This window comes from Leptonychotes weddellii, chromosome 11 (assembly GCF_054177405.1).
Source record: "Leptonychotes weddellii isolate Sample4059 chromosome 11, ASM5417740v2, whole genome shotgun sequence".
Taxonomy (NCBI): domain Eukaryota; kingdom Metazoa; phylum Chordata; class Mammalia; order Carnivora; family Phocidae; genus Leptonychotes; species Leptonychotes weddellii.
The window spans coordinates 45,144,883-45,205,937 of record NC_138379.1 but is presented as its reverse complement, the minus strand read 5'-3'; the positions used below and the strand labels follow the sequence as shown (position 1 = coordinate 45,205,937).

General features: G+C 39.1%; 3 protein-coding genes across 3 annotated transcripts; all 3 read right to left on the bottom strand.

Annotated features, from left to right (window-relative positions):
• Positions 1-6,626: 6,626 nt before the first annotated feature.
• On the bottom strand, positions 6,627-8,096 carry HBE1 (hemoglobin subunit epsilon 1). Its single transcript, XM_006732250.3, has 3 exons — positions 7,947-8,096; positions 7,601-7,823; positions 6,627-6,769 (listed from the first exon to the last, which is right to left on the bottom strand). The coding sequence occupies exons 1-3, from the start codon at positions 8,036-8,038 to the stop codon at positions 6,641-6,643; spliced, it is 444 nt and encodes a 147-aa protein (XP_006732313.1). The 5' UTR covers positions 8,039-8,096; the 3' UTR covers positions 6,627-6,640.
• A 30,225-nt stretch (positions 8,097-38,321) lies between these two features.
• On the bottom strand, positions 38,322-39,236 carry LOC102740465 (olfactory receptor 51B2-like). The gene is given in 1 exon segment (XM_031026964.2): positions 38,322-39,236. A coding segment is annotated over 1 exon segment (915 nt).
• Positions 39,237-46,268: 7,032 nt separating this feature from the next.
• On the bottom strand, positions 46,269-47,201 carry LOC102740765 (olfactory receptor 51B2-like). Its single transcript, XM_006732251.2, has one exon. The coding sequence runs from the start codon at positions 47,199-47,201 to the stop codon at positions 46,269-46,271; it is 933 nt and encodes a 310-aa protein (XP_006732314.2).
• Between the last annotated feature and the right edge of the window lie 13,854 nt (positions 47,202-61,055).

The following is a 61,055-nucleotide window of genomic DNA, read 5'->3' as shown; positions in this document are numbered from 1 at the left end:
TTCCATGATTCATTGTTTGCATATAACACCCAGTGCTCTATTCAGTACGTGCCCTCTTTAATACCCATCACCAGGTTAACCCAGGCCCCACCCCCTTCCCCTCTAGAACCCTCAGTTTGTTTCTCGTAGTCCATAGTCTCTCATGGTTCATCTCCCCATCCAATTTCCCCCCCTTCATTTTTCCCTTCCTACTATCTTTTTTTTTTTTAAACATATAATGTATTATTTGTTTCAGAGATACAGGTCTGTGATTCATCAGTCTTACACAATTCACAGCACTCACCATAGCACATACCCTCCCCGATGTCTAATACCCAGCCACCCCATCCCTCCCACCCCCCACCACTCCAGCAACCCTCAGTTTGTTTCCTGTCACCCCTCTGTTTTTAAAAAACCCATCCCTCAGAGGGACTCTGCTCTTCATGTGAAATTTGATACTCTATTTCTTTCCCCTCTTCCCTCCTACACCCATCCATCCTAGTCCCCCAGCTAGTATGCAATTCACATCTCAAGGTCCCCCTGATCCACCCAGCCTGCAATGACTTAAAGACTGATGATGAAGCATGGATTAAAACTGTAAAAAGAAAGAACTGTAAGTGTCCTAGGCATTGAGTGAGGAGTTGTGACAATGTACCAGTCTTTTGTTCAGCCGATCTTTATAGGGAAGAAGCCATGACCCTTCTTGGTTCTTAGTTCTCTTAAGATTGTACCATATGTTGAATTTAAATTAAAAAATAAATTTTAAAATCTAAAAAAAAGATTACATTGGGCACATGATTTAGTATTTCTTAAAATAGTAATAATACATCTATCCAACAGCATAAGGAAGCAAACAGGTAAATTAGGGCAGGATTGGATGTTCTTCCAGTGTTTTTTAATCCACTTAATAGTCAGCATACTTACCTAAGCAAAAGATATTCCCTCAGAGTCATCAGACAACAGTCTGGCAGATTTCGTGTATCTACCAATTTGTCTCAAGAAATACAGGTGTTTGGGAAGTTGGGGGAGAAGGGTGCTAGCATGTGTTCAGTGCAGAGAGTAGCAGAAGATTCCATGGCATGGGCTGCAGATTAAGGGAGTTGTCTCTGCCATGTGTTGGATCTATACTCCCTTGCTGTTTCACTTATCTTCATTTCTAATCAAGCTGAAGCCATCTTCATTGACAGTATTCCACACACTACTGCCCCTGTCACCTACAGTACTTTGGTCTTAAGCATCTCAAACAAGCATTTTTTTGGCCATATTTTTATTTACTACATATACTATAAACATATACAATATATGCTACAAAAACATTTTTTAAAAATTTAACTGTTAAGAAAGTGTATAGTGTTATAATACAATAGCACATGTTCATATTTTATTTCAAATTGGTTTGCTTACCACCCATTTCAAACCATTAATAGTGAAAGGGTACTTAAGGATAATTAAAGATTATCTATTTGCATTATTAACAATAAACAATTTCAACAAATTAATAAGAATTAACCTGTCAAATATTAAACTGGGCTTTTGCAGAAATCATTATATGAAATATAGCAGCTAATTACAGTTTACTTTGCTCTGTGACAATGTACATATGCACTTGAATAGGGTTCTAGCACTTGCTTTTGGAAGATACTTATTAGAAGTCCTTTGATTTAAAATCCAACAACTGCCACACCCAGCCAAATCCAACCTAACAGTTCATATAATGGCTTCAGACAACTGATCATTGAAAAATTCTTATGGTTTGGGTAGAGTTGAATGTTCCACTAATATTACATATGATAAGAAGAGACATTATAAGCCAATATCAAAGTCAAATCAGTTTATGACAAGGTTTTTCTACAAGTATTTTAGATGTCATACTTTCAGGAAAACAAGATTTTAATGTGTATTTGGATTTGGATTTTACAATATCTATGCTCTAACTGAAAATTTAAGAGTAGTCAGATGGAATTAAGTCTAGTATTACAAATCTGTTCATTTAACATTATTGAGCACCCACTATGTGCATTGCACTGTGCTAACTTCTAAAAGTTGAATATTAATGTCTTTATTAAGCATTACCTTAGTGTGAGGTAAAAATACATTAAATTAGCATCAACTCATTAGTTTTCTTGTGGTATGTAGTCCTGTGTCCGCTGGCTTCCCTGTGCCATATAAAGAGCTTCTGCACACCCCTCATTCACTCACACAAACATCTGTACACTGACTATGCCAGGCATTGTGCTAGTCACTGGGATACCGTGATTTGGTATATGTTCAAAGAATGCATTTTTATAGGATAGGATGTACACACTTCCAGTGAGAAGGGGAATGGTTCATTTTTTTTTTTCCTCTCAGAGTCTATTACTCCTGCATTTAGAGCTTTAGGAAATGAGCTTGTTTGTTTCTCCCTGAGATCACTCCTTAAAAAAATAACATTGAGACTGCACCTCTATGTTACTTACAGGGTACTCTAAAATTTAAAACGCTCAATCCAATACATGGAGAATGAATTCCTGCCATTAGAGAATTAATCCTTTCAACTTGATATTATTGAGAGACTATTATCTGTTCTTAGGGAAATGGTGAAGACAACGGTAAAGAAGAATAAGAATTTGAGGCAAACCCAAGAGGATTCTCTTTAAAATCAGAGATAAGTGAAATGAAGGAAGAGAAGAGGCAACTTTGAGCACAGCCGAAGCCTGATATTTGCTAAATTGTGATCCCTGAAGCTTTGGAAACCGGGCTTGATTATTTGCCTCTGTGGCCATTTTATTTCAGGATGCCTCTCTCTCCAAATTAGTTTATCCTCTAACTTATCAGGTTGCCTGAAACTATGACAGCATAGGTGAGATCTTTTCAGTCTTCATGACCTCATTTAAAGCCTGTACCTGCTCATAGATGAGGGTAACTAAAAGTCCAGGAAGATGAGATTCATGATATCAGTAGTTATTTTCCAGTGATAGCCATAATAATTTGACACCTTTCTCAATTTAAGGGCACACTTGGATTGGTAAGGAGATATAAGCTTCAGAGCCAGATTGTAGTCTGTAAAATAGGAAGTCTGTGAGATGAGTGTATGTAGATCTTTGATCATATTTGATAATCCTTTGGGTTCAGTTTGTAGAACTTGGCCATGGAGAGTGAATCAGAAGCTGATTTCCAAGCGTCTAAAGACTTTAAAGAGTGAGAAAGCCTTAACCACTCCTCAGATAAATGGATTTCTATGACCCCTCATGTCTGTAAGCTCTCAAGGCCAAACCCAAATAGTTTTCCAGTAGTCCTCTGCAACTCCTGCTTTTCTCTTATGCTTTCAAGGCAGTCTCTTCCAAAGGTTCATTGATTTCTCCTTGTCCATTGCTGTTTTATCTTTCCCTTTTCCCCAAGTCATTGCTTCTGACATTGCCTAAATCCTCACCGCTAAAGTTATTTCATTACAGAAGCCATCCATGCATTTTTTTAAACACTCCTTCTCATGTATTCTGAGACACTCAAAATCTAATTGTTGAATAATTGTTCTAAGTAATAGAGATCTAAGATAAATGAGGCAGAGAAGAAAACTTTCCTCTTAATATTTATAATGTGGGTGTGGAAGATATCAAAAATGAATAATTAAACCAATCTACAACATAATTTCAGTAACTGTCATTTGCTATGAAGAAATGAATATCTGGACTCAATGAGGGAGGGACACGATTACATCAGGATTAGTCCTTCTCAGGAAGTAGTATTTGAGCTGGAGTGAGAATGAAAAGAAGGAATTTGTTATGGGGAGATATTGGAATAAAAGTTCTGACAGCTGGAATAGGTAATCCACACCTCTGAGGGAGGTATGACAAACCTTTGGTATGCTGGAGACATAAATAATGGGCTGGTGCAGATGACATGTAAAGGTAAGGATACAGGTAGGCAGGAAATGTTGCTGCAGGAAGCAGAAACCTAATAACTTGGGATTTGTCTTCAGTGGTAGAGAGTGAGAAGCCATTAGAGAATTGTCATCCTGGTAATGACATTACCTCTAAACCTCTGTACTCTTAATATTCCAAGAATATCCTGTTCATTATGACATTATTTTTCTCACATGGCTCTTATTGCCTATCAATAATAATTAGTCCTTTTTTCATCTATTAAAAGTCTGAGGAGCTCCTGGGTGGCTCAGCTGGCAAAGCATCTGACTCGGGTTTCAGCTCAGGTCGTGATCTCAGGATCTTGAGATTGAGCCCTGTGTCAGGCTCTACATGCACTGGGGAGTCTGCTTGGGACTCTCTCTCCCTCTCCCTCTGTCTCTCCCTCTTGTGTTCACTCTCTCTCTAAAATAAATAAATAAATAGATCTTAAAAAAAATAATCTGAGTCATCCAGACCTGTGTCTGCATGTGCATATGCACGTGTGTGTGTTAATTATGAAGTTGTTATCATTTAAATGGTCTCGACTGGCAACATTGATATTGAAATCTAGACCCTTAAGGGATAAAGAATGTATCTTCTGCCCACCACTCCATCATCACCGTCGACCCTGTGACAGGCAGAGTCAGAGTTAAGAGCTGAAGGCAAGAAAGAGGAAATGAGACACATGAAATCATTGTGTGTTATTTTATTTATTTATTTTTTTAAAGATTTTATTTACTTATTTGGCAGAGAGAGACACAGCGAGAGAGGGAACACAAGCAGGGGGAGTGGGAGAGGGAGAATTAAAAATTCACGTTTGTTATTGACTGAGACACTGACTGACTGACTGACTGACTGACTGGTGTAGTGCCGGGAATAGCCTCTGTTTCCTTTGCTGAGGGGCAAAAAGAGAGGCTACAGGGCTCAGAGACCAGTGCTGGTGATAGCCTGCAACTAAGTAATCATTTGCTTCTCACCACTGTTGTGGAGACATGAGCCCAAATCAGAAGGTAATTCACAGGACAAATTCTAATCAATGCACAGGGTCAATGAAATGCCTGAGAGTTAAATTTGTCAAGATACGACACTCTTAACTTGTAAAGTGTGAAGGTCTTGAACCTTGATGTGAGGGTTTGACTCAAGGCCTGGAGGTCAAGATTCCCGAGCAACCTAGCAATGACTCCCTCAAGAGTGATTGAGTCATGCCACTTCCTCAGAAGTATCCCAAGTCAGTGCCTAGCCTCTTGTTAGATTCCGCCCCTCCCTCCCCCCCACCCCCAGGCTGGGAGATTTCAGTCATCAACTACCAGCTCCTTCCTTGTCATCCACCCCAGCCAGTCAGATATCATCTTTTCCTCATTCTACCTCTGCTCATCCTTCACTTTTTTGCAGATGTCACTGCTCTTGGGTTTAGGCCATTATGGCTGTTGCTCTGAATTAGCATCCATGTCTAGCCTCTGCAATTTTGAATTCATTTTGTGTGAATTAAGTTGATTACTTTCCCCCCAACTACTATTCCTTGAGTCGTTATAGTTCTAAGGATATTTATTGTTTACTCTTGCCAAAAGCTTAGTAATAGTTTTTATATTTATATTCAGGTTTTTATTTTTATATTATTTTATTTTTATATTCAAAGTTCATTCAGTGAACTTTATCCTGGCATTATCTTGTCTTTCCTAATGCTCTACCTATGTCTTACTGTCTCCTCTATTTCCAGAAAGCCATTTTCCTGCAAGTCACCAAGCCCTAGCTTACTGGTTTTAGACTATGAGCCTTCGTTAGTATCTCCTCTACTCCATGAAGTCTTGATCATTCTCCCCTCCCCCAAATTCATACAGTATCTTAACTCCAACTTTATTTTAGTGCATGTTACATTCGATTATAAAATAACACACAGGGGCGCCTGAGTGGCTCAGTCATTGAGCATCTGCCTTCGGCTCAGGTCATGATCCCAGGGTCCTGGGATCGAGCCCCGCGTCCGGCTCCCTGCTCTGCGGGAAGCCTGCTTCTCCCTCTCCCACTCCCCCTGCTTGTGTTCCCTCTCTTGCTGTGTCTCTCTCTGCCAAATAAGTAAATAAAATCTTTAAAAAAATAAATAAATAAAATAACACACAATGATTTCATGTGTCTTAACCTTGGCTCCCCATTGAGACCATGGAACCCTTTGGGAAAGAAGAGCTTATTGTTGGTTATTTTTCTGGAAAGTTCCCAGCCATCCCTCAACTCATCTTCTTATGTCCAATTCAGCCTCACAAGATATATGATAAGTTAGCTGATTCAATATGTACATTAAAGCAAATTGAAAAATAACCCTAGCCTAGACCTTAGATCCTTGCAAAGGTTTTAAAGCTAAGACATGTACCACAAATCTATCTTATTTTTTTCTGAGGCACTGCTTAGCACCTCCTTCCTTCCCCTCTACAGTAACTTTTTGCCACACTGCCCTGTAAATCCCTGCCAGCTTAACTAACATTTTCCCCCACCCAGAAAACTTCTTCCCTATTCTATCATCCACCAAGATCCTCTAGAATCCTCCCATAATGTCTGTCTTCCCAAAGGAGCTCTTATTTTTTCCTATGTCTCCTCCCACCCCTCAGCCAACGAAACTTTTCTCCTTTAACACGAGAGTGAAAGATGGAGAAGACACAATATTAATTTCTGATTGTTGAATAGAATGAACTTTATTAAACAGAAACTGTGCTCTCAAGGCCAAACCCAAATCCCCATATGCAGAAGGAGGACACTGGGGACACAGAAGGGTACTGCTGAACTGGAAAGAGGACTCAGTGGTACTTGTGGGCCAGAGCAGTGGCAACACCAGCCACCAGCTTCTGCCAAGCAGCCTGTACACCGGGGGTGAATTCTTTGCCAAAATGAGAAGCCAGAATGATCACCAATACGTTGCCCAGGAGCTGTTAGGTGAAAGATAAAATGACAAATTGGCATGTTGAGTAGAAGTTCTCAAAAAGAATTGCAGAAAAAGTGGCTCAATACCTATACTCCCTGCCAAGTCCACACCTTAAACTGCCCCAAGGTGTGTGCCTGCAAAAAGCTCAGATAAGCTAGTCCCTAAATTCAATGTAATGAGTGAGCTCTCCATTCAACTCCCTGCCTCCCAAGCCACCATTTTTATTTGCGTCTCTCCCTCCCTCTCTTATCTACCAACTGGTTAATTCTTGTAATAATGGGATTTTAGGGCTGCATGGGTGCCCAGAGTGAGTTTATTTAAAGTCTCCAATCAGTGCAGGAACACGCCTCCATTTGGTAACAATACTGACAGGTAATTTAATATATTTTAGAGAACTTGTTGTATATTTCTTTGAGAGAGTCTGTCTAAAAATTTTTCCCCCAAATCTCTCCCTAAACTTTAGTCATCAGGACCCACATAAAATAAGACTTTTCACCTTCCTTGAGACAGAACTTTATCTACGAAACACCAAATTCCATTCCTCCTTGAACAAGTCTGCTATTCTCTGAAGTCATTCTCTAGGATGAACACATCTGGTTCTGACAAAAGTACTTGAAAACTTTTAAGCAAACTCTGGCTGCTAATAGCCCTTTACTGTCACTAATCCTGAATCAAGGTGGTCCTGGTTATGCACATTGGAGATGTGTCCTTCTAAAACCAAGTTCAAACCATAATTTCTGAAATTTTTGTTAGTCTTTCCAATCAAAGACTCAACTTCCGTTATTATCTCAAAGTGAAAAGTAATAAAAGAGCACATGAACATTTCCTGACTCACCCTGAAGTTCTCGGGATCCACGTGCAGCTTGTCACAGTGCAGCTCACTCAGCTTAGCAAAGACGCCCTTGAGATTGTCCATGTTCTTAATAGCATCTCCAAAGGAAGTCAGCACCTTCTTGCCATGGGCCTTGACCTTGGGGTTACCCATGATGGCAGAAGCAGAGGACAGGTTGCCGAAGTTGTCAAAGAACCTCTGGGTCCAGTGGTAAACGACCAGGAGCCTATGGGATGGAACCGTTGTAGATGGAAAATCAGAGACTTTCAAAAATCTGGAGGAATTTCCTGGTCACTTGGCCAGGTTCATATTCACCACCCTTTCCCATACCTTGAAACCCAGTGCCTACCTGCCCAGGGCCTCGCCTCTAGCCTCTTCCACATTCACTTTGCCCCACAGGCTAGTAACAGCAGTCTTCTCCTCAGCACTAAAATGCACCATGATGTCAGGTCTGGGAGCTTACAGGTGATCAGAGAGAGAAGTAGGTTTGTGTTATTCCTGGAAGCTGTCACCTTTTATTCTTTACTGCTGACCTTCTGGCCCCTTGTTCCTCCTAGTTCTTTGAAGTCATTGGTCAAGGCTAAGCTGTGTCCCTCAGGGGTGGAGTCAGGTCAGGAAAGGGTCAACAATGAAGAAGGTACACGGAACCTGTGATAATGTATATTGGTTCCTGAGACAGTCTTCCTTTGTTGGCTCCTCTTCTGTCCTCAACACAATTTACCATTCATTCTCCTTTTCACCCTCTTTTCTCCCCAGGTGATACTCCAAGATGACATCCATCTCTCCCTTTCTTCTTCTCCAAGAAAAACCTATTGAAAGGAGCTAAGCCCAAGATAGGGGAAGAGTTTCAGTCAAAACAGTTTTAATATTTGAGTTAAAGATGGTGACAGGGACAAGAACAGAGTCAAAAAGAAAAAAGTACAGTTGTTGACACAGAATCTCAGCCAGTTTTAACTCACTTGAGGAGTGGATTATAACCAAGCCTCTGGTTCTTAGTTTTCCAAAGGAGACAAAACACATACATGGTTACTTCAGGAAGCTGAAGAGAGTAACAAGGGATCCACAATAGGACTAAGACTTCAATCCCAAAGTACAATACCTGAGGGTAATTTCATAGAAAGGACAGAAAGAATAAACTTATGTCCTGTGCTTCCGTGGAACCCTCTCTCTGTCCATTTCTCTGTGACTTCAGGGGAAATTGGCTACTTTGGGGAGATTTCCCTGAGCTCTTTTCTTGATTTTCTGCCCCGCTAATACTTCTTTAATCAGTGAGACACCTGAGGACTCTACAATTATTTAAAACCAGGACTTGTGGGACACCTGGGTGGCTCAGTCGTTAAGTGTCTGCCTTCAGCTCACGTCATGATCCTGGGGTTCTGGGATCGAGCCCCGCGTCGGGCTCCCTGCTCCACGGGGAAGCCTGCTTCTCCCTCTCCTACTCCCCCTGCTTGAGTTCCTTCTCTCGCTGTGTCTCTATCTGTCAAATAAATAAATAAAATCTTTAAAAAATAAAAATAAATAAAAAAATAAAACCAGGACTTGTGATCAAGCTGAGGAATAGATGAACTGGCAGGTAATTAGGCTAGAGGTTGGAGTATGTTTAATGTTTGTTGCAGCCATAGGTGCCAGAGGCTTCAAATGCCTCTAGAGTCCTTTTGTTTGTTTATTTGTTTGTTTGTTTGTTGATGCCACTCTTGTCTTTGGACTTCCCTAAAAACTCAGCATGAACTAGAGTCTGCACCTTGCAACTTTTTCAATTGCAATCCACTGTTATTAGTCTGGAGTCCTGTTGGTATGGTGGTAAGGAATGCTGGAGGAGAAACATTCTATAGTTGTATAATTAAGTTTCAGTCTTTAATGGACCAGTGTTCCTGGGCTGTGACTTTCACAGTGTTTGTTAGCTTTTCCCCTCTTCAGAAAGTCAGGAAAACCTCCCTGGGCTAGACTATATATATTACAGAGTTGAAAAGCCGCATACCTGTAGCTCAGTTCAAGGCTTATCAATTCTGATGCTGAAGTCAGTTCAGGTTGGCTGAGTGTAGTCTCTTACTGCTTAGGTGCTTGTTGATTCAAGCTAAATTATCTCAGCTGCTCATTTTGAAGTACTTTACTTCAAATATGAAATATTATTATTGTCTCCCTTTCCTGGATGAAAAACCCAGGGTTTTTCATGAGTGACATGATTAGAAATAAGTGATATGATTATTCAGATAGATCAGAAAGATTAAATCATCAGAAAAAGTAAACAGTAAGAATATTTATTACATTTAGAGAGAGAATATTTATTACATATAAAATTAAAAAATTAATAAAGTAAAAAACATGTTATGTCTTAAGGTATTTATATTAAAGGACTTTTTAAAAAGAAATTCCAATTTTTTTTAAAGATTTTATTTATTTATTTGACAGAGAGAGACACAGCGAGAGAGGGAACACAAGAGGGGAGAGGGAGAGGCAGAAGAAAGCCTCCCGCCGAGCGGGGAGCCCAATGCGGGGCTCGATCCCAGGACCGTGGGATCATGACCTGAGCCTAAGGCAGACACTTAACCGCTGAGCCACCCAGGTGCCCCAAGAAATTCCCAATTTTGATAAACATTAATTCCTGCCTGTCAGGTGTTCTGTAACATTTGTACTTTTGTAAGCTCTCTGAAGGATTTTAAGAAATTTAAGATGTCTCTTAAGCAGGAAAAAATAAAATATTTTCTTAAATCTAAATTTATAGTTAATTTATGACACCTATAAATCCTATGAGTCAAATATATCTTTAGGTGTTATTCGTGTGGATTATATAAGTCATGCTGTTGGTAGGTAAACTAGGTCTTTGGCCCCACTACATGGTTTTCATTGTATTATCTGAGAAAAATTACTCCAAAATTATTCTTCACCACAATGAGCTTTTTTTTTTTAATTTTTGAATTTTAAAAGTAGAAAATCATTGACAGGGTTTATAAACCATTGAAGCTATAAAAAGTTGTGTAGGATTCTCTATTAGAGAGGCTATCAGTCTGCTTCCATTATGCGTCAGAATTTATAGTCTCATAACAGAAATAGATGGTATCTATCAAAGGTTCCATGAGGTGTTGCATCCACCTAGAATAAGTTGGTTACCATGAGTAGCAAGAGTTTCCTGTGACTGCCATGCAGGAAGCCAGTGAACATTTTCTGTTCACCGAAGCAATGAGAGAACAGACCACACTGACGTCAGGCAACACGGCTGCTTTCTAAGTCCCATGCCGCCTCCTTGGCACCTTCTCTCACAAAGGCTGTAGGTGAGTCAACCAGAGCTGGGTTTTGTTCTCAGAGTGATTTCTCCCAGTTGGCAGCTTACGATACAAACTTCAGTGGTCTGACCTCTGGGATCACTGTGCCTAAGGCATAGCCAGAGATGTGTGTGAATGTTAATTAAGCAAGAGGGTGAGGAAATGGAGGGCCAGAACTCAGTTACTGCACACTTTTCTGCATGATGGACCTGGAAGGTTAAAACTTGAATTTAGCAGCTTAGACAGTCATAAATCTCCCATTTCTTCAGAAATGTAGCTCTATTTTCTTGCTTTCCTTGATGCTTTTTCACCTTAAGTAAAGTTGCCTTCATCTATTTTTGTGATTTGTTTTCAAAAACAGGGAATTCCTGTTTTTTTCCCCTGTTTATTGCAAATAATATTGCCCAATGTACTTTATGAACTAAGAAAAATATAGAAAAACATACTGTGAAGGAGTGACTCCATTATTAGAGCCAGTATTTCCTAATCTTCCTTCCCTTCAGTTTACTGCACTACCATGTGTTATTGGTTCATATCCCATGGCTCTGACCTAAGTCAAGTAATGATTTAATAAACTTTATCCAAATAGAGTACCTCTGAAGCATGCATAAACCTAATATTTATATTTCTACCTAGGGTTGATTCAAATGGGACTCCTCTAGGTATAGGGCTTAGAATCTTGTATATAGAAGTGATGGAAAAGATCCAATTTTATGCTAAGCTTCCATGTCTACAACTAGAAGATTGGGAAGTCTTTGACTTGGTGACTTCTGAATTCTAAAAACATTTAACGCTTTTTTTTTTTTTAACCTAGGCATGCTATCTTCAGCACTTTGGGTATTCAGTATTGAAGTTATGGCATAACATGTTTCCTGAATAGAAAATTTACATCTCTCTGGAAAAGGATAAATTTGAGGTTTGGTAAGTAAGCAGGGCTTAAATGGAAGCAGTAATGGTTATGGTTGGACCCCATCCATTAACAAGATCATCCACCACAAGGAATTATGAGAAACTAGCACCCTTTGTTTTGTAGACCTAGTGGGGGCAGCTAGTGATTGCTCCTCCCCTAAACGCTTTGTAGCCCTTGCTAATTTTAGCCCCAGGAGGGTTCTTTCTGAAACCAAGTTCCCACAACCCCTATTTTAAAGGAGTTTGAGGCATCTGAGAGGGAAAGGAATTTCTCCTAGATTCCTAGACCAACGAGCTAATGTAGCACTTCTTTGTACTCCAACCGATTCAGTCCCTAAGGTCACCAATCTTTTCCTGCCCATGTTTGACTGATTGATCTTTTTGTGTTTTGTTTTGTTTTATTTTTATTTTTGTTTCTCTTCCTCATTCTCTCCCCCTCCTCTTTCTTCTTCCTCCTCTTCCTCCTCTTCCTCCTCTTCCTTCTCCTCTTCTTCTTCTTCTTCAGGTTTGTTAATTCATTTGCTTTCTGGAATTTGGGGGGCTTTTATTTCATTTTGGTTTGTTTTTAATCAACACAGGCAGGCAGATCCAGTGTTTTTCTCCTTCTAGAGACTTGAGCTGGTGATAGCTGGGTGGGGTCAGAAACTGTGGGCATAGATAAGAGCTCAAGACTACACAGAACTGTGGCAAGGGAGGGAACTAAGACACTAAAGACAGTGAAATCCAGAGTGCTTCTCTTACTGTCTTGAAGACCCTATCCTTGGTTCTTACATGTCAACAAATGCAAGAGATTGTGGGTTAGTGTTTGAAGGTCCTGCAAGGCTGCTCAGAAGTGCCTGATAAATATGCATGTGTAATATGCATGTGTGTGTGTGATCACAAATATGTGAGTATTATCAGAATATAAACACCACAGTGACTAGATAATGTGCAAGGCCTAGGAAGCCAGGGGAATAAATTGCATTCTCTAATTTCAACTGAGATCAAAAGATAAATTTAGTGACAAAAAGAGAGACTCAAAGTCACTTGAAAGAGACAGAATGACCTCCAGGCCAGAAGCTCTTACTTATAATGTTATGAAATGTTCTGATGTATAAAGAAAAAAATGCCAATCATTATAGAGTTGACCAATAAGGAAAGAATAGGAAAAGGAAGATCTCTTTTGTTGGCTTAGAGTCTAGAGATGTTCTGAACCTCACATGACATTTATGTCCATGCCATGGCTAGCCTTGTTATGCAGATGGATGAATAAGCCACATCTGATCCCATTGGCAAGAGGGTTATTTGGCATGATTGCACCCAGCCACCAACCTTTTCACAATTTGTCCCCTCTCCTTTTATCTGATTGATGTAAGGAAAGGACTTATTATTTAATAAATGTGAGTATTGCAGTTGTAAATCCCAATGCAGAATAACAAATAAGTACCCTGGTTTCTAGTTTGGTTTGTGTGCCTTTTATTTGGCCAGAATAAGCCTTCAAGAACCTCTCTCAACCTACATGTGGGCCACATCTTGGAACTCAAGAATCTGATCACAGTTCTGCCTACTGGGATCTGACTAGCTCTAGCTGGCCTTCCTACTCCCAGCACTGTTCCACCAATTGCTTTGTACGCATACAACAGTGGCTATTTGTCTATATCCTTTGTACTTTTATTTGTGTGTGTTTGACCATTCATTCAACAACTGCAAAAGTGCTAAGAACACAGAAGTGAGAAAAGCAAAGTCCCTGTTTTAATGGGGTAAATAGTGGGAGGACTTAGACAAAAGTAACTGAACAAGTAGAATACATGGAATATGCCAGTGTTGCTCAGTGCACTGAGGAAGAGAACACTGGACTGAAGGGCAGAGTGTGATGGCGACAAGGGTGGAATGATATTGCTACTTTAAAAAGCGTGGCAGGAATGTTCTTATATAAGGGGACACGTGAGAAGAGAGAAGATACCAATAGATGATGAAGGAGCAATTCATACAGAACCATCAGGAAATGTTTAAGGCATAGGGAGTTGCAAATATAAAGATTCTGAAGTGGGAGGATGCTTAGGATTTTCAGGGAGGGCGCCTGGGTGGCTCAGTTGGTTAAGCGACTGCCTTCGGCTCGGGTCGTGGTCCTGGAGTCCCGGGATCGAGTCCCATATCGGGCTCCTTGCTTAGCAGGGGGTCTGCTTCTCCCTCTGATCCTCCCCCCTCTCATGTATTCTCTCTCTCAAATAAATAAATAAAATCTTTAAAAAAAAAAAAAAAAAGGATTTTCAGGGAATGAAAATAAGTCCAACGCAGGCACAGATGAAGTGAGGGAGAGAGTAGAAGAAGGTGTGGTCATAGAGATGCTAATTTATAAAATTTGTAACAGTAATAATTCCTGTATCAGAGTTGTAAGAAAAAACATACATAAAACAAATATATATATATACATACACATATATGTATGTGATTAATGCACTCATTATATCTGCATATATGCATACCTATGTATATGTACAGTTGTTGCCTCTTATTGACAGGGAATGTGTTCCAAGACCCCCAGTGGATGTCTGAAACTGCGGGTAGTCCTGACCCCTATATGTACTCAGTTTTTTCCTATACATACATACTTATGATAAAGTTTATAAATTAGGCACATTAAGAGGTTAACAACAATAACTTTATTTAATAATAGAATAGGACAATTATAACAATATACTGTAATAAAAGTTATGTGACCTCAAAAGGATATGAAGTTTCTTTTGGGGATGAATAAGTGTTCTTTTTTTTTTTTTTAAGATTTTATTTATATATTTGAGAGAGAGAGAGAATGAGAGACAGAGAGCATGAGAGGGGGGAGGGTCAGAGGGCGAAGCAGACTCCCTGCCGAGCAGGGACCCCGATGCGGGACTCGATCCCGAAACTCCAGGATCATGACCTGAGCCGAAGGCAGTCGCTTAACCGACTGAGCCACCCAGGCGCCCTAAGTGTTCTAAAATTGATTGTATTGATGGCTGTACAACTGAGCATATACTAAAAATCACAAAACTGTATATTTCAAATGAATCAGTATATAAATTATATCCTAGTAAAGCTGACATACTTACAAGGTTTCTGATTGATATTTCAGATTGATAAACTTAGATATTTCCTTGAAGGCAGTAGGAAAATTCTGATTCCTCCCGACAGCCCAGAGAGATATTTCAGGACCATGTTTCAGGAAGATAATTCTGGTGTATAGGGACAGACAATGTAGGCAGAAATAATGGTCAGGAGACAGTGGCTGCAGTTCAGTGAGGAAATCATAGAGCGTGAAGCATCTCAGAGGCCTGGCGTTGGAAAGGTGGCCTGGAGAAGGAGGAACACATTTCAGAGGCACAACGGGAGAGCTCTACTGGAAGTTTGAGCAAATGGTTCACGTGATGGGCCAGGTCCAGACACCAAAAACATTTCCTAAGGCAGGGAAGAATCAGGAACAATTACACATATTTCCCCATCACTTCATCTTTGGGATCTTCCCTTTTTCAGGCCCCTAAAAACCGTATGATCTCTTCTTCTGGTTTACTGTACTTCCATGTTTGTGTCCTAAATAAATTTCATCTCTGCAGACACCACTGTAAACCACATTACTCTGATGATTCTGGAGAACTATAATAAGGTCTCCTAGGGAATTGTATAGAACTTTGATCTGAGCCCTTGATTTAAAAAAAAAAACAAAAAAAACAGCTGTTCTGGGGCTGCCCTGAGAAAGACAAGATGGTCAATATGGTAGAACAGTCAGGAGTGAACAGAACTTTGACCTAATGGTTCAGCTGCAGGCAGTGATCCATGCCAAAAGAGGTGGGCAACTCAAAACCTGTGGGCACAGAACAAAGATGGTGGGCTGAGTTCTAGGAAAGTCCTTCCATCTTTATCCTTTGCTAAGAGAATAAACAAGGACTGCATTTCCTCAGACTGTGATGTAGCTTCTGCCACAATTGGCCAAAACCACATCCTTCAGAGTCCCTCTCTGATAGTATGTCTTCTGCACCAATCATTTGACAAATATTTGTTGACCACCTACTCTGAACCACTGTGGGGATACACGGGCAGATAAACAGACAAAACATAAACAAACAAATACAAAAATGATGCCAGTTCTTTTTTACCAAAAGGAACCCAAGGATAAAACGTTTGTGTGGAGGGGACATACGACCAGTTCCTTGGGAAATATGAAATTAATTTATTCTAAGATGGATAAATTTTAGGATCTGAGTTACATACAGGTTGAGTAACTTCTTTATAAATTTTAGAGCCTGAAGTCCACACAGGCTGAATGATTTCTGTGAGAAAGACTAGCTTTGCCTAACTCAGGATACTTAGTCCTGAGGACTTCCTTGTTTCTGAGTCTTGAATTTCCATGAGCTCTGAACTTTCTGGCCAAGACAGATTCTAGCTGGTGCCCTAGGTGCCTATATTCTCATCCGATTTTCCAGTAGACTATAGCAGACCCTCTTTGGGCCTTGATGAAATAGGGCCTCATTCCTTCTCCTGGTTCTGGCTCAGAACCCCATCATTTCTAACAGCTGCTATTACAATCACCTACTAAACTCATCTCTTAACCTCAATAAATACTGGCAGAATGACTTGCTTCCGCGTCCACTCCTCCATCACAGCATTTGTTATTTTGCAGTAAAAATCATCTGTTTATCGGAATGACTACCCACCCCCACCAGAAAAGATGAATTCCTTGAACCCAGTGACATTGCTTCATCTACATTTATTCACATTAGTAAACTAGAGTCTAACACAGAGACTGTTGTAGAGCAGCACTCTGGATATGTTTGCTGAATGCATAAATGAATGACTCTTATCCAACTCCCATTTTGCAACACAAATTATCTTCCATTTCCACAGATGTGATCTGGTTCTTTGGCTCAAATCTCTAAACCTCACGTCTTCATTCTTCACCTGTAAGGTAACACTGAAACACCTTGGTGTGGAATGAAAATGTCTTCTCTTGTTGGCTCCTGATCCATCTGCAGGCTCTTTCTTACTGATTCTACTCACACAACTCACCTGATTACCATAAGGGGATACCCACAGTTTCTGGTCCTGTGCTATTTCTCTCTGCATCTCTATTTCCTACTGTATCGTCTGGCACAGACCAGCAACGAGAGCAATAATGATAGCAATAATAATAATAGTGGTCATTTCTTCAGTATGTGATCTGCTTCAGGCATTTTTTTAAGAGATTATTTATTTGAGAGAGAGAGAGTGCACATGCATGAGCAGGAGGGAGGGGCAGAAGGAGAGGGAGAGAGAGAATCTCAAGCAGATTTCTTGCTGAGCACAGAACCCAATGTGGGGCTCAATCTCATAACCCTGAGATCATGACCTACATCAAAACCAAGAGTCGGAGGCTTAACCAACTGAGCCACCCAGGTGCCCCTGTTTCAGGCATTTTTAAGTAGTCTATATGTGACATTCCATAGCCATCAAAACAAACAGATGATCTAAGTATAATTACTACATGTTATGTATGATAAAAGATGGTAAGTGATTCTTTAATTTTCCCAAGAACACAAATCAAGAATGCCTGACTCCTAAACTCTTTGTCCCCAACCATTGAGCTATATCTCCTTATTCATACTATGAAGAATGAATGAATCTCCGATTCTTTAGTTAACTTCCAAGTTCAGTCCAATACCACTCTTAAGCATGTCTCTCAACCCAAACTATACTAGTCTCTCTAATCCCATGCCCCAATTCTTTTCTGTCACTTTTTTTCCGTGAATTTTGATTTAAATTGTTCATATTCCAGCCCCTCTCTCAGTTATTACACACATAACTCACTCCCTGTGTTCTACTGTCTCTATAAACATTCTTTAGGTAGACTTCCTTTCTTAATGACTGCACTTACATTAGACATGTGTCATGTTGCTTGTCTCTACTTCTGTACTTGAATCAAGAAGAAAATTTTAACATAGCATCACTAAATCTTCTCTATGTGTTCCTATCAGAGCCAAGTAGACTGACAAGGAGTCACTCATTCACTGACAAAGACCAAAAACTATGCCAAGTATGTACCAGGGCTGGGAATGGACTCTGGATGTCCAGAACCAATACAGCTTGGGACTTCAAGAAGCTCATAGTCATAAATGAATCAAATGTTCATCCAAAAATTCTTGACAGGTCAGTTGAATTAATCTATCTGTCTCTCATTTAAAAATTTTTTTTCCCAATTGTGTAATCCCTCAAGTCTGACATATTCAGTCCACATTCTTTTCTGAAACACCTTTCTTCAACATCAATCTCCTTGGCCATGCTGCTAGCAAAGGTCCAGTGCTTCAAATTACTCTGATAGAATTAGATTAATGGCTACATATTTTATGAACTAAAAATCCATATGCATGTACTAATAATGGATTTTTTTCTACTTCTAGGTATGAAGGACAACTTGTAAGATTAATATTTGCTGAGCAATGACTGCTCATTCTATGGCATCTATTGAGACAACCAGAAATAATCTTTTAAATCAGAAGGGAACATATTTTAGGAGATGTCATATTCTGCCTCAGGGATCCCTTCCTCTTCATGATGCTGGTTGGGGTGGAGTTACAGTCACTCAGCAACTTCTCTTTTTCTTACCATCTGTCCTGTGAGGCTCCTGCTGGGGACCCAGATAGCAGTCATCACTCAAGGCTGAAAACATCTGTCCACACACCCTAAGCCTCAGCATGACTCAGCATGACTTAGCATGGCTGTCCTGGGGCCAGATCCTGCCCTAGAAGGCTATGCAGACCAAGAAGATAGGGACCAGGGCATTGACTCAGACTGAGCCCTGGCGGAAATGTCTATGTTTGCACTATGGGAAGGCAGCAGTGGAGGTTAATACAAAAATGGAATATGAATTAATGGAAAATTGGTTTATTTAATCAAAGACAAGGAGGCTGGAGGGGATAGAGGAGACTGGGCTTGCAGAAAGTACAGCCATCCAGTAAATGTTTCTGGAGTCCCTGCTAGGTGCTAGACACTAATTTCAGTCCTTGAATTATAAATAAGACATGCATCTTGCCTTTTGGGAGTCCTAGTCAAAAACAATAGTTAAATATAATACAATATTATACTATTTTCTATACTTAATAGAGTTATGTATGTGGGGATTATGACTCTCTAGGTGTGGTTCCTTTCAGGGAGTAAGTAATGGACTAAAAGATTTTATAAAATTAAGGAAATGTAAGATGGGCCTTGAGAGATGAACACGGATTTTTTTTTTTTTTTTTGATGGTGAATACCTGCCCCCATCTCCCTTCAGGCAAGGTTCATGGAACTAGTTAAAATACAATGAGACAGAGTAATTTTATCTTAGAGAGGAGCCTCAGTGATGCATGGTAAGGGAAGGAGACTTCATCACTCGTTATAATGGCTCTCCCTTCCTCCCCTGTTCTACATCATAGGCTTAAGTTTACTTGAGTCAGAAAAATCACATAAAGCACTAGGGTGTCAGGTGGGGTCTGCATCCCTGATAAAAATAGGGCAGTCAATGTTTTAGCTAAATGTTGCCATGAAGATTTGAGAACTCAGTGACACCAATACCACCTACTTCTTAGATTACCTTGGGTAATTTGCTTAATGTCTCCATGTCTCTGAACTATAAAATGATAATATGAGCCTTAGCTCATAAGGCTGTTATGAAGATTAATTTAGTTCATGATGTAGAGATAGGAACATAGTGTATGCTCACTTAGTATTATCTGTTTTTATAATGTTGTAATAAGTATATACATTAAACCATTAGGGTCACATCTTACTTTCAAAGGATGATTGGAATTACAGATACTTTGAAGCTATTTTTTCTTACTTTCTTTTCTTTCTTTCTTTCTTTCTTTTCTTTTCTTTTTTTAGTAAAATTGTGTGTATTTATTATAAAATTGTGTATATATGATGATTTGATATATATGTACATAGTGAAATGAATGATTACCACAGTCAAGCTAATTAACATCTTTTCCTCAGAGTTACCTTTTTTTTTTTTTTGGTGTGTGATGAGAACACCAGAAATCTACTCTGAGCAAATTACCAGTATTCAATATTGTTATTACTAACTGTATACATCATGCTGTACATTAGATCTCCAGACTTCTTCATCTTATTTAACTGTGACTTTGTACCCTTTGACCAACATCTCCACATTTCCTTCCCCCCACCCCAGCCCAGTAACCATTGTTCTACCCTCTGCTTCTATATACTCAATTGTTTTTAGATTCCACATAAAAGTGAGATCATGCATTTCTTCCTTTATGTCTGGCATTTCTTGATTTTCAATCTTGGCAACTGATTCAATTTATTTTGAAACACTCTTCAGACCTCCCCAAACAATTCTATTGGGATATTTAGACAATAGGCCATCATGTTGCAACTTCTGGTCTACCTTCTCCTTCTCTGACCCTCCCATTTACCCATTCCCTTTACTTTCTGTCCCTGTCATACTCCTTCCCCCCTAGTCATCCTTGGACCAGTGAGTGTCTCCCCAGGCAATGGAAGACCTTAAGCGAAAAAACACTGATGGCTAATTTTTGAGAGAGAAAAAGCAGGAGAGCTTAGCCCAACACAGATGCTATAGGGACTTCTAAAAGACTAATGCTGAGTTCCTCTCTCCTGCCTACAGATGAGAAAGACAATGTGAAGCCCAAACTGATTTTGGAGAAGTTAACATACAGAACAGGGTCTTGCTCTGGTAACATTTGGGAAAACTCTTGTCAGTCACTGTAAAGGGAGGCGCAGGGAGCTTGCAGACAATCTCATTGTTTGTATTCCTAACTCATCACCACAGCACTACACCTAGCATGGTTTTGTGTCCTCAGTGCTTGGCACTAGTTAGAATGTCACACAGACTTGTTTGGGGTGGTGAAGTTCCAGGTTACTGCAGGGCAAAGAGAGAGGCAGTGGGTTAAGCCTGAGGAGTAATGGAAGAATATAATACATGAACACTGTCTTCCTCAACCAAACTTGCAGGTTGGCCTAGGGGGTTAAGGGGTCATTTGGGCAGATATGGGTCTCTAGTGTTCTCAGGGACCTACCTATAACCTATAATCTGACAATCTCTGTAATCCAAGCTAGGATCTCTTTTTTTTTTAATATTTTCTTTTTTTTAAATTTTATTTTATTATGTTATGTTAATCACCATACATTACATCATTAGTTTTTTGTTGTCAACTTGTTCCCAAATTTTTCTTTACTTCTCTCTCTTTGAAACTTTCCTAAGGAGATGCAACCATGTTGAGGACATATGGTATGCAACTGTGGCTCAAACCCTGATCTCTAATCTGCGAGGTGTGGAAGTGGGAAGCAGGGGTCAGGAGTACCCACTTGTGTTTCCTGAGTCCACTGTGGATGTCTGTATAGGTATTTTGCTATGGAATTGGCATGGTCTTCCACAGTAGCAGAACTGGGCCTACATATAGCCTCACCTCTTACTGGCTCTGTGAGCTGGCATGATTATTTTATCTCTTTGTCTGTCAATCCCCCACTCCTAGAGAGAGGCAATGCAATGTAGACAGTAGGAGAGCCCCGACCACCTGGGTTCAAATCACAAATTGGCTACTTATTAGCTAAGTGCCTTCAAGACATTTTCTGTGCCTTTTAATTTAGAGACATTAATCCAATTCTGAATATTGGTGTAAAGATAAACTAAGTTAATCCATATCATGAACTTCAATTATATCTTAGTATATACTTAAGAAATATTACTCAAGAAATATTACTTATCATTAGAATGAATTATAATATGTTTTATATACTTTGCAGAACTATCATACTAAATGAGACTATTTAAATATCTTAGAATGGCACCTGACTTAGAGAAAGATTTCAGGGAAGTATTAATTCTCATTCTCTTTTCATTTTGCTCTAGTCTACATTTCCTCTATTTCTTTATGTGTCTCTCCTGTAGTTTCTGGTCCCTTAATCAACCTATTTCCTGTTCAACTCCTGGTCGGATTTTTAGTGGACCTCTTATGCTTCAGAATCTTGAGTTGTACATGCTCCCAGTGAAGTGAGGGTTTCTTCAACTGCAAAGTTGCTGTCAGCTGGCTTCCTCTGTGCCCTGCGGCTTCAAGTGTTCATCCCTTAAAGCTAAGCTCTGGACTTGGACTGCCGTATTGGGAGGATGGCCTTACTGGGGAAAGGATAGGCTCCTGTTGTACATCTCAGACCATTGCTAAAAATTAAATATTGGGTTCTGAGATTGCCTCCACATCTTTAAAAGTGGTTGGTGTTATTTTCTAGAACTTTCCTTTTGCATGGAGCCATCTGGTCCCTAGGGAACCCATAGCTCTGGCCTGAATCTCTGCCACCAGTACAGACTGTGCATATCTCTATTGATCTTCATAATAATCCCGTAAGATAGATACAATTATTACCCTTATTTTACAGATGTCAAAACTGAGCTCAGAAGAGTCAAGGCATTTGTGCCTAGAGGAAGATATGGGGAATCTTATGTGACAGTTAACTATAAAATGCTGCCATGCTGTCCCTCCCTACCCCATCCCATGCTTCCCCCTGAACTTGCAGTCTATCTCCTATGAGAGTCCCGGGCTCCACCCAGAGCCACCAACCTGAGTTGGCCACCTATCTGAGCCCACAGACCTGTAGCCCTTCTGGTCCCTGATAGCTGGCAGCTAGTCCTGCCCTCTCTGCAACTTCTGATAGACACATCTTGCACACCAGCTCTCAAAGCCCTTATGGGGACCTTGAGTTTGCTGAGTCAAAGTTCACTGAAGTCTAAACCCTAAAAGACTCCTGCTTTCAAATTTATAGTCATTGACCTCTCCATCCTTCCTCCTTCATCCACAGGCTATTCCCCTGCTCTCCTGGGCCCATCTGCCTCATGGTGCTCATTATTTCAGCAAAGGGCTTATGAACAGTAGACTGAGCCTGACTTGGGTCCAAGAACCAGCATTGCCTCTTACATGTTTGACCTCAGGCAAGTGCCTTGACTCTTTTGAGCTTAGTCTTGTCATCTAAAAATAGGGATAATAATTACATTACCTTAGAGAGTTGATATGAGGATGGAAGGAAATATGACACACTGTCTTCAAAGCAGTAACTTCACTGATTAGACTTTAGAACACAAAAGATCTCAATAAGTTACAGATTTTATCATCCACTAATCTGATCTTTCTTCTCCCATGACTCTCCTACTCCATTTCCTAACTCTACTTCATTCCCCTTTGTGCTTTGTTCATTATTGTGATTCCTTTTATTACTTACAGCGATTCCATATATTTAGAGGGGGACTTGGGGATAAGCTATTAACAAAAGAGGTATTTCTTGGAGAACCATGCTTACCAAATGGACCATCTTAGTAGGCCTTAGGGAGGGGAGAGAGGGTCAAAGTCAATGTCAGGAGCCAAGGAAAGAACACTGAACAACTGGATTCAGGGCCTCCTGGATGCTGAGTGTAGGAACTTGCTGTCCAGCCTCTAGGTGCTCGGATGGTCCCCTCATGGGGAACTCCTTGAACTAACAGGGGCATAGATTGTGGAAAACAGTTCCTGGATGGAGGTGAGGAGATTCTGATAGGACAGAGTAAAGAGAGGGTCTCTAAAAGTTGGCAGGAGGCTCCCTGTCACATGAAGGAACCTTGCTTAGTGTGGACACTGGGTCTCTGTCCTCTTCATATCCTTTGGTGCTCCTGATTTTAGGCCAAGCTTCACAAAGCCCTAAATTCCCATCTCTTGGATCCCTGAGTGGGGAGGTAGCATTGTGGGTTTTTGTTGTTGTTGTTTTGTTTTTTAGTTTTTGTTTTTTTGGGGTTTTTTTGCTGCACTCAGAACTCTTTCTTGCTCTGCTTTCCCATTTGCCTCAACACATACACTTGATCATTTGATTGATCTACCCCAATCAAGAACTATGGGGAGAGTTTCCTTTCCTGTGTGTTCATGACTGTTTATATGACAGGGAAGTGGAGAATAAAATGTAACAGCATAGGGCTTCACAGGGCTACATGAATGGAAGAATTCATCAGACCAACCTTCTGCTTAAGGCAGGAATCCTCTTGGAAACCACTCTGTCATAGCCACACAGTCACGGGTGACACACTTTCTCTCATGGGGAGGAGCCTGTGGCTTTTCCACTGAGCCCTTGTTGTTCTTAGATGACTTAATATTTATGATGTTCTTACATGGATAAAAATCCTTTCATCCTATGTCACATAGTATAACTCAAATCTGTGTTCCAAAAGATAACTTTTCCATATTGGAACATTCACACATTTGGTAAACACAAATTGCATGTGCTGTAGCAAGTGTTGGAGGCATCAGAGAGAACTGGAAAGCCACAGTCCTTGAATTCACAAAGCCAAATGTGTACCTGAAGACAGTGACCACAGCACAATTCCCCTTGGTCTACTCGTCCCTGACTTCAGAGAAATGAGCTAAATTATATGTCATGCCAAGAACTTACTATAGTGACTGGCACACAAGTAAGCTTTCAGTTAATGTCAGTGTTTAAATTACTATTATTGTTATAAATGAACTGATGTACGGTGCAGAATAAAACGGCTTTCCTCTGTAGCAAGAATGGTTCTAGTTGGACACAATGAAAGTAGCAAACACTGTAGAGTACTTAGCATATAAAAGACAGTACTTTTAACTCTTTGCGTATATTTCCCCAGTGTCACTGCAATCTTACGAAGGTGTTAAACCCCCATTTTACAGATGAGAGAACTGAGCAATCCAGCCAGTACAAGTGCTGAGTTGCCAGCCATGCAGACAGTCTGGCCCCAGGGTCCCTGCTCTTAACCACTGCTCTCCACTGTCTAGGACTTCACTGCAGCAAAGGGTTTCAATCTCTGAAATGGGTTAGCGGGAAGCTTATGTAGGAAAGGTGTCGCATTCTTTCCTAGAGGTGTATGGGAACAGAAGGAAGAGGGGCACCCTCTCTTCACACATGAGCCCGCACACACACACAGCTAGTACTCAGTGGGCCTGGTTAAAGAAGAGAATGTCACGGCTGAGTGAGAGGCCCTGAGGGCATCCTGCTCATTGAACAGTAGTGGGTTCAATGACATACCTGGTTTAGAAGTTGAGGAAACTTACAAATTTAATCAACAGAAATTCTGTGTTAGAAGAAGGGCCATTTACTCTAGCCTGCTGTTTACAGAAGAGAAAACTGAAGCTCAGAGAAGGGTGGAACTTTCTCACTATGATTTAATTTGCTGTGGATATGCCCAGGCTAGGACTCAAAGCTCCTGACTTGCTCCACTGAGCCCCTTTGCTCATTCGGAGAGAAGGAACAGATGGAATCTAAAATATCTTAGGTGGTTTCCATGCCAGAGCCAAGGCTGGGCGGGCTTCTGGTTATTTCTTTAAAAATAAATATATAATTTAAATGTATAAATAAGCAAACCGTGCTCCGGGACTGGGAGGGAGAGGCTGCCCCTCTTGGGTCCTGGCCCTACAGATAGGGCTATCGGAGCCTTGGCAGGGCCCCCTCCCATGGCTGAGTCAGCCTAGCACAGGGGAGGACAAGCCATGTCATTCTGACCTGGATGCTGAATGGGAGAAAGGACAAAGGGCTCAGAGTCCATAAACTCAGGCTACAACTGTTCTCCTCCTGAGGAAAGAAACAACACTTAGAGGTCTATGTATACCCTGCAGCCCCTTTTGTGTGAGCCCACAGAGCTCTCTTGCTCTAAAAGTGATGGTAAGGCCATCACACCATATGCCATCCCATCCAAACTTCATCCTGCCCCACACAGCTTCCTCCCAGGTCCACAAACCTGTGTTTGCATAATAGTCAGGAATCACTGAGAAATTTACTTTCAGTTTTTTCCTCTTTCTCTTGATTCAATGGCTTAGTGTGAAAAAAAAACATGTTTGGGTTTTCATTTGTTTTTTTTTTTCCCCATAAATTGGCAATAGACTTAATTTCACAACTTTATTGTGTTTCTGTAAATTCACAATAGCTTTTAATTGTTAGTGTCAGGAAAATTACATTATGGGGAATGAAAGAAGTCTCTATGAGTTCAGAAAATAAAAGCTATTATCTCTAAGCCTCAGTTTTTTATTAATAAAAAAAAACAATAAAAACTAACCAAATGTTGTGATTATATATATATAGCCCATAGTCCTATGCCTGATACATGGGAGAAAATCAAGGAAAGGCATCTCAGAGTATTTTAATGAACAATTCCTTAACCTGCCTGAGGGAGAGTAGAGAGTAGACCGTATTACAGAGTTAACGTTCCAATGCCTAGTGTGGGTTGGGATGGAGGTAAGAATTTGATTTTTTATAACCAAAAAGAGCTTAAATCACAAACAGGAGCTTGGATCTTTCCAACAGTGGAGCCTGGGTTGAGGGAATGTAGTCAGAGGCTCTCTAGTTGCTAGTTAGCTGTCCTCAGGTAGAAATCTCTGCAAAGAACTAGTGGTCCCAAAAGGGTACTGCCTGGAGGTCAGTATTGCCTTGGAATAAAAATGCAGACTAGTACTTATCCCCTTCTCCGAGGCTAGCAGAGGAGTGACCCCTGCCTACCTGCAGGGTTAGTAAAGACTTGAGAAGTTTGGGTCTGTGTCTTTGGGGGTCAGCATACTTCTCTCCTTGGTCTCCCAAGTTCAGCTCTCCTACTTGCCAGGCCTGTTGCAGTAGGAAGGGGTCTGAAAAGGCTGAGAGGCTGAGATCAGATTCAGGGAAAAGAGAAGATATTAGTGTTCATTCCCTATTAACATGCTTCTGAACCCTTTTAGTCCAGTTGTCCATGAAATATTAGTTTTGGGTCAGAAACTGACTTTCCCATCTTTAGACTATTTTGGACAACAGAATCGAACCTATGCACTGAGGAAGTAAACAAAGCTAAGTATCCCATATGGAACAGGTGCATTTCAAACAGGGTGCACAGACAATCATGAAGGGAAACATTTACTTTATCTATTCATTTACCTATCTATCCATTCACTCGCTCATTTATCATTCATAAATATAAACAAAAAGGCCAGAGTGGAGTATAGTATTTAAATGCTCAGGTGTGTGTGTGTTTGAGTGTGGAACTAAAGTAGAAGTACAACTCTGCTCCCTCCTGCGGTCCCCAGACTAGCCTGTAAGTCTCTGTCAGCTGCTTAACTTAATTTTGAGACTGTTTGGGGGGAATACACTCTGCCTTCTCTGTGTTTCCATATCCTCATAATAACCAGAGAATAATAATTTTAAAAATATAAGAATAGTGCCATGTGTAGGAAGGTGGTATCTAAAATTAGACAAACCACAGTGTGAGTTCGGTCTTTGGAACATGTTTATGACATTGGGCAACTTAATTAACTTCTATGAGTCTGGAAGTCTCCCGTATGAAATCAAGATAAGTGTCTGCTTCTAGTGCTTAAATTAGACCCTAATGAATGAATGAATCAATGGACTTATTATAGTGTCTAGCATAAACTAAGAGCCCTATAAATGTCACTTTAAAAATTACTTAAATTCAATTTAATTAACATATACTGTACTATTAGTTTCAGAGGTAGAATTCAGTGATTCATCAGTTTATACAACACCTAGTGCTCATTACATCAAGTGCCCTCCTTAATGCCGATCGCCCAATTACCCCATCCCCCCACCCACCTCCTCTCCAGCAACTGTTTCCTATAGTTAAGAGTCTCTTATGGTTTGCCTCCCTCTCTGTTTTCATTTTATTTTATTTTTCCTTCTCTTCCCCCATATTCATCTGTTTTGTTTCTTAAATTCCCCATGTGAGTGAAATCATATGGTATTTGTCTTTCTCTGACTAACTTATTTCATTTAGCATAATACCCTCTAGTTCCAGTCATGTCACTGCAAATGGCAAGATTTCATTTTTTTTTTTTTAGATTTGATTTATTTATTTGACACAGAGAGAGGGAGGGAAAGAGAGGGAGAGCACAAGCAAGGGGAGCGGCAGGCAGAGGTAGAGAAAGAAGCAGGCTCCTCGCTGAGCAGGGAGCCTCATGTGAGGCTTGATCCCAGAGCCCTGGGATCATGACCTGAGCCGTAGGCAGGTGCTTAATAGACTGAGCCACACAGGCGCCCCAAGATTTCATTTTTTTTTTTTATGGCTGAGTAATATTCCTTTTTACATATATATATACCACTACTTCTTTATCCATTCATCTGTTGATGGACATCTGGGCTTTTTCCATAGTTTGGCTATTGTGGACATTGCTGCTATAAACATTGGGGTGCACGTGCCCCTTCAGATCCCTACATTTGTATCTTTGGGGTAAATACCCAGTAGTACAATTGCTGGGTCATAGGGTAGCTCTATTTTCAACTTTTTGAGGAACCTCCATACTGTTTTCCAGAGTGGCTGCACCAGCTTGCATTCCCACCAACAGTGTAGGAGGGTTCCCCTTTCTCTGTATCCTCACCAACATCTGTCATTTCCCGACTTGTTAATTTTAGCCATTCTGACTGGTGTGAGGTGGTATCTCATTGTGGTTTTGATTTGTATTTCCCTGATGTCTAGTGACGTTGAATATGTTTCCATGTGTCTGTTGGCCATTTGTATGTCTTTTTTGGAGAAATGTCTATTCATGTTTTCTGCCCATTTCTTGACTGGAATTTTTTTTGGGGGGGGGGATGTTGAGTTTGATAAGTTCTTTATAGATTTTGGATACTAGCTCTTTATCTGATAAGACATTTGCAAATAGCTTCTCCCATTCTGTCGGTTACCCTTTAGTTTTGTTGACTGTTTCCTTTGTTGTGCAAAAGCTTTTTTATCTTGATAAGGTTCCAATAGTTCATTTTTAGTTTTGTTTCCCTTGCCTTTGAAGAAGTTGTTGCAGCCGAGGTTGAAGAGGTTGCTGCCTGTGTTCTCCTCTAGCATTTTGATGGATTCCTGTCTCATGTTTAGGTCTTTCATCCATTTTGAGTTTATTTTAGTGTATGGTATAAGAGAATGGTCCAGTTTCATCCTTCTGCATGTGGCTGTCCAATTTTCCCAACACCATTTATTGAAGAGACTGTCCTTTTTCCATTGGATATTCTTTCCTGCTTTGTCAAAAATTAGTTGACGGTCCATTTCTGGGTTTTCTATTCTGTTCCATCAATCTATGTGTCTGTTTTTGTGCCAGTACCATGCTGTCTTTATGATGTCACTTCTTAATATATAATTTTAAGCACAGTCTAGGAGTCAGTCTGACCTGATCTTATTTAATCATTAATACACTATACAGCAAGTATTTATCCTCCTTTTCCAAGGGAATAAGTACAAGTCAGATTATGTAAGGAAATATTTGAACATTATATAGTTAGGATATTATTTTATTTATCTTATGTAATACTCCAACAATACAGATACATATAAACTAAAAATTGAAAGGACCCATGCAAGCTTACCTTCTTTTTTTTAAGATTTATTTATTTATTTATTTGAGAGAGAGAGAGAGAGTGCACGGGGGCGGGGGGGAGCAGGGCAGAGGGAGAGGGAGAGAGAAACTTTAGCAGACTCTGCACTGAGTGGAGAGCCCTATGCAGGGCTAGATCTCATGACCCTGATAACCTGAGCCAAAAACAAGTCAGGCACTTAAGGGACTGCACCACTAAGATACCCTAGCCCTACTTTCTAATAGCATTCCTCTCCCTAAAGGTAACCAGCTTTAGCTGTCTGATGTGAGTCCTTCCAAAAATATTTCTATTAACAGGGAGGAAGCTGGTGGGTGAGAGGGAGGGAGTGAAGGAAAGAGGAGTGGAGGAGTGGGGAAAGAGATTTAATATTTCTTTATCTCTTGAAGAAAATTATTTCCATTATATTAAGTTGGACGTAATGTTATCCTTTCTGTAATCCTGGGATAAATAAAGACAGATTAGTATCTAAAGTCATTTTGAAAGTCTGACATTTTGAAAATCCAAGCTGACGTTTTACTCTCCTTTGCTTTACTATTAGACATGAGGAAGGGAATGTAGACGTTTTTTCAGGCGATATAACTGGGAAAAAGGGAAAGTGACAGGGGTACCCAGATGTCCCATCTCTGCAAGGTGGGGGCTCCCACCTTCAGTCAAGAGACCCTTTCCCTCCTATGAGGCTCCACCCATCTTGGCGTCTTAACTTCATGGGTGTCTCCTTCCCTCTAGTGGTCAAAGCAACAATTGCAGCCTACTTTTCTAAAGAGTTCTTCCAAGTATGTGTAAGAGAATATAATACATTAATATAAGAAAAAATAATATTTTGATTGAAATCATCCATTTTTTATCCTTGTGACTACCACTGGCATTCTCATTCTTCACAGTAATTACTCAGATTCTCCTGAGTGTGGGCCACTAGACTGTGGGACATTAAATCTGAGAAGGTACCCTGGTGCTCACTGGTCTAAATTGAAATGGCTATAGCAGAGTGAACTAGAAAGTTTACAGATATTTCTCACAAAGAGTGAAATGACTGAGTACTTTTCCATGTCAGTGCACAGGAAAAAATAATGGACAATGTGTTCCCTATTACAGTGAGCAATACTAGCTTAAACCCATACCAATTATTAGAACAGACAAAAGTACAGACTGAGTAGAGCAGGTCAAGATGGAGGTAAGAGGGATGAGAAAGATGGTGGGAACAAGAAACAAGAAGCCATTTGATCAGAATAATAGAAAAGAACAGACAGCACCTAACCAGGAATGATGGTGACACCAAAAGGGCCGATGACTCTGTGAATAAAGACAGAGGCACAACACACGTAGTAGGAGACAGCCATCTGGCAGTCAAAGGATTGGGCCATTATGTAGAGGATTTCGTAAAGACAATCCAGAGACAACGCATAAGTAAACATAAGCTTAAAAACCAAACTCTGAGGCACTGCACCTCAGGTTCCCCATGACTGGGAAGGATGTGGGAAAGTAAAGACCAGACCCATCTGAGCCAACATGGAGAGGAGCATGGGCTCATCAGTCAAGGCTTCTATCCTGATGTCGGCCAGAAGGGATAGGATCCAGGCACAGAGGACTAGGGAAGTTGTGAGGATGAGGTAGAAGACTACTGGTGTTAGTCACCATGGGCATGTCAGTTAAAGCACTGCAGAAACTAAGACCTTTGTCTTAACTCCACTCAGAGATCTGGGTCACAGTTAACTTGAACTCCACTCAGAGATCTGGGTCACAGTTAACTTGACAGATGTAGAAGGGTGCAATAATGGATTTGGGAAACATTCAGTGATTCTTTATAATTCACGAATGATGATCAGTCTAGGAGAACTTGAGGAAATGAGCAAATTTGGGAGAGTGAACTAAGAAAATATCTGTCATATTTGGGGGTCTGGAACTGATGGTCACTTTAACTCAGCCCACGAGGTGAGGATTTGAAATGGCATTTAACAGAAAACAGAACTGAAATAGAAGCAAATAAATAAGCCACAAACAGATACAAATGTGCATCAGAAACAGTTAGGCAGTTTCTCACACAATTCAGGTTTAGTTATTGCTCAGTGTGAATTATCAGTCAGTTCTGCTGGGCGCTCACCTCCAAGCAGAGGCACAGGAATGCAGGCTCTTCCCAGCATTTGAATTCACTATCTCACAGTCTTTTACTTCTCGCCACATGGAAGTACAGAGCGCATGATGAGAAGACACCCCTGGCTTGGCACATGATTATCTTCAAGGGACACATGATTATCTTCAAGTTCCTTTAGTCAGAACCAGCCATGTGGCCAATGTAATTGCAAGGGCAGATGGGAAAGATAGAGGAGCACATAGATTCCCATGATCTGTACTCTCTCTGCCACTCTTGCCTTGTCATGGGTAATCAGCGTTACTTCACATGCCCAAAAGCAACAGGAGTATTAACTGTAAAATCAAAGCCATGAGAAAGTAAGTAGGTTTTATGCATAAGCGGTGAGGATGAGATGTGTGCCAAAAGCTCACCAAACTCCATAATATTGGCTAAATCCAGCCTCTCTCACCTCAAAGTGTATCTTAGTCCAGAACAAATAACTTAGGCTTTGAAAAATGGTTTGTCAGGTATCATTATTATATAATAGTTAAGAGCACATATTCTAGAACCTAACAACCTGAGCTGAGTTTTTCCCTCTGCTCTTTACTAGCTCCTTGATCTCGGGACAACACTGTGTGTCTCTGTGCTTCAGTCTCCTACTCTGTAGAAATGGGGTTGATACAGATGCCTGACTCTCAGTGTTGTTGTAAAGAGTGAATGAATTAATGTAAGAGCAATGCCTTGTGTGTAGCATCAGCCATAATAATCATATTGTTATTACTATTATCAAAATTACTTCTGAATTATTCTCATGTGTATGTTGATGATGTGGGAATTGTAGCAAGGACATGAAGATCACATATGGATGGAGGTGGGAATCAAAGGATGTATCATCAGGGGCTAAACATGGGTCTTTCTCTGGAATGGGAGAGAGATCAGTCCCTTCTGGAGAACAACATGGCAAAAGTGACATCTTTTTTTTTTTAAAAGATTTTATTTATTTATTTGAGAGAGAGAATGAGATACAGCATGAGAGGGGGGAGGGTCAGAGGGAGAAGCAGACTCCCCGCTGAGCAGGGACCCCAATGTGGGACTCGATCCCGGGACTCCAGGATCATGACCTGAGCCGAAGGCAGTTGCTTAACCAACTGAGCCACCCAGGCACCCCAAAAGTGACATCTTTTCCAAGAGAAACCACTTATCCTATATCCATGGAGCATTCAGTAGCATGCCAAGGAGACTCAGAGCTTGCAGGAACCATGTGCCACAGACAGACATGCTGCTGTATTAGTTGCCTCATCTGTGGATATGAGACAAGGCTCTCTCCTTCCCACAAATACTAAAATATGTCTAGTCTAGAAGTGTTTAGAAGACTAGGTCCTAGTTTTCATGGATAAGTATTCTATGTGATAATCACTTGGAATATACGAATACACACACACACACACACACACATATATATGTTACAAAGAAGAGTTAAGTTTCTTCTATAGAAAAAAGTTGGATGGACATTTAAAACAGTAGAGAGCACATTGGCAGACTTTGGAAAGGGATGTAATTTTATCAGGTAGGTCAAAAATGGGCTATTCCTATGGACTCTGAGAAACAAACTGAGGGTTCTAGAGGGGATGGGGTGGGGGGATGGGTTAGCCTGGTGATGGGTATTAAAGAGGGCACGTTCTGCATGGAGCACTGGGTGTTATACGCAAACAATGAATCATGGAACACTACATCAAAAACTAATGATGTAATGTGTGGTGATTAACGTAACAATAAAAAATTTTTTAAAAAACGGGCTATTCCTAAAGAAGCAGCAAGAACAAAGTTATAAATGGGAAATTTTCAATAATGTACAGAGATTTTTGACTGGAGTATGATGTAAGCATTTGCATCAAAAATATTTGCACATAAGTGAGGTGATGAATAATTTGAGAGTCTTAGAGTTCATAGAAAATTTAGAGGCTTTGTACAATCTTCTACATTGTGCCTAGATCCTTAAAATGTTAGTTAATATTTTTGCTGCTTTTTCTGGGGCATTCATAGTGGTGGGTATGAGATAACCTGTTCCATTATTATGACTATGCAACTCTAATTGCTACAAATGTCTTTCCTATACTGATCTAACACTTTACCTCCTTATAACATAATGTCATAGATTTTAATTATTTTATACAAAGATCTTGGAATATGGAGATTTACTTTTTCCTCAAAATAGCACTTTTTACCCACATGTTATCTACCCATCTCACTTTCCATAAAATGTCAGTTTTTCTAATCCCTTTTCAATTTCTATTTATGATTGTAAGGTCTTTGTCTTATAAGGTCTTTGTTCTGTTTTCTTCTTTCCATTCTTCTGTATGTATAGATTCCTACCTCAATCCATATTTAACAATGGCTAACAGCTGCTTTGCAACACTCAAAGACAGATTTAGGTTAAAACATCTAATATAAATATTGCTCATTAAGGATAAATATTACTTATTAAAATTTATTTGTTGCATTCATCTGTTCCATCGTGACAACATCATGAAGAAATATGGAAAGGGAATTTCTGGCACATTTTCTCCTTTAAAGTCACTTCATATTAGTTGACTCTCTCTTGTCTGCCCTTGGCCATATGAGCTGATCATCCTTTCTATGAACCCAAAGTCTTCTGGTAAATATGCTGCATTTTCTTATAGCTCATTTCTGCATATATCAGTTCTGTGTTTATATGTCTTTCTCCCTAACTAGACCACACAGCTCTTTAAATTAAGGATTATATTTTATTCACCTTTACTTCTCTAGTACTCATTATTACACATCAGGCACTTAATGAATTTTGGTGAGTGCACAATATTAAATGATTCCTTAGATATTTGTTAGATGTTTACTATGATACACACTTATCATTAGGTTTTAAGAAAGTAATTAGAGATATCCAGGCATGTTAAAGCAACTCAAAGTAGCGGACACGTCTAGACACACTGAAACACTTATAAGCAAACAGGCACACTTCCTTACACATATTATTCACAAATATAGCCCATTGACACAGAGAAGCATAATGTCGATTTTACATATACTCATAAACACAGTCTTGCCAATCTCCTTCTCCCTTCTGTTAGGGTCACCCACCTTCACTCTTCTCTCAGATGCAATAGTTTGAGTTATCTAACCCTCCACCAAGTCTTCAACAGATATGCAGAATCCCACTTAAGGCATGATTGATGGACTGAATATTTTATTTGTTTTCATCTGATGAGAACATGAAGGAGAGAAAATTTTTCTCTCACTTGGACCACAAACTCTGTTTGTATAGATATATATAATTAGGTTCCACATTGTGTGATTTTAGATACAATACTTAACCTACCTAGATAATCTACCTATATCTCAGTCTCTTCATCTGACAATTAGGACTTATAATGAAAATTACATGACGATCAATTAGATAAAAGTGTGAAGCTCTCAGGGCATCAAGTAACAACAGTAAGATCTGAATATATAATTGATTTCCTTCTATTATTGGTATACCCTGGACTCATGTGAGCATCTAGGTTTCACATCTAAGCCACTTTAGAGAAATACCTGTATCTCCCACTTACAGTCATGGAGTTGAATCTTAATCTTAAGTGTAGTATCTGTGCTTATTATCCCTATTTTGCTAGTTTTACTCCCTGGCCCCATATGTCAACAATACTTTTGGATCCAGCTGTTCAGTAGTGATAGCTTTTGATAATATGCTAAGAGGCTTGAGTGAGCTATCAGAGAAGGCAGGGCCTGTGAATGCAACAAGGGGATCAGCAAGAAGTCAGATAAAGGGAGTGGTTGGGGAAGATGTCTCCTGAGGGAACACTCACAAGATAGACAGAGACTAAAGAAAAGAGAATGATAGATCTGATATAGAGATGCCACGGCATATGTGAATTCTATAGGTGTATGAGTAAGAGAGATGGAAAGACAGGAAAATCCAGTTATTTACACTTTGGATGTGGTAGACTTCTGCATGAGGGAAATGTCTTAGGAATGGACATGGGAAAGGATGGTCAAAATGGAACATAACTGGAGGCTAACAGTAACCAACAGAAAATTATTAGGGAATACCAGGAAAACAGCATCCAAATAATGGAATATCCATATAAGAAATACTACTCAACAGTTAAGGAAAAATGGACTATTGGTAAACACAACTTAGATGAATCTCAAAGGCATTGCTAAGTGAAAGAAACTAATCTCAAAAAGTTACACACAGTCTGATTTTTGTTACATGACATTCTTGGGAAGACAAAACAATAGTGATAGAAAACAGATTAGTGATTTGCAGGGGTTACAGGTGGGATGTATAATTCTGCAAGGTAGTATGAGAAAGTTACTTTTGGGGTATTAACAATTCTGCATCCTGAACAACTCAATTTTTCAGTCTGCTAATTAAGACAGAGAAAGAGAAACCCAGATGCAACAATACCTTTGTTTTTCAAATGGAGAAAATAAAGATCGAGGTGAGATCTGGAGAGAATCAGAAGGGTACAGAGTGTTTCTAGAGATTTCTCCCCCCTACACACACACCTACACACACATACACACCCATGCATGCAGACTCATGCTTATGCCCACAAACCACCTATGAAGGAAGGGGAAGAGGATAAGACCCAGAAAAAGAAGACTTTTAGAGGTTTAGTAAAATATATTGAAAATATGTTTTTCAGATTTCAGGCAAAAAAGAAAAGGCAAAGAAAGAAAAATTGCAACATCTTCATTACCATGTTTAAATTATTAAGTGTCTAAAACTATCACCTTTTATTCATAACTAAAATTGTTAAAAACTCTGTGTCTCTAAACAGGATGTTTGAAAGCTTTGTGTTGCTTAGATTTGTTTGTCCCTTCTCAAGAACTGCTATGTGGATATAAATATGTAACAAATTAATTCATGGAGAGCTCTTAAAATAATACCTGAAACATGGGGCGCCTGGATGGCTCAGTCGTTAAGCGTCTGCCTTCGGTTCAGGTCATGATCCCAGGGTCCTGGGTTCGAGCCCCACATCAGGCTCCCTGCTCCATGGAAAGCCTGCTTCTCCCTCTCCCACTTTCCCTGCTTGTGTTCCCGCTCTCGCTCTCTCTCTGTCAAATAAATAAAATCTTAAAAAAAAAAAAAAAAGAAGAAGAAGAAGAATACCTGAAACAGGATGTTTGCTGTGACGCTGAGACATTGAAATCTGTCGTGGATTAAATAAATCAGCCCTAGCCTTACCACACAAATAAAATTGTTTACCTTTTTCTAAAGAACTGCATTAATGGCTTTGGAGATTTGCAGAATGGTAGGCAGTCATCGTTAGGGATATCATAAGCTGATGGGGGAACACAATTGCTGCCCTTGCTGAATTCTGAATGCCATCCCAATATTCTTTCAGTAAAGTTCTTTATTAGCTTAAGAAAGCCAGAGTCAATTTCTTTAACTTGCAACTTCTTTTGCTTATAAAGATTTCTGAATATTACAGTAAGTCTTATTAATGGTATTTTTCACATTGGAGATCCTCTGGCTCTTCATTGCTAGAGAATGAATCTCCAGATATAACGCATTTAAGGAAAGGATGATGAAAGTGTAAGACTGGAGGCAATTGATATAGGCTTTTTCTAGTGAAAATAGCAGATGAGGTTTTTCCATGTTGAAGTTACTGGAATATTCTTAGAGTCCTTACTCCCTGGATATGACATCATATGGAAAGTTTCTTAGGTAAGGCAGACTGAATTTAGACTGGAAGAACCAACTTAGGTTCTTAGCAGCCTTTTCAGAATATAGAAATATTTAGGTCACATGCCTATAACTAGTCTAGCTCCACATAGTAGCATAGAACTAACAGTAGATGGGTAAGGTAACTATTATCGCCTATAACATGAACAACAGACAATACACCATCGCTCAACCAAAATGAACAGCATAAAACCTTACAAGATTTTGAACAAAATGGAGGGAAGAAACTTTTCCATCAGTGCATACCATTACTTTTAACGGGTTTTCTGACTTGATTAGCAGAAAAATTTCAAGTGAAAAAGGCCTGAGTTTTTTTATGTTAGAGAAGCAAGCAAGGGGAGATGGAAACAAAAGATATCTAAATCTATACTCCGTTTTTACAGAAGAAAAATATCAGGAGGTGAAGTAGAAAGCCAGAAAGAAGAAAAATTAGTATGTTGGTGTTCAGCAGCCATTGGGAAGAGAATAAAGTGTGCTAGGAGTTCTGGCTTCAACTGGCTGATAGGAAACTGGTGGCTTGCTATTTGGCTTTTGATCTGTATCAGTTTCCATTTAATAAAATCCACTGATATACTGAGGGAAAGTGAAGCTCTAGATGTAAGTTTTCTAGAGTTCTATACATTTGCTAGTTTTCCTCACTGAAATTTATTTACTTTTAGAGCAACATCTTTTCAATTACAGTTAGATTCAAACAGAGAGATGGGAAGATGAAAAATAAAGCATTCTAATTATCATTTATATAACACACAAAATATACTTCCAGCTGCACGTCTTCCTTCAGATGAACTGTCTTTGATCCAGGCTATGTTTAGTCACTTATTTGACATTTTCTGAAGTAGTACTTCTCTCTTCACGTACAAGATCTGGAATGCTCCATCTCACCTCTCCTATATCCCATTTTCTCAAGATAACCAGCATTATATGTGTAAAATATATATTCTAATAAAATATTCTATATATTCTATTCCAATATGCATTCTTTTTTTTTTTAAGATTTTATTTATTTGAGAGAGAGAGAATGAGAGAGAGCGAGCACATGAGAGGGGGGAGGGTCAGAGGGAGAAGCAGGCTCCCTGCCGAGCAGGGAGCCCGATGCGGGACTCGATCCAGGGACTCCAGGATCATGACCTGAGCCGAAGGCAGTCGCTTAACCAACTGAGCCACCCAGGCGCCCTCCAATATGCATTCTAATACATATGTTGGAATACATACACAGAATATATATATTATATTCTAATATAATAATACTATATTCTAATAACACATTCTATATATATTCTATTCTAATATATATATTCTAATACAGGTATAATATTAGAATACATATGTGCTCAAGTCAACTTATAGCTTTATGTAATAATTAAAATTTCATCTAACTCTGAAAAAAGACACTGAAATGAAAAACTTCCAGAGATCTCAAGATTATGAAATAAAATCTCAAGCCCTACTGTGCACAGAAAATAGGCAAATGATGCTTCTCTGAATTTGCTTGGTCTTGAAACTATTTATAATGGGGTTCATTAATGGAGGAAACAGAAAGTAGACATAGCTCATGGTCATGTGGACCACATGTGGTGCATGCTTCCCAAACCTGTGGATGAAAGTCAGGCCAATCACAGTAATATAAAACACCAGAACACAGCTAATATGGGAGACACAGGTGTTAAGGGCCTTAGCTCGCTCCTCTCCAGAGGCGATGCCCATAACTGTCTTCAGGATTAAAATATAAGAGAAGAGGATAATCAAAGCAGCAAGAATCACTGGGTACACACGATTAAATGTAATATCAGCACAGGCGAGTTTCATGACATCTTGGTGGAGGCAAAAGGCATGGGAAAGAACATGGGAACGGCAGTATGGGAACAAGTAGAGTGGCACGATTGGAGGCACAAGGGATAAAAAGCCCCTCATTCGAACCCCCAATCCTGCCTTCATTACCCAGGAATTGGTAAGAATGGAGTTATACCTCAGAGGGGTGCAGATGGTGATGAGTTGGTCATAGGCCATGACAAGCAAGACACCTGATTCCACGATGGAAAGGGAGTGAATAATATAAGCCTGCAGGAAGCAGGCTCTGTGGCTCATCTCCCGGTGACTCATCCATAAGACCCCCATTACAGTAGGCATTGTTGTCAACGTCACCATCAGATCTGTGCCTGCCAGCATGGCAAGGAAATAGTACATGGGCTCATGGAGGCTGTGGTCATCCTTGATGAGGTAGAGGAGCGTGCCATTGTCAAGAAGCACAGAGACGTAGACTGCAAAGAAGGGGCTGGAGATCCAGTGATGTGCAACCTCCAGACCTGGGAAGCCAGTCAGCAAAAAGGGGGCAGTGCTAATACCGGGTCACATAGCATGTCTACAAGTGAAAAGCAGCTTTCTAGAAGCCTTTAACCCAGGAGCCTAGATTTTTTACTGGTATTATACCACAGAAGCCTCAATCACAATCTTCATACTTGGAGATAATTAATTGGCGTGATAACTATAACTCCACAAGTATTTTTCTGCAGAAGAAGAATAGAGGTTTGCAGGTTATACTTGAGATAAAGAATGTTAGTCTTTCCCTAAGTAGAAAAAAATATTCAGTTAATAGTTAAAATTTTCTCAAATTAAATGAAACGTTTTCAATAATTTTTCTTATATCAGGTTCAGCTATTGTGTATATGCTTAAAATTTTTCCACTAACAGTGTATAACAATAATGAATAAGGTAAATAAGTACAAGTGGATAATAATCTTACTTAGCTGCTTTCTTGCTATGACTGCTAAGTTTCTGGACACACTTAACTTTGATTTTGCTCTTATCTTTCATAATCATGGTAAACACGTACTTTTCAGTTAGAAAAACTTGCCTTTGTTTTTGAAATTGAATGTTGGTGTTTTATGGAACACAGGCCACCACCATCATTTTTAATTGCTTTGTTGCTCCAACAGTTAGTTATCCTTTTTTAGAGTTTGGCTACCAGAAGTGTGGGCCACAGACCAGCCACAACTAACAAGCACAGGGACTTGTTAGACACGTGGCCTTAGACTCTACCTCCAACCCACTGAACCAAAATTTGCCTTTGATCATAATCCCCAAGTGATTCAGGTGTACAGTAATATCTGAGAATCACTGCTCTAAACATTTCATATCTATTCCATCTTTGGAGATTCATGTTTTTGGATTCTTCCACCTGGGTGGTTTCTTTGTTCCTGCCAAATATCCTCATGCAATTTTTTTTTTCATAGCTGCTTTATTCACTGGTTCTCTTTCTGCTTCTTGTCTTTCCAAAATCATTTGACTTAATTGAATGTTCAGATTCTTTCTCTATGTCTCCTCTTACCTCTTAGCTCCTTTTCCTTCAATACTTCACTTCTGATGAGCTGTTGCTCATGTGACTGGTCACATTATAATGTTCCTACAGCCTAAAGGCGTCAGTCATCTTTACTACTTCCACATCCTTGGTGGCAACAACCCCAAATAAAGAACCTATTACCTTTTATGCTAGTCTCACTTCAACACAAATTCAGAAATAGAACACTTCTCCATAAAATGTCCCTAATATCAGAAATAAATCAGAATCAGGACAATTCACAAAGAATGTAACACTTGTGTAAGAAAATGTTCTGAGGGGCACCTGGGTGGCTCAGTCAGTTAAGCGTCTGCTTTCAGCTCAGGTTATGATCCCTGGGTCCTGGGATCGAGCCCCGCATCAGGCTCCCTGCTCGGCGGGGAGCCTGCTTCTCCCTCTCCCACTCCACCTTCTTGTGCTTTCTTTCTCACTGTGTCTCTCTGTGTCAAATAAATAAATAAAATATTAAAAAAAAAGAAAAAGAAAATGCTCTGAAGTTACATCTGTATGGGCATGGCACTCATTGAGACAGAAATCACCAATTCTAGGAGTTCCCTAAAATTAAAGCATATCAAATCATATAGAGGTTTAAATTAGTATTACTATACAAATGTTGTTCTATCCCTGAAAGTTGCCTGAGGTTTAAAAGCAGGGATGAGAAAACAACATGTCAGAGGAAGAGAAAGGTGGTTGGGAGAGATAGTGAATTAGAGATATCTATTCTAAAGGGGAAAATAGCAAAAACAAAACAAAATGAAACAAAAACAAAACCAAAAAAACCCATAAGGTCATGAATTTAATTTATTAAAGAAAAGTAATTCAGAATGATTAAACTATGTTTCCAGACTGTAAGCTTCCACTTAAAAGTTAATTAGGTTTTGGGATACCTGGGTGGCTCAGTCTGTTAAGCATCTGCTTTCGGCTCAGGTCATGATCACAGGGCCCTGGAATCAAGTGCCGCATCCGCCCCCCTGCTCAGTGGGGACTCAGCTTCTCCTTCTGCCTGCCGCTCCCCCTGCTTGTGTGCTCTCTCTCTCTGTCTCTCTCTGGCAAATAAATAAATAAAATTTAAAAAAAATTAATTAGGCCTTTTCAGAGACTGGTAATAAAATGTCCAAGACCAACAAGGATGTAAGCTTTTACTATTGTTATGAGCAGAAAAATGTTTGAGAAACAGGGAGACTGTATTTTCTTCTATAGCTAGGCTTGCATCAGAAAAAGAAGATACAGAGAAAGCTATGATAGCTCTAAGAATGTAAAACCAGGACATGTTCCTGAGCCTTTGGAATAAAGGGAAAACCTGTCCAGGATGAAAAGAGAACCCTGATATTTGTCCAGGAGCATGTGTGGGGCTTCCAGGAGTACAAGATACTGTCATCAAACTGAGGCCACCACAGACAGTTTCTTCAGGGCTGGGACCATACTTCATGCATCCTCCTAAGCTTACATTAGGTAGCAAAACTTCCATAAATATAGCTTGGCTATAAATGGGTTGATTTATTGACAAATGTTGAGAAAATTACATCAGGTACACAAGAATTAATTTGTCTAGGTGGAGAGAGGAAAGCTACGGTCTTGAAATTGATAGGCAGTTCCCAACTCAGAACATGTATTTTATTTAGTGACTTCCTAAAGTCCTGGGGGAACTGTCTTATTAATATCTGATGAACTGTCCTCAAAGGACACTGTACACCTGAAGGTGTAGACAACCAGTAAAAGCACCATCCCTCAGTATCATCTGGGACAAATGGAAAGATTACTATTTAGAATGTGCAGATTATTAGTGAGCACACACCACATGACTGCCTATGTTGATTGCTGAGAAAACCTTTTCATAAGCACAGTCTCTGTCCTGAAGAATCTCACAATACACACCAGCAAAGTTTATAATTGGGCTTGATCACTGTGCAATTTTATGCAAAGTATTGCCAATGAATGTCTCAACAGGGTCCCTAATGCTGAAAACATCTAGATAATTTATCAACTGTGATTTTCATGTTATGATGTTTTTCTAGGTAAATAGGATTCCTAGACTTGTAACAACACACACACACACACACACAGATCCATAGAAACAGACCAAACTGCTCAGTCTGAGAGCACAACTTGACTCTCAGTGGATATGGGGGAAGGAAAGAAACAGAGGAGGCTTGGGAGTATGAGGAAAGAAAGGATAGGAAAGATATGTGGACATCAAAAGGAAATAGTGAATAATGAATCCATCACAAAGTCCAAATGCACAGGTGACCAGAGAGGAGAGTGTTAGGCCCACTCCCCCTCATCTGCTCTTTTCATCTATTCCCTTCCTCCTGAATGGAATGAGATATAAGCTCTACAGGTACAAGAGTGATGGGCCAGAGACAGTCTCAGGTTTTCTATTGTTCCCAGCGAGTTTCACATGCCCTTTCTAAGACAGCAGTTCCTAAAGTGTAAACACACACACATACACACACATCCTTCTATGCAGTCCTCTGGAAAACTTTCTTAAATGCTTCTTTTGACTGTATAGAACATCAGAAAGGAAAAGAGTCATTCCATATTTCTGTTCCTGGCACTCATCCACTCCAGTCTTGTTGCTGTAATAGGGACTTGTTCCTTGCCTTCTTTGAAGACCAGGTTTAGATGTTTCCCCCACATAGCCTCCTCAGGAGGCCCCATTAGAAAGCTTATATATGTAGGAATCACTTCCCCCAGAGTTAGCTTTACAGCCACTCTGGAGACCTCTTGATTTCTCTTCCCTCTTTTCTCTTTCTGGGAGTAGCTGGGCCACTTAATCAATGTCCTCAGGTCATTCATGCATTTCCCAAAGGATGTGGGAAGAAGACTGAAAACTCAGATGTCAGCAGAGGTGGAATATCAGGACTTGGTTATGTGATCCTCCCCACTCTGAATCCTCAGCATCAGGGTTTAAGAAATCCATGCATGTCCTTCCTGTTGTCTACCTTAAACGCCACAAGTATACCAGTTTCTCTGAGGGATCACATGTACCCTTGTTGATCCTAGAGCTTATAAATTTCAATTGTATTTTTGTCATTTCTGTTCCTTTGAGGAAATAAGTTCTGATTCACAAAGAACATGAGTGAATTTCTTAATAGCCATGTGTATGGGGACAGTCAACTTTTTGTCTTAAAAATTACCTTATTTTTAGATCATTAGCCTTTTTGTGTCAGCTTCACAATGAACAGAGCAGAATATGATGGGTAACAGAAAGAAAATATTTACATTTTGCTTTATTTTGTTAAGTTTTTTCAGACGAGTATAAAAGAATAAAATGTCTAGGATTAATTTAAAATAAGCCAAAACAAACAATCAAACACACAAAACACATAGGATACTGGCATAAGAGTTTCCAAAGAACTGAAAATAAAACTGTCTTCGTTGTCAAGGTAAATGAAGACAAGAAGGAGTCAAAAATACAAGTGTCAATGGACTGGATGTCCTGGTGTCCTCGTAGGGGAAAGCTATATTGGCAGTGACCGAGGGAGAAGCTTGAAGGAGCATTATCATTTCCAAAGGCTATTTAAAACTTACAATTTTTATTCATATTAACTATGTATTTCATCATGTGAAAGAATCATCATATATTAAATGATTTCCTACTGGCCTAATGTTCTTCCCTTCTATTTTAGTGCTGATGGGTAGAAATTTTTAGATGTCTGGCTTTGCCAATACAATGATATTAATATAATTAACATGACATATGAATGCCTATAGCATGTGTTTTATTATTCTTAATTGATAGATAACTGAGGCTCAGAGATTTAATGATTTGTTCAAGATCACAAAGGTTGTAAGTCAAGGAGGCAAGAGTAAATGTGCTGCTTTCTTCCAAGACTACATTCTTTCTACCACACTGTGATTTTTTTTTATAAATTTTCCATATTTCCTAAGAATAAATTGATGCAAGTAAATTTACTAATTAGTCAAAGGTATAATATGATTACAGTTTTAGCCTTTTTAAATGTAATAGTATGTTCCGTATATCTAGATATACTCTATCCATTTTATTTGGGGAAACCTGAGAACAGAGTATATATTATAAAAGATAGAATATAATTTTATAGATAATAAGATGGTATAATAAAATTGATTGGTAACTATATTTCTATGAAATCTTAAATTTTTAAGATACTTTTGCATACAGATAGATAGATGATAAAAAATAAAGATCATGCCCATTACATTTTCTTTAAATAGTTTATAACTATAGAATTACCTTGTATATTTCATTGTTTTTTTTAATTCATTTCTAGGTATCACTCTATTAGAGACACTTATTATGTTAGTCCTACTTATATCACCATTGCCTTGGTTTTTTTAAATGTATTTTTTCCTTGATTTTAAGTTATTGTTATATATTCTTTCATTTTTAATTTTTAAACTGCCTGGACTACACAGGTCAATTGATCTATTATTCTCTTCTCTCTCATAGAATCAAATGAGAAAAAAAGCTAGGTGAATTAAGAATAGACTCAAACAGTGAAGGAAGATCCTAATCAATAGTTTTCAAAGATTATTTTATAAATAACCATTTCCAATGGAGAAATAATTTCCTTTACAAGAGAATCTGTTGTTTATAGGAAATCATTCCAGTGATCCCGGTAAGACATAGGGATATGCAATTCCTTCTCCAGTCAAGAAAAAAAAAATGTCATGGATTAATTTTATTGAATGAATACATTAGCATTCTCTCTGCCAACATATTTTCTATAATTTTGCTGAATGTACATCATTCTCTCTATCCCTCTTTATCTTTTGATGGACTAATAAAATATAACTTTTCCTCCTATATTGCTGATGTACAGATTCTCATCATGTTTACTCCTGCATGGAATAAAATGCATGGGAGGCCCTAAAAGAACTTTCCTTAAATATCTTATGTGCTTCAAGTCCATACAATTACAATATTTCCTGAAAATAGTTTATTTTACTGCCATCCCCTCAATCCAGAATAAGACAAAATGTTGCCCCTGTGTACATATTAGAATGCTTCTTTGACTAATATCCTTTTTCATTAAGCATATGTCAAGGTTATGAACTGCAGAACACAGAACAAAAACTCAGGTGTGCAAGAAATGGAACTTTATTTTATGGTAGTGGTTTGAAGTCCTCATCCCCTAAGTTTGAAGACACCAGACATCAGCAACTCAGAGCCTTCTCATTAATCTATCTATGGTGGGCATCTAGCTATACTGGGATCTACTAGGATCCAAGCTCTTCTTTGGCCTTGGGTGGTTTTGGCAGCAAGCCCTCTCTTGGTCTGAATATCTTATTCTCATTTCTTTCTTTTTTTAATTTAAATTCAATGAACCAACATATAATACATCATTAGTTTCAGACGTAGTGTTCAGTAATTCATCAGTTGCATATAACACCCAGTGCTCATTCTCATTTATTTCTGATCCACTCTAGCACCATGCAATACCAGTAGGGTTGTCTAAGACCCTCTGTCATCTCTGATGTGCTCTCAGGCATACAAAAAATGTTTAACTGTTTTCCACAAAATACCAGGGAACTCTTGCCAACTATCTCATTCCCCTCTCAATTTATAGACTCTGCAACTATTTCTTTTTTTTTTTAAAGATTTTATTTATTTATTTGAGAGAGAGAATGAGATAGAGCATGAGAGGGTCAGAGGGAGAAGCAGACTCCCTGCCGAGCAGGGAGCCCAATGTGGGACTCGATCCCGGGACTCCAGGATCATGACCTGAGCCGAAGGCAGTCACTTAACCAACTGAGCCACCCAGGCGCCCAACTCTGCAACTATTTCAAGTATCACTGGCCTCAGGTAACCATGAAGACAATTCTGTCAGATGAGAAAATGACAGTATTAGCAAACCAACATACCAAACAGAGCAACAGGACTAAGGTCAATGTCCTTGGGAGTATGATGGGGGCAAGGGGCTACGAATCAGAGCAATGAGTATGTGTCTTTTAAATGACAGGAATGCTAGTCCTTTTGATTGTAAGCCACATTAGCCTCATATAGTCCATTCTCCCAAGAAACCCATCCGGTAGTGGGTAGAGACACCAAGGTAAGTAAATCAGAATCAAATTCTATGGAAAGAGAGAAGGCAATTGATACCATTCCTTATCTGCTTGGTCTTAATACTATAGATTATTGGATTCATAAATGGGGGGAAGAGGAAGTAGATATAGCTCATGATAATATGAACTACATGTGGCACATATTGCCCAAATCGATGAATGAGGGTCAGCCCAGTCACGGTGACATAAAAAACCAGAACACAGCTAATATGGGAGACACAAGTGTTTAGAGCCTTAGCCTGTTCCTTAACTGAGGCAATTCTCATGACACTATTAAGGATTAGAATATAAGAGATAAGGATAAGCACAGAGTCCAAGAAACCAGTTAATGAGACCAGGACTATAGGATAGAGTCTATTGAAGGTGATGTCAGCACAGGCCAGTTTGATCACATTCTGGTGCAAGCAGAAAGCATGGGAGAGGACACGGGATTTGTAGTAGGGGAATCCAGAGAGGGTGGTGATTATGGGAACAATAAGTATAAAGCTCCTCATTAGAACCCCTAGACCTATCTTCACCACCTTAGCAATGGTGAAAATGGAGGTGTATCTCAGGGGATTGCAGATGGCAATAAAACGATCATAGGCCATAACGAACAAGACTCCAGACTCCACAACAGAGAGTGAATGGATTAGATAGGACTGAAAGTAGCAGGCTCCATGGCTGATTGCCCTGTAATCAAGCCACAGAACACCCAGCACAGTGGACATTGTTGTCAAAGTCACTCCAAGGTCCGTGGCTGCCAATATAGCCAAAAAGTAGTACATTGGCTCATGGAGAGTGTGGTCTTCTCTGATAAGGAAGAGGAGGGTACCATTGCTGAGGAGTATGGAGACATAAATGACAAAGAAGGAGACAGAAATCCAAGGATGAAATATCTCCAGACCTGGGGAGCCAGTCAGTAGAAAAGGAGCAGCACTGATGTTGGACCACATGGTGGGTCCCTGAGAAGAAACAAAAAAAGCTCTTTCTAGACCAAAACTGTTTAGTAGAAATATAATTTGAGCCATGTACGTGATTTTAAATTTTCTAGTAACCACATTAAAAAGAGTAAAAAGAAAAAAAGCTAAAAGTAATTTTAATACTACATTTTATTTAATCCACTGTCTCTTAAATATAGTCCATCTGTATCTTTGTCCACCTCTAGTTCTGTCATCTAGTTTCTTCTCTCTATTGTGAACATATTTTATATTATAGGAAAGAAGTTGGTCCTTCCATTTTGGATCCACCATTCATATTCTGTTCATTGATTCAACAAATAGGAATTAATGATACCTACATAAATGAGGAAGTTGACTTGGCATTAAAGACACAAACCTAATGGTCTTGTCACAAAAATATGCTCTCTTGGGATGATACCATATTTACCTGAGTTGTAGTTCACACTATAATATTTTGTAGGGATAAGTCTATTATGCACCCCCACAGGACCAACACACTCAGAAAGCCCCAGAGAGGGGTGCCTGAAGTCTGTCCAGGTGCCTCCTAACCTCCTGGGACTGTTACATTGATAAACTTTATGGAATTTACAACTTTCTTCTTCAAGGAAGCATTGAATTTGGTGCTGAAGACAGCAGATGGAAACTTAGAAGTTTCTTTTTTCAATTCCTAGCTTTTACCTAAAGACAATCATATCTATCTCACTAAAATGAAATGAGCTAGCAAGCCATGAAAAAACAGGGTGGACCAAATCTAATCACATGAGCCCTTAAAAGCAAAGATTTTTCACTAGTGGTGAAAAATTTAGACTAGTGGTGGAATGAGAACCTGAAATGATTCAATGTTTGAGAAAAATTTGACAGATAGTTACTAGTTTGAAGATGTAGGGGGCCACATGAGAAAGAATTCAGGCAGCTTCTAGGAGCAAAGAGAGGGTCCCAGCTGACAGCCTGCAAAAAAGTATGGACATCATTCTTGGTGCCATAAGGAAATATATTCTGCCAACAACATGAATTCATTTGGAAGTAGATTCTTCTCTAGAAATTTCATACAAGACCCCAGCCCAGCCATTGCTTTATGACAGCCTAAACAGAGAACCAATCAAGACTACCAGAATCTGACCTACAGAACCATGGTATTATAAACAAGTGTTGTGAGCAGCGCAGTTCACAGTCATTTATTACACAGAAATAGAAAACGGGTGCACTAGCATTGAATATTAAACTAATATTTGAAGAGTATATGCAAGTTACTTATTGTGTCAATTAGCCAATGTAAAAAAAAAAATTGCTACATGACAAAGCCCTGTGTGGCTTCAGTGGCTTACATTACACAATTACTTTTGCACTCACATACATGGTTCAGCTAATTCTGGTTGACCTTGGCTAGACTTGTCTGGTAATTTCTGCCTTTCTTGCATATGCACCTAGGATTCAGCTGGATGTCATCTCTATCCCGTCATTTTCCTATTCCCTCCTTCTTATGCCCATTACACTTTTATTGGGTTTAAATCTTATCCCTCACTTTGCCCTCTCCCTGTAGCTAAGTCCCATATGTCTCTTCCCCATCACCCATGTTCTAGTACAAACCTTAATGCAATATGTTTTATATTTTATTACCAGTCTCTCAGACCTAAGTGCTCTAATTAATTCAATCCAATTAAAACATGGATGTATTTTCAATCCAATGCTAACATTGCTTTCCTTAATGACTGTTCTATGAATACATCAGTCTTCCTGGAAGCAAAGACAGATTTTGATATAGATTATCAGGTCCTTAATGAAATATCAATGATCTTATTTTTAACACGGTGATACACTAACTCGCTGGTAAGCTGATAGTTAAGCTCATTTATGTATTGACATTGACTTCCAAATACTACTTACTGATACACTAATTGGCTAATGTGTAAGCTGACTGATCAAAGCACAGCCATTCGCCAAACAAATGTCCAGTTAAGAGTCACCAATAACTTACCAACACCCTGCCTATGTGGTCACCATCAAGCCCTCCAGACTCCAATTTTTTCTCAATGGTGGACATTCCTGGCCAGTCCTGACTGTATCTTACCCCCAGTGGAGCTCTTACACTGTGCTCATTCCCAAGCCTTAAAGGAAGAACAACTCTTAAGGATAAGCATTGGAGTAAGAACACACACACACATAGTTTTGTCTTATAACTGAGAATTAGTCAAATTACTGAAGGCATAAAGCACAAAGAAGAGGAAAGAGAGGACAGAAAGGTAATATAGGGAGGTGTGAGCGAAAGGAAACTGAACATTGAGAATAGCACCAAGAGGAGGAAAAGATGTGATATTGAAACCTGTATGTGTCATGTGACCCTGCCCTGCACCTGTACTCCCAACACCAGTCTCTCTCCCTTTGCCTGTCTCTCCCAAAGAATAATCCTATTGTAGGAAAAATATTCTTGATAGCTCTGGGCTAATAAGAAAGTCTAGGTAGCAACCTGGATCTCTTGGTTATTCATATATGCACCCATGATTTCAAGCAATAACAAAAGAAGACAAAACAAAAATGCACTGGGTGTCTCGAGGAGTCAATATTTCCTAGGGAGCTGAACTTTTTTGTTTTTAATTTTATTATGTTATGTTAATCACTATACATTACATCATTAGTTTTTGATGTAGTGTTCCATGATTCATTGTTTGCGTGTAACACCCAGTGCTCCATTCAATACATGTCCTCTTTAATACCCATCACACGCTAACCCATCCCCCCAACCCCCTCCCCTCTAGAACCCTCAGTTTGTTTCTCAGAGTCCATAGTCTCTCATGGTTCGTCTCCCCCTCCGATTTCCCCCCTTCATTTTTCCCTTCCTATTATCTTCTTTTTTTAACATATAATGTATTATTTGTTTTGGAGGTACAAGTCTGTGATTCAACAGTCTTACACAATTCACAGTGGGAGCTGAACTTTTATGTGGCAATCTGTTACACTGGACACAGCCCCAGCCCATGGATACACACAGATTTCCCCACTTCTGTATTCACCATCTTGCAATATCTGCATAAAGGAAAAGGAGTCCAAGAAGAGCAGTCGTCTTCAATTTCTTCTTTATTATCTCCATCCCATTCTCTCATGGTCACCAGAGCCTTACCTGGGGCACCAGGAATTAAGGGGAGAGATAATTGTGGTCTTGATATAGAATCTGATGCACGTATTATCTTTGAAGACTGCTAATAGGATTAATTGGTGAAGTTATTTGTATAGAAAAATGCTTCCCCAGGGTCCCTTTGGCTGCTGGATAATTAAGCTTCTGGGATATCTTCTCCTGGCCTCCTCTGGGAAAGGATGAGGGCCCCCAGAGCTATGTCCTATAAATCCACATTGTCACTACAGACAGAAAGCAGAATTGTAGCTTCATCTAGCAGATGGAAATCATGCTGTCAAATTACCTTTGTCCTTTCTGATCCCCACCTGAACAGAGAAGATACCATCAAAATTGCATTTGACATTGCCATTCCTGAATCCGGGAGCAAGTAATCTCACTAAATTTAGATGAAGTTTAATAATTCTCTGACATTACCTTCCTTTGGTTTCAGATGATATCACTTATTACACTGTTTCATACATGCATTCTTAAAGTGATATTATCTCACAAATGAGTCCAATTACTGATAAATTCTTTCAAACAGTAAGCTTTATATCTTCCTCTTAGTAAGTCTTATCCAGAGATCATAGTTTTTGTGTTTGGAACCATGTAAGTCAAGTAAAAAATCTTTTACTTTAAGTAATAATGAAGTGAAGTAGTGGACATGGATAAGGTGTTCTTTCCATCCTTGACTTCCTCTGATAATTCATACTTTAGTAGAAAGGACTGTATTCACATTCTGACATGGATAAGGATCTGATGAACTCTCGTCTTAGCTTTGTTTTCTAAATTTGTCTTGGAGCCTAGCCCAACTGTGAGACTTTAAAATGAGGATGGGTGCAATGTGGTAAACCATGTAGGTCACATTTTGGTTTCTGACATTTCAGGTTCAGTTAAGTTCCTCCTGAACTCTCCTCTGCCCATAAGTCTTTCTGAAAGTCAGTAGGATTTGGGAAGTCATGATTAGGAGTCAGTCTCTGAGAATGAGTTGAGTCTGAATTTCCTTTCCCTGAAAACTCTGTATTAAATGCATACTTAAGGATGACTTGATTTGGGAAAGCCATATTTTGAACTGAAAATGAGGTAACGTAGTGAGCACCTGAGATAATCCACGTGATTTCAAGCTTTCCCTATGTTTCATCAGTGGGAAGATTTACCCTCTCATCCACAGAGCTCCCCATCCTTGCGTGTAACTCCATTCCAGGAAGCACCACTTTCTCTAGAACCGGTAGAAGGTCATTTGCTGCAACATGCCTCAGTCAGGATAACTTTCCAGGTGAGACATAGGACAAGTCACTAGAGAATGGGAGCAGCTGTTAGCCCATATCAACCAACACTCCAAGCAGCCAAGTTTGGGGGCACTGGAAGGAGGTGAGCAGGACACCATTTCCTTAAGTGGCCATTAGGGTCTTGTCATGCATGTGTTTTCCAAACTTTATTCATTCTTTTCATATTTCCTACAACACTGCCTGTGAAGTATAGGATTCACTGTAGCATAATATCTCAGATTTGGAAGAACCTCCCATCTCATGTAATGAAAACCTTTCTTTGATGTAGTGCTCCTGACAAGGATCATACAGTCAGGGCCTGTCTCCTTCTGGGTCGCAGAGCTCAATCTTCATGAGAATATGTTTTGAAGAAATTCAGACGGCCTCATCAGTAACAATATCTTATCTTTTGAGTTAAAATATTTTCCTCTGGCCTTACCTACCATTCCCCAGCAATGGTTCAGAGCTGCAGTGTCACACAGTTTAAGTCCTATTTATACCCCATAATATTTATAACATATATGAAGGTAATGTTCAGGCATTCTAAATACCTTCACTAAGGATTCAGAGGAGTCTTTTTCCTAGGAATTGTTTCCTATTTGTTAAGCAAGCCTGTGTTGATGTCAAAAGCCTTCTTTTTTATATGGAGTTCAATTCTATTATCTGTCAGTCTTTAGCATTCCACCCTAGTCCATGCAGATCCCATCTTTTAAATTTTTCCTCTGAAGGGTCCATCTCATCTTACTCATGTTTATGGTGCTTCTTTACCATCCCTACCACCTGTCAGCTTGGTGACAAGCAATAGAACTATAGGGGCATAAACTTCTAAATTTCCTATAAAAATAAATTTTGTCTATGAGCTTATTCATAACAATGATAATTTCTGCAGATTTAGGCTATAAAATAAAAAATTGACTAACATTCTTTAATTGGATGTAGAGACCCCTGGTCCTTTAAACATTTCTAATAGCTCTGAATATCTAATTTAATATAAAACCTAATAAGTATAAACTCATTTCCTTTCATTTACCTTATAAACATCTGCATCTCCTGAGAAAGAATCCAGCAATTATTTATTAATTAATGGAATGAATTCATCTGCCTCTCACTTGCCATTAGTTCATTTTATATTTGGAAGAGGAATAATCTGCTGACTTTTTAGATCAGGTTAGGGTTTTTCAATGTATCACTCTAATATTTCTGACTTTATTTCTGATGATTTATAAGACTGGATTTTGTCTTTCATCCAGAGGAATGCATGATTAGCCTTTCATTTTCTAACTCAAATTCAATATCCTTATGGTAGATTATTCTTTAAATTATAGCTAATATAAAATTCTTTGGAAGAGCAAGGATAATACCGGCAAAGACTTTTTCCTAATATATGTTCTTATAAGCCTTAGACGTCCTGTAACTACATGCTGATTATTCATCTCAATAAGCACTAGTGGATTTTTATTTATCATGATGTTCTCCAATAGTAACTCCATACAAGTTCTTTTTTTTTTTTAAGTATTCAATGATGATAAGCTAAATTTCAGATTTCACCAACCTGTCCTGATGGAGATTCACTTATGGGCTGGTGCATTGGTCCAACAGACCACTCTGAAGTCCACCTTGCTTATGAATACAAAACATATTTGCAGTGTTTCCTGGGATATATTGTTGCAAATAGGTTGCTTTTGGTACCCTGCATTTTACCACAGATAAACCTATATGAGATCTACAGGAAACTAAATTTTGTGATGATAGTAACATACACCCAAGGAAATGATATGCTTATGTTGATTCATAAAACAGATTTTTAAGAAAAATAAATGTCTAGGTGGATTGCAGTCATTTGTAGTTCTTTTGTATAGATAAATAGAGGTATTACTTTAATCTCTTCCCTGGTTCTCCCATTTCTGTTTTCCCCCTATAGCCTCTTTTCGATGAATTTGTTTCTTCAATTACTTGCAAATAAGAAATGAATTTCCTAAACAAGGGCAATTATTTCATTAATCATTGACCAAGTGGTCAGCCAGGTTTGCTTTCCTGAATTTTTTAGCTTTCATTTCCTGAATTTTGGGAAAATGGATAATGGGAAATAGAATGTAACTTAGTGTGTGCACATATGTGCACGCACACACACACACACACACACAGTTTAGTATTCAAGCTGTGTTACTTGGATATCATCAAGTGATAAAGATGAAAAAACTGAGTAAAACATACAGTTGCTCTCTTTTTATAAGCTCAGTCCTTTCACAATTGATGAAACAGGAAAGAGATGAGAGTTGTGGGTTTTCTTGTGCTGGGCTCCCTGTAAGTAAAACCTGAGATGGGGATTCAGACGTATGCAATTTATTAATGAATACTCTCTGGAGACAGGGAGCAAGAAAAAACAGGGTAGGCAGGGGAAGGAAATAAGCAAGGACATAGTCCCAGCTGGAGTTTAGCTTTATGAGGGAAAATGTTGTTATTCGTCTGTGGTCTGCCTCCTGGGAAGCAAGGGTATTAATCTTGGTGAAGCAGTTCCAATTATCTTGGGACTAATAACCTGGAGAAAGCAGCAAATGTGAGTGATGAGCAACTAACAGTCATAGGAGCAAGGAGTAGGTTCACAGTTGTGTAAAGTGATCTGGACAAAGTACCATCACATCAATAGCATCTTCTTTATAATCTTTCTCTTGGCTCACCTTCTTGTTTCTTTGACCTGAGATGTAATGAAGACACAGCCTATTTTGACTTGAGTTGCAGTCCCTTCCCAACTCATCAGAAAATTTCAATCAAAATGGGCAGAAGACATGAACAGACACTTCTCTGAAGAAGACATACAAATGACTAACAGACACATGAAAAAATGTTCATCATCATTAGCCATCAGGGAAATTCAAATCAAAACCACATTAAGATACCAACTTACACCAGTTAGAATGACAAAAGTTGACAAGGCAAGAAACAACAAATGTTGGAGAGGTTGTGGAGAAAGGGAAACCCTCTTACACTGTTGGTGGGAATGCAAGTTGGTACAGCCACTTTGGAAAACAGTGTAGAGGTGCCTCAAAAAATTAAAAATAGAGCTATGCTATGACCCAGCAATTGCACTACTGGGTATTTACCCCAAAGACACAGATGTAGTGAAAAGAAGGGCCATATGCACCCCAATGTTCATAGCAGCAAAGTCTGCAATAGCCAAACTGTGGAAAGAGCCGAGACGCCCTTCAACGGATGAATGGATAAAGAAGATGTGGTCCATATATACAATGGAATATTACTCAGCCATCAGAAAGGATGAATACCCAACTTTCACATCAACATGGATGGGACTGGAGGAGATTATGCTAAGTGAAATAAGTCAAGCAGAGAAAGTCAATTATCATATGGTTTCACTTATTTGTGGAACATAAGGTATAGCATGGAGGACATTAGAAGAAAGGGAAAAATGAAGGGGGGGAAATCAGAGGGAGAGATAAACCATGAGAGACTATGGACTCTGAGAAATAATCTGAGGGTGTTAGAGGGGAGGGGGGTGGGGGGATGGGTTAGCTTGGTGATGGGTATTAAGGAGGGCACGTACTGCATGGAACACTGGGTATTATACAAAAACAATGAATCGTGGATCACTACATCAAAAACTAATGATGTATTGTGTGGTGACTAACATAACATAATAAAATTAAATTAAAAACAAAAGAAGGGTGTGGAAATCCAGTGGTGAACTGCCTCCAAGCCTGGAAAACCAGTCAACAGGAAGGAATCGGAACTGCTGTTGGGCCACATGTTCTGTCTATCCAGAAGAGATGTCCTTTTTTCTCAGTTATTACCACAGAAATGCAGCTCCACTTTCAAGATATCATTCCAACGATATCATCTCAGAATTCTCTCTTAAAGGCAATAATGACATCAGTATAAGCCATTGTTTCTCAAAATATATTCTTAGGACAACTTGTATCTTCTGTGTTCTTAACTGCATATTCCAGGGACTATCGCCTACCTACTTAATTAAATCCTTGGTTCTTCATATGGTCATCTGCATTCTAACAAGCTCCCAGGAAATTTCTGATACACACTACACTTAGAAACCATTTCCATCAACTATGCAGAAGAATCCATACTTGAAAGATTTCAAGGAACCCAACCCTGACCTAACTATACTTGCCTTCACAGTGAGTCTTAAACCACATTATCCTGCATATGTAGGACTTCTCTGAATTTCAACAAAGTCCCAGGAGTCTAAGAGAAAAAAGATATGGAAAGAAAAGCTGTACCACTACCACCATTGCTAAGGAGCAGACAGATAGAAGGAAGAGGTACTTTGCCTTCCTACTTCATGGATTAGTTTTGGGAAGACAAACATTATGTGCGTATTAACCTCCTCCCAGGCACTATAGAGCTATTCCCTATTCATTATAATAGCCTAGACTAATTGGAAGTTAGATAATTATAGACCCTGGAGCTGGAATAAATGCTTAGGCCAGCCAAGGATATGGCTCATGACTGACTTTATCCTTCAGCTTGAAAAAATTTATCTTATTTCCATATAATGTCTTTCTCTTTCCTATTACTTTTCTGTAGAACCATTATCATAACTCCTTAGAACCTGATTTCTCTCTTTTCAAGTTTTCCACTTGTATTTAAGCATCCATCTTCTTGATCTCCTTCATTTTATATCCACCCATGCACTTCTGAACCTGTCTTAGGCAGTAATAAATGAGGGCCTTATTGCTGCTTACAGAGTTGCCTATTAGTGGAGGGAAGAGGTATGTCCTTTAAGAAGGTCTCAACATCTTTCTGCCACTAGATTATGGACTCCTTGAATATAGAAACCATGTTTTATTTGCCTTGCTCAACACCTAGTGAAGTACCTAACATGTTATGTATATACATAAACCCATTACATATATACATCAATTATATGTAATTACATGTATACATGCATACACGTACATGTATCTGTATGTACATATGAACACACACATGCATTTATACAATTATATATATATAAATTAATTCACCCAATATTTTTTGAGCATCCACTGTGTGATAAGCATGACATTTTAAGTTCTTAAATGCTTAAATTCCTAATTAAGGAATTAAATGCTAATAAAACAAAGTCACAGATCTTATAAACCATAAATTAAATTAGAAAATAAATAAGAAACATTTAGATAAATAGAAGTGCAATTTGAAAATAAAACAACACTATTTAATAGAGATTGATGGGGATGGTATTGCACACAGTTTAGTAATTTGGATGATCTAGGACTGCATCTCTGAGGAAGTGACATTTGAGCTGAGACCTGAATAACAATGAGAGCTGGCCACATGAAGATCTGGAGGAAGATTGTTCCATTTAGAGGTGGAAATTACCATGTCTGGAGCTTATTGAGCAAACAAGAGAGAGACAATAGGTACCATCAAGGACCCAGACAGTGGTCAGGTCTCACAGGGCCTAATAGATAACACTAGAACTTTGTTTTACTACAGATGTGATGAAAACACATTAGAGGATTTTAGAAATCACAGTGGAGGAGGGCCTAGTGACATACTGAAATTTGCATTTTTAAATTATCACTTGGACTGCTTTGTGAGGAATGGATAATCAAGCAAGATCAAAGAAAGGATAGTAGTTAGAAAGCCATCAAAATAATCCAGCTGAGGATGGTGATTTTGACTGGAAGGACAGTGAAAATAAAGACAATGTAAACAGATAAAGATATATATTTTTAGGTAGTACCAAGATTTGCTGATATAGTGGAAATGGGAATGAAGGAAAAACAAAATGAGATTGGCTTATTTCTTTGTGTGTGTGATTTCTGGCTTGAGCAAATGGGAGGATGGTGAAGTCATTTACTCAAAAAGGGAAGTTTGAAAGATATGTATTTCGTCCTGAGGAAATCAAGCATTATCAGTAAATAAGGATGAATTGGAGGAAATGGATGTCTTTTTTTTTCTTGTTACATACCAAAAGTTTATTCAAGCTGTTTTTTTTCCCCTAAGTTAAAAAAAAGATATTCGCATTCAAGAATGCTTCTTTGAAGTGATTTTTTCAGTGGAAGCCACCACCCTTAAGATGCTCTAAAAGAAAACCATGCACCTGTGTAGATGAGATTAAACTCCAAGTTCCTAGCAGTGAAAAGGTGCCAGAGAACTGGACATGAGGCAGTGATTCAGCCCTTTTGGCCTGACACTAAGTGACAAAAAATTAGCAGAATCATTTCTCACATTCCATATTCTGTCTTCAGGATTAAGATACATAAATTTAGTGCTTATTGAAAATATGATGAGTATTGTTTATTAATCCCACATAGCTGTCCTTTTTTTGTGTGTTCTAAATACAGCTTCATTCCTCCTACTTCTCTGACTCTTAAGCAATGATCTGTAACCCAATGTCTTAAAGCAATTTTGTGAAGAATTCATCTTATAAAAGAATATGTAACATAGCAATAAATCACAATAGAGAAAGCTACTCAAAGTGGAGGTGATCCATTCTAGTTTGCCAATAACCTTCAACTCAGTTTCCTCTTCTTTATTTCCAAGAATTCCATTCAGATCTACCTTGTACTACATGCTATGAGAAATTCACATGTCTTCAGCTAAGAGCTTCTTGTAGTTTCTGAGAAGAAAGACATTGAGAAAAGATTCAAAAGCTGACGAAAGACCATAGGGAAGGAAAGAGGTTATGAAGATTTGGGATAGAACTAAGAAGAAGAATCTATAGTTGAGTTTGTTGAAATTCAGGTAATCTTCTACCATTTAAGGCTATAATCCTGCTTTGCTTCATTTAAATATCTTGTAGAATAAGAGATACCTTTGTGTTCATCCCCTAAAAAGGATTAGGAGACATGTGAGAGGGTCAACCATATTCATACCATGAGCATGGCAGGTCTGAGATACTCATGCCTGAATCTCTTTCCAAGTGCTACCAACTTCAGACTGAGATCTGTGCACTCATCCAGAACCATGAGCTATAAAGATCCTTCCCTTCCTCCCCCTGTCTTCTCTCTAGATAAGCTTAGAGGAGTGTCCTAGTACCCTTTTCCTATATGTACTAAGTGTTTCCCCATACTCACATGCACCATTGCTTGGATGTTAGGGATAAGGAACAGGGTCTTGGGACCTGCCTGAGGACTCAGATCATATGGCTCCTTCTCAAAGTCAGCTAAGAGATGCAGTCAGTGAGGTTATTAATGAAGAAAGCACCTCCCCAGAGTTTTCCCTTTTCTAGACAATTGCAGATCTTAAGAAACATTTTCTCTATCTTAAACCCTCCTATGAAAGAGAGGGAACATTTAACTAATCTCCCCAAGGTCTTAAAACATCTTCTCTAAATAAGGTAAGGAAATAATATAGCCTCAGGTGTCAGTTTTGTGTGCGAGAAATCAGAACGCTTGTCTTTATGGCCCCAGTAGAACTTGTTATTACCTATGGGAGACCATTTATCTTCCACATCTACTTCAAAAGTCAAATCTTTCCCAGTTGCTCTCAGGAGGAAACTTAATTCATCTTCTTAGCCTAAAACTTTTGAATTCTCTTTTTTTAAAGATTTATTTATTTATTTGAAAGAGAGAGAGCAAGTGTGACAGCACGAGGAGGGGCAGAGGGAGAGGGATAAAAAGAGAATTTTAAGCAGACTATGCTGAGCATGGAGCCCGACGCAGGGCTAAATCCCATGACCCTGGGATCATGACCTGAGTCGAAATCAAGAGTCAGACGCTTAACTGACTGAGCCACTCAGGTGCCCCTAAGTCTTTTGAATGCTCATTATATTTTCTGCTTGGTTTATCTCAAAGCTAGCTTGAGAGTTGAAAGTTAGATGGACTGGAGTCAACAAGGTAAGAGTCAGTCAGCCTTCCCTAGTAATCAACATGAACCCACTATCCGCAGTCCTGATCATTCCTTTATTGACTTCATCTCACCAGAATTTTTCCATTTTCCTGGAAATGACGTGAACATACTTATAACATAGTGATTCAGCCAAGCACATCTCATCACTTTAGTCCCATGGATGATAATATCTGCAGTTTCTCCTTTGATCATGGCATGTTGCCTGTTACTGGTTTTAGAGGAAAATAAACATAGAGTACCAATGAACAAATTTCCTGTCCCTGAAGATCTGTTTGGGTTTCTGCTAGCTTTGTTAGAATTAACGTTTAATGCAAATCAGAGGTGCAAATGACTACTCTTAGAATCATCAACTGTTACAAACTGTTATAGACTGAATTGTGTCAACCTCAAAATATTCATATTTTGAAGTCCTTCCTAACTCTTAGTACCTCAGAATGTGACTGCATTTGGAGATACGGCCTATTAGGGAGGTGATTAAGTTAAAATGAGGCTATCAGAGTGGGTCCTAATGCAATCTGACTAGTGTCCTTAGAGGAAGAGGAAATTTGGGCATACAAAGAGCAGTGTGCACAAAGGAAAAGCCATGTGAAGACACAGGGAGAAGATGGCCATCTACAAGCCAAGAAAGAGGCCTCAGAAGAAACCAACAGTGCCAAAGCCTTGCTCCAGGGCATCTAGCTTCCAGAACTATAAGACAATAAAACTCTGTTGTTTAAGCTATGCAGTCAGTGGTACCTGTTATGGCAGCTCTAGAAAAACAGCACACTAACAATGTAAACAAGGACAAGTTACATAACCTCTTCAGTACTGAATGTATATTTAAGTATAAACTTAGTAAAATTTATACAGGACTAGATGTTAAAAGTTACAAAATTCTGGTGAACAATATCAAAGAAGACCTACATAAATGGAGAGATATACTGTGTTCATGGATCAGAAGATTCAATATAGTAAACAGGTCAATTTTCCCCAAATTGATCCATAGTTTTAATACAATTCCTGTCAATCCCAGCAAAGCTTTTTACAGACATAGGTAGGCTTATTATAAAATGTATAAGGCAGACAAAAGATCTAAATAGCTAAAACAATTCTGAAAAATAACAAAATTGGAAGAATAACTCTATTCAATATTAAGGATTATTTTATAGCTATAGTAATCATGGCTGTGTGATATTGATGGGAGGACAGACATACAGAAAAATGTATTCATCCATGTTGCCAAAAAGGCAGGATTTCCTTCTTTTCTCGTGACTAAATAATATCCCATTGTATGTCTATGTATATACAGATAGAGATAAAGAAAACCTGATATATATATTTTTTTCTTTATCTATTCATCTGTTGATGGATATGTAGGTTGTTTCCATGTCTTGGTTATTGCGTATAATGTTACAATGAACTTGGAGATATAGCTATCTCTTTGAGACAGTGATTTCACTTCCTTCAGCTATGTACCCAGAAGTTATTTGCTGGATAATATGTTAGTTCTGTTTTTTAATTTTTTTGAGTAAACTCCATCGTGTTTTCCATAGTGGCTGTACCAATTTACATTTCTACCAACAGCACATAAGGGTTCCCTTTTCTCCACATCCTCACTAACATTTGTTATCTCTTGTCTTCTTTTTTTTCTTTTTTTTTTTT

Excerpts from the sequence above, each read along its gene's own strand:
- HBE1 (XM_006732250.3), bottom strand. The coding sequence starts at position 8,038 with ATGGTGCATTTTAGTGCTGAGGAGAAGACTGCTGTTACTAGCCTGTGG. Across the intron at positions 7,824-7,946 it reads AGAGGCGAGGCCCTGGGCAG|GCTCCTGGTCGTTTACCACT; the intron begins GTAGGCACTGGG and ends TCCATCCCATAG. Across the intron at positions 6,770-7,600 it reads TGGATCCCGAGAACTTCAGG|CTCCTGGGCAACGTATTGGT; the intron begins GTGAGTCAGGAA and ends TTCACCTAACAG.
- LOC102740765 (XM_006732251.2), bottom strand. The coding sequence starts at position 47,201 with ATGTGGTCCAACATCAGTGCTGCTCCTTTTCTACTGACTGGCTCCCCA.